Source organism: Cupressus sempervirens, chromosome 11 (assembly GCF_028749045.1).
Source record: "Cupressus sempervirens isolate cs-2001-9-10 chromosome 11, ASM2874904v1, whole genome shotgun sequence".
Lineage (NCBI taxonomy): Eukaryota > Viridiplantae > Streptophyta > Pinopsida > Cupressales > Cupressaceae > Cupressus > Cupressus sempervirens.
In genome coordinates, this window is record NC_143128.1 from 331,006,615 (window position 1) to 331,078,703 (window position 72,089).

The following is a 72,089-nucleotide window of genomic DNA, read 5'->3' on the forward strand; positions in this document are numbered from 1 at the left end:
AATCATCTAATGACAAGGAAAATATTTTCTCCAAGAACAAGAATGTGACTAATGATGGTATTATGGACACATGAGCAATCAATGCAACATAACCTCAAATGACTCTCAAAGGTGCAAACCATTCAAGCTCACAGACGCCTAACCAAACACCACCTCAATAATAGAAAATTGAGGCTTTGACATAGGATAGACCCCAAAGATGTCCTAGGAATAAAGATAGGAAATTCACACTCCTGGGAATACCACTCAAGACTGTAGTTCAAAAATTACTTAGTGATAACTTCTTGCAGTTACCTCTGGTCAAGGATGAACCATCAAATGAACCCTCTTTGTGGGAAAACAACACATTTTGTTATTACTATTGTACTAAAGGACACAAGGCCACTTCATATTTCCAACTTAAGCATGAAATCTGATACCTTATTAATGAAGGTGTGATTACTATAGACCCTTCATTATTGTCCTCAAATTTTGATCATACTATTTTCAAAGATCCTTTGGGAAATCATGAGAAAGGAAAAGCCTCTATTTCAAACTCAAACTCATAGGCTAATTATGTGGACACTAGATATGACTATACCATCAATTTTTTCAATGAGTTTGACTCTTGAGTATCCACATTCACACTAAAGGCCAAAGACCCTCATTTTTTGTCACCACATGTCACACAAATATCACCTTACCTAGAGGCCAACCTAGACCTAGAACACTTCCTAGACTTGCAAGCCTTGGTAGACCTAATGATCCTACTTCTTCTAATTGTAGCCTTGTGGACCAACTTGGAAAAACCCTCCCATAAATATTCATTCTAGATTTGTTGTGTGCATCCCCATAGTATCAAAAGATCCTAGATCAAGCCCTAAAAGATTCAATAGTTCTGGATAACATCATTGTTTCCTAGTTCTAGGCCATGATTGAGAACTTATTTGCATCACATCACATCACCTTTTCACCTTGGGATGTCCCCAAAGAGAGACCTAACCACAATCATCCCCTTCATCTTGAGGTCTTTATCCATAATGCCAAGGTCAGACTTGTCTTGATGGATGGTGGACTAGGACCAAAATATACCCTTAAACTTTTCAAGGTTCTTGGGTATTATGAAGAAGATGCTGATCCATCCCACAGAATCACAAAAATTCTTATCATGATAGCAAACACTTCCCCAAGGGTGTTATCATATTACTTATCAAAGTTAGCCCAACTACTAAGAACACATTGTCCCAAGTCCTAGATATCAAAATGAATTGTAACATGATACTAATATATCCTTGGATTCATGTTATGAAAGTAGTACCATCTACATATCATTAGTGTTTGAAGTTTTCCTAAAATAATGTGGAGGTTACCATCCCTAGTGATCTATATCCTTTCCATTTTTTTACTAATCTAAAAGATCCTACTATATACCAAGTCCTAAAAAATAATTAAGCATAACCCATAGAGCTCTCTAAATATGTGGATCCTAATCTACTCCTCAATAAGACCATGGAAAAGATGAAGATTGCAGACAAAGGCTATGAAAAATGCTTTATGTCTCAAGTATTTCACATTAGGGGATCACATGAAGAACATGTCTATGAGAATATATTCATCTATATTAAGGAAGAAAAAGTAGAACAAGAACCCACTTTGATATCTCTTAGCAAGTATGGACTTGGGTTTACTATCATGTAGAAAAAAGGCTATGATGGATGTAGTAGTCTTGGATCCTGAAATAAGGAATAATTGAACCTATCAATGCAGAAGATGACCTCCTAGTTTGGGGATTGGATTCAAACCATTGCAAATAGGTTCATCCTCCTAGTACTAAGGTACCCTCATGTGAGAGTGTGGATGTTTTGAATGATGAAAAGGCATTTGAGGATATCCAACCTACACCTGATGATCTTGTTACTCTTTATACACTTGATTATATCTTTGTCAACTCCAATATCCTACCTATAGAGAATAAACATATAACTCCACCTATCATTCCAACTAGATCCATACCTTGGATCAAAACATTCCAGGATCCAAGTTCTCCAACTTCTAAACATAAGCTCAATGATACCACTGAATCATATATCTATATATACCTTTGAACAAAGCCCATTTAGCATTGATGATGGTCCATCCCCTCAAATTTTCCTAAACTATATGATTAGGACCAACATGGATCACTGCTCTTTGATTAATTCGACAATGATGATGCTCTTGTACAAGTCTTTAAACTCTATTAAGACATTATGATTGATGATCATAAAGAAGGAATTTCTCTTGAAGTGAACACATTGGCATATTTTGGTGAGTCCACTCCATATTCCAGTCACAAAACTAAAAACACAGAAAAAAATGGACAAAATGGCAAGAATAAATCTCTTGGTGAAAATCAAAAGGTGCCATTAGACCATGAAAAGGAAAAATTTGAGTAGCTCTCAAGGATACAAAATAAAAAGATGATGCCACGAATATAAGTGTTTTAGTGTTCAACATGCCACAAAGTCTTTTTGAGCTTGCTTGATAAGCCTTTATGTTGGTCATCATTGGTCTCAATCCTCCTAACTCTTCCTCACATCTAGCTACTTATACCCAAATCCTACAATCTAACTTATCCAACACCCAAAATCAAATCCCTATCTAGCAAGCCTTTGAGAATGTCATCATTAGTGACATCCAATACAAAGAATCATTTGACACAATTATCCATATAATCATGAGAGGCATACATTGTCTTGCATATGGTACAAGATTTTATATCTCAAGATCATTCTAGTGGTTTGATCTTAGCTACAAACTTGGAGTGAATCCTACATAGTTATAGTCACTCATTGGTCCATATATTATCAGCTAATAGCACTAATAAAATATTCATTTGTAGCATTCATCAGCAATATCCATGATTCTATTGAAAAGTAATAAAAAATACCAAAAAAATGGTAGATAGTCCTAAAAATATATCAAAAATGGAAAAAAGTAAAAAAAAAAGATACCAAAAAAAAAAAAAAAAGTCATGAAAAATAGACATCTTGATGAAAACTTGGCAAATAGGCATCTTGGCCAAAAAAATTGAGTCAAGAGAAAAATTTCTCCAAAAGTGAAAACCTGGAAAATAGGTACTCTCGGTAAGTACCATGCTGAAAACATTGAAAATAGGTGCCATGTGTAATCAATTATTTCTCCTCCATTCATCGAGATTCCATCTAATATTTAGCCCCCTTTCACATTCCTTGATTGCATCCTTTATACCACAAGGCATCCCTAATCCTTGATCATGTCTTATGAACTAGTTAATATCTATTGTTATCTTCACAAAGTGTCACTATTCTGTACATACTCTATCTTTGGCCTTTGTACATAGTTTGTGTCTTGTTTTGGGGCATATTACCTATATAGTGCATGAGTTTTAAATTGGACTGAGGGCATGTCCCTAAAAACACATTATCCATTGGACTTATCACATATCATATTTGAGATAACACTTGTGAATTTATTATGATCCTAAAAGAGACCTAGATATCATAAAATGTCTTGAACAAATCTATAAAGATCATAAAACATCTAGAAAATATCCTTAAGAATCATAAATTTTCATGAACAAATCTATAAAAATCTTAAAAAATCCTAAACAAATGTATAAAAATCATAAAATATCCTAAAAGATCATTAAGAATCATAAAATGTCCTAAAGAAACAAGCAACACAAAAAAATCAAATATCATCAAAAACCCTAAAAATCACATAACTCACTAAAAATTTGCAATAAACATTGTAAATAGTCTCTTTGGATAATCACCCCCTTTTCTTAAACACTTTCACTCTCATAGACTAAAATTCAAAGTACTACACATCCATGACAATCACACCTTGACCTACTTTATGAAAAATGTGAACCAACAATCAATCCAACTTGTCAATATGATCATATCAACTGAGCCAACAATCAAACCTATCACATCATCAATCTGAAACAAAACAAAAGACACTAATAAAGAAGGTAATAATGGATGAGAATTGTTATTTTATCACACTATTTAGTCAGTAGTTTATTTTTTCTTTGTTTTTCTTTGATCATGCTCCTATGCTGCTCAATAATATAAAGGATCTATGAGTGTGGTCAGGAAGGTTCATGATCATCTTTTGCTTTTTGTCTATTGAATGTCCCTTTGATAGTTGGGGCATGTATATATACCTAAGGAGTGATAAGGCCATTTTCTATCTACATTGTATTTTTTACACAAAAAGGCTTGCATTTATGCTTTTGCCCTTGATGCCACAATGTGTTGCATCCCATTTTCCATATCAAAATAAAGCTCCTTTGACATATAGTTTACTTTATGAAAGAAAAAAGTCCTCACCTCATACTAAATGGTCTCCATCCCATCTCCTGTATCTTCTAATTACCATATTTTTCACCACCACCATAGTCTAGTACTCTAATACACCAAAAGAATATTCATCCTGCATTCCTATTCCTACATAATCATACATTGTCTATCAGCCTTTTGTGGCTTTCCACCAAGTCTAGCATAATTTTGACCTAGGTTCAAACAATTTTGACAATGGTTGACCATTTTGGACTAGGTTGACCTATTTTTTGACCTCTTTATAGGGTTTTGAACATGCACACCAAATTTTGTATCATTCTAAGTTCATTTGTTTTTTTTTTACCCCCCGTCTAACTATCTTTCAAATTTGTAAGGTTTGATCTAGTTTTAACCACATTTGGAAAAAATGGCCATATTTGATTGAATTGACCTATATTTTCACCACTTTCTATGGTTTTTGGCATACACACAAAATTTTAGGCCATTCTAAGTCTAGTTGGACTAATTTCAGCCCCTAGAGCATCTTGGGGTACAGTTAGGTTTCCCAACTCAACACAGGGTGCACTTGGTCATCCTATAGTACCCTATTCACACTTGGGTGTATTTTTGGTGTACTTGGGCTAGATACATGCCCAAAACTACTTTTGCATCTCGATTGACCCCTAATTTATTAGTTTCTATTGATTTGTCTCTTCATTTTTGACAACTTTACCTATCATTTTCATTTTTTGGTTATTTTATTGTTGGGAAACCCATATAACCCCATTGGGGCATGCTTTTATGGCCTTGTCATCAATGTTTTTTGACACAATGCTCTAAATCACATTATACCATAGAAGGAAAATATAGATGCTCAAAAATGTTTCACATCTATTGTTTAATCATGTTTTCATACTAGCCCGTCCCATTTTCTCATTTTACTAATTTTGATCTTTTGGAAGACTTGATTATCATTAAAGCATATTTCAAAAATATTCTTTGTCACTTGTATCCCCTTTCAAATTAATTGTAGATCATTTTAGAATCGGTTACCATTTTATCTAAACTTTTTGGAACTGAATCTAAATCATTTCAATAGTAGCCAAATCTCATCTGATCAACCCAAAAAAATTTCAATATCATTGAAATCCTTTCTAATCAAACCAAAATCATCCCAAAATGACTCAAAACCACCCTAATCAACCCTAAACATGTCAAATACCCCTAATAAATCATCATTTGTCCAACCCTAAGCATTTTTGTGTCTCTTGGTGCATTGGAAATCTATCAAACCTATCAAATCTAACCTTAGCACTATCATGTCCCTTAGTGCTAGGTAAAATATATAATTTGCATCATCCAATCATTGACATTATTGAGGCCCTCATTCAAAGAGAATGGCATTATCCAACTAATTGAATAACATTGACAATGTTCTTCGATATTATTATAATCAATCTTATCAATCAATTTTGATCTTGTGGCATTTACAATGTCCATTAAATGTTGTGTCCTTGAAATTTTATCAATCCTAATCACTCAATCAATTTGATCATGGCTTTGATCTACCCACCATAATTCTAGTCAATTTGCATATAAATCACCATATTTCATCAAAATTGATAAATCCTATATTTATCTAATCAAATAGGTTGATCATTTACTAATATTTCCTATAGGAGTAGTTAACCCATACTGTATTGCTATGTTATTTCAATCATTTTCATCTCACATTACTAATTGTTCTTTCCAGCCAACATTCTCATTTAATATTTATTAATTACTTTTCCACTTCTAATTTCCATTTGTGTGAAATAACGAATTTTTAATTTAAATATTTCACCTAGTCTTGAAACATGGACATCATATATCATATATCATATATTCTCACTTTACACTTGTAAAATACATGTCATATGTGACATATATTATTCTTAATCATGACTATAATAAGCCACCTTCATTATAGATACTTTTCTACAAGTGGCTCCAAGATGTCATATGCATGTAATTGATTCTCCTTTGCTTTTAGCCATAATGACTTTCATGCAATATAGAATCCTACATTTGTCATATTGTGTCATGTTTATCATAGATATTCTAAGGAATATCATGCAAATTTGTACATTTGAATTAATAAGTGTCCATCCTCTCATTTATGTCTCACCTCCTATGTGTTGGGTATAAATTGAGCCATCTTTCTATCATTTTTTATAGAGGGGATTTACTTGTTTTATTTCCTTTATTTAAATTGGTTTTCATGGTATATTATAAGGGTTTATTGTATTTTGATTGAGGTTTTATAGTTTCTCATAGTATGTTAGGTTTTAACATGTTTTTTAGTCCTATATATGTAACCCAACTTCCCCATCTCTCCCTTTGTCTCCTCTAACCAGACGCACTCCCACTATGTAAGGAAACTTGCAAGAAAGAAAATATAATTGTTTCCACATAACCCACGATAGATCTAAAATAAATAAAATCCACATGCAAGACAATAGACAACATACCCACAAAATTTGTGACACAAGATATACCCTAGGAAACCCTCATTGAAGGAAAAACCCAACCTCCAAAAGCATCCATCACCATGTGTTATTTAGAAAAAACACCATTGCAATACAACCATGGAAGCCTTCAAATCCATAGCCACTACCTGTAGGACAAGAAAATGGGCTAAAATTTAACATACTATGAGAAAATCACAAACTCAATAAATATAAATTGATACTCTCTAATCTACCATGAAAGACAAATAAACAAAAGGAAGAACACAAAGTCAAAACTCCCTCTTTCATTGTAGCTCTCGTGTCCTTCTATCTTCTCCATTTGATATAACTACAATTTCCTATAATGCACACAATTTGGAAACAAAAGTCTATGATAATAATAATTCTATGAGAATAGTGGAAGAAGTGATTTAGGCTTGAGAGAGAAAACAGACCAAAGAATTAGAACCTATGGACCTTAAGGACTAGAAATGATAGGAAGAACACTCAATTTATAATCAACCTACAAGATGAGTGCATTGAACTTGTCACCTTGGATATGCAACTTGGCAAGAGATTCCTTTGAGAACACATGACACATATGACACAAGATGCCAAATGATGGACTGTATGACCATTTTTGAGTGTCTACATTTTCCCCCTCTTTGATACAATGTGATTAAGAGCATTGTGTCATACAATGGTGACAAAAAAGTCATAAAAGCATGCCCCAGTAAGGTTGCCAAGAATCTATGACAATGGAAGCCAAATATAGATATGCACAAGGAATAAGAAAATATAGATTATGACATATCTTACCCAAGTGTAAATGGAGAATCCATAATGTGTCATACCCATGTGTCATGATGATGTCAATATTATGTGGGATACTTGAATTAAAATCCACTATTCCACACAAATAGAAATTAGTTTAAAAATGGAATTAATGGTCGAAAATATGACTTAGGAAATTGAGAATTTCTATGGTTTGTGAATGATAAATTAATTAATTAATAAAATTAATTAATTAAGAAGTTTGGTTAGGAAGAATAATTAGTGAAATAACATAGGATTAAATTTTGGGTTATTTAATCCTATAGAGAAAATTAGTAGATGATTGGCCAATTTGATTTAAATAAGTGAGACAATATCATTTGATAAAAATGTGATGATTATTGAGATTCACTTAGATGATGATAGGTAGACCAAAGCCATGGTCAAATTGATTAGTTGATCAAAAGTAATAACATGCCAAGGACACATGACATGAATTAATGACATGTGACATTTAACTAACATTTTAAAATGCTACATGATCGAGATTGGTTGATAAGGTTGATCATAATAACATTGACAAACACTGTCAATGTTATTAAATGGTTGATAATGCCATGATCCAACACTAAGAGGTACAAAAATAGAAAATATTATATGATATGAATGATAGTTTGACCTAGCACTGAAAGTCATGATAGTATTAAGGCTGGATTAATAAGATTTGATAGATTGATAGGTTTTCAACGCACTAAAAGCCATAAAAATGCCTAGGATTGGATAGATGATGATTGCTTTGGGTTATTTGATATGTTTTGGGTTGATTATGGTTGATTCTAAGTGATTCTAGGTGACTCCAATTTGTAATATGTTAGTTGCATTGGATTCATATCTTCGTTGTGAACAAATTAAGATATCATTTTCATTATTTGGTCACTGTAATGAGTGATAACCCTTGAAAATCACCTGGAATCAACCCTAATCAACCCAAAACATGTCGGATACCCCAAATCTATCATCATCTATCTAATCCTAGGCATTGTTGTTGCTTTCAGTGCCTCGAAAACCTACCAATCTATCAAATCTTATCAATATGACCTTAGTACTATCATGGCTCTTAGTGCTAGGTCAAACTATCATTCACATCATCTAATCTTTTCCATTTTTGAGTTTCTTAGTGTCAAATCATGGCATTATCAACTATTTAATAACATTGACAGTGTCTATTAATGTTATTATGATCAACCTTATCAACTAATCTCAATCATGTAGCATTTTACAATGTCAATTAAATGTTACATGTCCTTAATTCATGTCATGTGTCCTTGGTGTGTTATTAATTTTTATCAACCAATCAATTTAACCATGGCTTTGGTCTACCCATCATCATTCGAGTCAATCTCAATAATCAACACATTTTATCAAAGGATATTGTCGCACTTATTTAAATCAAATTGGCCAATCATCTTCTAATTTTCTCTATAGGATTAAATAACCCATAATTTCATCCTATGTCATTTCACTAATTATTATTTCTAACTAACATTCTCAATTAATTAATTTTATTAATTGATTCATCATTCACAAACCATAGAAATTATAAATTTCCTAAGTCATATTTTCCACCATTAATTCCTTTTTTTTTTACTAATTTCTATTTGTGTGGAATAATGGATTTTTAATTCAAATATCCCACATAATATTGACATCATCATGACACATGGGCATGACACATCGTGGATTCTCCATTTACACTTGGCTAAGATATGTCATAATCCATATATTCTTATTCCTTATGCATATCTATATTTGGCTTCCATTGTCATAGATTCTTGGCTTTAAGTGGGTTTGAGGTGTCACATGACATGTCATAGATTCTCTTTCATTTTTAGCCATGTTTTCCTTCCAAGTGTCATACAATCCTACATTTGGCATCTTGTGTCATATGCATCATGGATTATCAAAGGAATCTCTTTCCAAGTTTCATATCCAAGGTGACAAGTCCAAAGCTCTCATCTTGTAGGTTGATTATAAATTGAGCATTCTTCCTCTCATTTTCAGTCCTTGAGGTCCCTAGGTTCTAAGTATTTGGTCTCTTTTCTCTCTCAAGCTTAAATCACTTCTTCTAGTATTCTCATAGCATTATCATTATCATAGGTTTTTGCTTCAAAATTGTGTGCATTATAGGAAATTGGAGCTATATCACATGGAGGAGAAAGAAGCTCATGGGAGCTATAAGTAAAATAGGGGGTTTTAGATTTGTGTTCTTCCTTTTGTTTACCTAGCTTTCATGGTAGACTAGAGGGTCTCAATATATGTTTATTGAGTTTGTGATTTTCTTATAGTATGTTAGATATTAGCCCATTTTATGGTCCTACAATCGATGAACCCAATGTGAACATGCTTAACTAACTTGGCTTTCTTGTGTTTTGTGCTTGGAGGTGCAAGGAAGGAGCTCACTTGGAAGGGTATAACAACTATCTACACTTTCTTATTACATCCAAATTAATTAGGTGGTCCAGTAACATGGTTATATGCTATCATTTTATGTATTTTTTTAGATTTATATCCTAGAGTGCACTTTGCTCTATTAGAGCACACTTAGGACCTCTAGGAAGTAGTTTTAGGGGTGTAGGAGCAACCATAACCCCCATCTATTGTCCCCAATTCACCAACTACACTTAGAAACAATCGGTATTGTTTAGGGCCCATTTCCCTACAGTCTACATTTGGCCTCCCAACTACTCCTAGAAACTACCAATTATGCCCTTGTGGGCCCCAAGTGCATCTTGGGTCATTCTAGCCTTCTAGGGTGCAATCTACTCTATCAGAGCATAGTTAGTTCATAGAAAGCACATACTTCACTTAGAATCTACATCTAGGGTTTTTGTTTACCTCTAGACCTAGATTATATGTTTTTGTATTATTGATGGGCTATTTACAACATGTATAGATCATTGGATGAAGACATAATCATTACAAACTACTTATGCTTTTTTGCAAGACATTATCGAAGATCTTATGTCCTTGTCTAAACTATGTGTGTGGATTTCTTAGATTAAATACCACTTTTTTTGGTGCTTTAAAATGAAAATTTTCTATTTTTCTTGGTATTTTTTTGGTGCTCAAAACCTTAGGAGTTACATGGACATATCCTCTCCCCTTGTCATTTGTGGATCTTAATGTAAGCGAAATCCATGTGACTTCTATAGAGAAGCCTACGTTGGACCAAGATATCCGATATTGGTTATGCTAGGGCATGAATTTAGAGTGTTAATGGGAAAAAGCTAGGTCAACATTCCAACCACTATATAAAAATTGATATGGTTAATGTCATGCCAATAGTATATCTGTGTGATAGCTCTCCTCTAGAACCCTTGTGGTGCATCAAACCTTGATTCTCAAGGCTAGGAGACCTTCTGAGGAAGTATGTTAGTCACTTGCCAAACAAAATTCCCTTACTAAAAACCTTATTTTAGTGGCCAAAAACCTTTCTATCCAATGGCTCAAGGGGTCACCCATGCCCATGAAGACATCCCACATTCTCACAATCCTTAGTAGAGGCAAAAGTCCCTTGGGAAGTCATTCCCCTTGGGAAGTAAATCTTGGTAGCCCCGAGAAGTTAGTGTATTATAAGGGTGAGCTTGTGGTGCTAAGATTATAAGTTTTCCACTTTGGATAAGCATAGCTAAACTTTAGTTCAAGTGGGAATTTAGTGCATAGAGTCCTAAAACCTAGGTTATGGTGTGTCTTTTCACTTTAACAACAATTATTCTTGTCTTGTTGTGTCTTGTGTGTGTGTAAAACAATAATCAAGATAAAAGAAAATTTTCAAATTTACACCTTGGATACTATTCAAACCTTGTCAAAACATTACACATTGTTAAAACCCCTTTGTCAAAAAAATTTCAAACTTTGGTCCAAAATATTCAAGACTTGGAAAACATGACAACTTATTACCTTAGAAGTTCTCGGCATAACTTAGATTCTATTCTTGTATAGAATCCACTTGCATCCACCATAGTTTGAGCCTCATGCATTCTCTAGGTCTCATATTGCATCCTTTTAGTCCTTATTGTGCATCCCTTATCATCCATATTTCATTTCTTAGGCTTCACTTTGCATCCCTTAGTCTTTACATTTCAACCCCAAAATTTGCATCTTCCATCGTCCACCTTGCATCTTTGCATGTTCAACCTTTATCTTTCACATTTTAACCCTCATTTCAAGTGTCCTAACCATTATTCTACACCATCATCCTATTATTAGCACTGTTCTCTACCCTTTGTCCCTCTAGACCATCAATTTGGAAACCACAGAACCCCAAAATCACCTTAGTTTCAACCTAGCTTCTCAACTACACTCTAACTAGACCCAACTACAACATGGGCATAGTTGGTACTATTTGAGCACACTTGGTAGTCTAAGAACCCATTTTGGGCTTCCAAACAACATTTTGAGACCTTAGGAGTGTCATTAGGTACCTAGATACCCCCCTTGTCTTAACATGTCCTAATCTACATTCTACATATCCTAACAATCATGATCTTCACTTAGGGCATCATTCCTTTGGTCATAACCTTCATTCTACATATTCTCTTGAATCATAACATCAATCCCAACATCCTAGCTCTCTAGTATAGCATTTTAGCCATCACCCAGCTCAAAAAAAATAAACATTCAACCCAACCTCCCAATTGTATTGAAACTGGCCCCAAGTGCAGCATAGGCATATTTGGTTCTGTTATAGTGTACTTGGTACTATTAGAGTGCACTTGGATACCTACATGACCATTTTGGGCCTCAAACTACATTTTGGAACCCTAAAACTACACTTAGAAGCCATTATAGGTCCTAATTGTACATCTCACCCAAAACATCATCTTGCACCTAAAAAATCATTTTACATCATAGGAACTTTTTATATTGCATATCTAATCAACATAACCATCATTTTGAACCTCATAAATGTTATTTTTAACCTAAAACCTTTGAATTTAGTCAATAATCTAAACAAAAGTATGGACCCTAGAGTATTTTATTGTGTCAATGGGTAATGGATCTTGACCATGGTTATTTTGTCATTTTATTTTATCACTATCTTTGGTAAAACTCTATCTATGTCAAGATGGATTTGAATTTGTCATTTTGATCTTTTCACTTTTATCTATTTTTGGTCAAGATCCAAAGTCTATTGTCATAATGTTAAACTCAAAGGTTAATACCTTTCAAAGATTTCACCTAAGTTTGAAACCTTGCAAACACCATCGTCATTAGCATTGTCATATTCCTAGTCTCCCTAAATGTCATTTTGACTTACCCTAGTGGTATATCCCCTTCATCTTGCATTGTTAAAAACCCTAGTATCATTTCCACTATCAAACCCTATCACCTTGTCTATCAACCAACTTGTCTCCTTGATCACTTATCCTCATTTTGCATATCCCAAACATCATTATCAACCTTAGCACAACATCCCTTGCATAGTCCACCTTGCATACACCAAATTCCAACATCATTCCTAAGTCTATGGTCTAACCCTAATCTTCATTTTTCATACCATAAAGTCATTTTCATCTCCTTTTATTAAATTACAGCATGTCATTCACATGTGCATTTGCATAGTTTCCCTAGGATATTTGCACCTTCTATATCAAATCCCTAGTTCATTTGGCATATCCTTAGGGTTCATAACATCCCTAAAGACCTAAAAATAAAAATAAAAAAACTTATATCTTCCATATCCACATCCTAATTATCAAATTTTGACTAGTTTTACAAACTGCACCCCTATTTTATCAACTGCACAATTTAGGTGCACAATTGGTAGTTTTAGTGCATAGTTGGTAGTTTTAGAACACACTTGGTAATTATGGATTTATTTATAGGTTCTATAACTCTAATCTACACTTTCATACCTTGCATTGCATCCCCAAACCTTGGAAAACACTCAGAATCACTCAAATCATTCACATTCTACATTTTAGTCACCCTAACACATTTGTTTACCAACTACATTACTTCCACTTACCAATTGCTTACCTTCAAGGCCCCAAGAGCACCAAAGGTGCACTTGGAACTATCTAATCATAGTTGGTAGCTCAAGTTCATACTTGGGAGAAAGAGAGTTCATTTAGGTTTTCCTCCACTACATCTACATCTTTAGGTACCATGCCAACACTTACAAGGACACAATTAGCTCAGAGACCCAAAGAACTTTATCAACCCTTATTTTTTGAGGTACAAATGAAACCAAAACCTCATCCAAGACTAAATAAGAGAAGAAAATCCAACAAAGATTTGACAAAGACCAAATTGAAGCATCACAACCCTTACTCGTGGACCCCTTAAGCATGTATCCACAAGGTCACAACCATCTAGGGATGTCACAAAAAACCCTAAACAACACACCAACCATGAGATTTCCATCAAATAATCCTCCTACACATGGAATGGTTCAATGGAGCCCTAACTTTGAACCTATATTCATACCAATACCACTTGGAGGTGGAAGTGTACAAACTATGCTTGAGGATGAACAAACACACTCCTTTGAATTTAGCAAACCCAACATGAGTACCTTCAACCTTAACACATCAAACATACAACAAGGTATTACACACCTAAGTGATGAATCTAACACTAAGTATGACATCACTAATGAAGAAATGGCTAGGGCTTGCCAAGAGAAGACTTTCCACAAAAAATTCAAACTTTTGGCACCCCAAGAAATTATCAAACTCAACCCAAATTTGGAGGGACCTAAGTCTAAACATCAAGATGTTCCCACATTTTAATAAATCCAACCTATGATCAATTTAGAATTAGAAAAGGGTAAAAAACATTTGGAATTCTCAAACACAATGATGACACCTTTAAGATCCCATCAAGAATCAAACATCAAAATCCTCCAAAGCATGTTTCAACACATCAACATCAACGCCTTGTTTGACAAACCTCCATCTATCAACATAAATAAGAAACTTCCTAAATATTCCAAAAGGACATTAAGACCTCAATCATATAATGCAAAAAAAAAATGTACCTAAAGGGTCTTGTACAACAGGGATGCCAAACATACCTCCTTTGGAAGAAAAACAACAAAGAACACCCTTGCTCCTAACTTTACTAAATGTTATGACATCAAATGTTATGGAGCCTCCCATGAGTACACCATGTGAAAAATCAATTGGATCAACCCATACTGACATACAAAGGAAAAGTATTATTGATATTTCACCCATTTCCAAAAGGAATACATCTTATTATCAAATCAATATGATGTCCCAAGGAGAAAAATCTAACACACAAATGTAACAAAACAAACCAAACATGATGTCCAATTCTCAAGGACATAACCAACTCCTATGACAACATCAACCTATAGTGGTTCAAGGACTTAACACTTCCAATCCACAACCAAGTTTAAATCCACTCAACATATATTCAACATATCAAAAATAAAATCAAACACAACAAAAACAACCTCAAGTGGTGCAAGCATCCAATTTCCCTAATATGAAATCCAATGTAAAACCACTTGACCTAAACACAATGTACCAACAACAATTCCGACAACAAGCCATGTTTGCTAAACTACAAGAGCAACTCAAACAACAGTTAGAATACCAAAGATGTCTTGAGAAAAAAAATTGCCTATCAACAAAATTTTTTGTAACAACAACATGTGCCACAATAATCTCAACAGATACCTCTACAACAATAGTCACATATATGGTATCACATGCAACCAACAAAGGTATCTCAACAAAAACCATAGTAAATGGCACAACAACTACCACAACAAGTGATACAATAACAACATATGGTACAACAATCATATTAATTAACACAAGAAGTACAAAAAAAAAATACACAAAAAGTACCCCAACATGTACCACAACCAAGACCCTTTTGTCTTCATGGTACTAACATACCTCCACCACCTAGTCACACATCACCCAACTCTTCAAACATAGAAATGTTAGAACCAAGTAAACATAGTTCTCACCATAGCAAATGATCTACTCATATACACAAAGACTTGAAAGGAACACTATTATGTAAAACCATAATGAACATTTGTTACAACAATTCAAACAAATTTCCAAACAAGTCAAGGTATTGGGAGTCCAAAAGAAACAAGCTCTATATATAGAAAGGGACTTATGTCCTAATCCATTTGATAAAAGTCTATATATGCCTCCATTCAAAAAACACTTTGAGGCTCCAATATTCAAAAAATACTAAGGAAAAGGCAACCCCATTAATCACATTAGGGAATTATGTGCCTCTTGTACCAAACTATGTGATGAGCCCACCTATATCATGAGAATGTTCCCTTGTTCTCTAGGTGGGCATGGACTTGAATGGTACTCCAAATTTCCTGGTACTATCAAATCTTGGTCAGAGCTAGTAGGAAAATTCATCTACCAATTTTCCTTCAACATTACAAATGAAGTGAAACTTTCTAATTTGTGCTCAACAAAACAAAAGATGGGAGAACCATTTATCATGTTCTTACTATGTTGGAGAAGCTTAGTCAGCTAATTCTCACTAAACATTCCTAAAGAACAATAAGTTATCCTGTGCATTGAAAGCCTAATCCCCGACTTAATGTACTAACTCAAGATCAAAAGTCCAAGAATCATTTCCAAATTGATGAAAAAAGGGGTTGGTATTGAAGATGCTCTTATCTGTAAGGGAATCCTTAAGATGAACAAGGAAAACACATACACCAACTCATCTAATGACAAGGTGAAATTTTTTTGTGAAAAAAGGAATGTGACCAATAATGGCATTGTGGATGCATGTACAATTAGCATAGCACAACCTCAACTAACTTTGAAATGTACAAACCCTATGAATTCACAAACTTCGAATCAAATGCCACCTCTACAACAAAAAACTAAGACTTCCCCATAGGATGGACCTCAAAGGAACCATAGAACCAAAGATAGAAAATTCACATCCTTGGGGATACCTCTTGAGACTACATTTCAACAATTACTCAGTAATAACTTACTATAGTTACCCCCAATCAAAGATGAGCGACTAAATAAAGCTTCTTGGTGGGATGACAAAAAATTCTATGATTACCACTGCACCAAAGGAGATAAGCCTTGATCATTTTTCCAACTAAAATGTGTAATAAAATACCTTATTTATTATGGTATGATCATACTCAATCCATCATTGGTAGCATCCAACTCTGATCACACTATTTTTAAAGATCCTTTGGGTAATCACGACAAAGAGAAGGCCTCTAGTTCAAACTCAAACTCACAAGCTAATGTAAATTAAGCATGCACTGGATATGACTATACCATTAATTTCTTCAATGAGTCTAATTCTCACATATCAACATTCACCTTAAAGGCTAAGGACCCTAATTGTGCTATCACTAAATGTCATACCAAGATTACCCTACCTAGAGCTCCTTCTAGACCTATTGCCTATATTAGACCTACACCCCTTAGTAGACCTAATGCTCCTACTTCATCTGATTATAGACTTGTTGAATAGCTTAGCAAAACCTCTATGTAAATATCCATCTTGGACCTAGTGCATACATATCCCCAACACCAAAAGATCTTGGATCAAGCCCTTAAAGAGTCAATAGTCCCATATAAGATCGATGTTGCCTAGTTCTAGGCCATGTTTAGGAAACTATCTACCTCACAACATATCAACTTTTCCCCTATGGATATTCCTAAGGATAAACCCAACCACAATGATCCCCTTAATTTTGAAGTCTTTATCCATAATGCCAAGGTCAAATGTGTCTTGATAGATGGAGGAGTAGGACTAAACATTTGTACTCTTAAGGTTTTCAATGGTTTGGGTTATTTTGAGGATGATGTGGATCCCTCTTAAAGAATCAAAATCAGAGCCTATGATGATGGTGAATGCTTCACCAAGGGTGTCATTATATTACCCATTAGAGTTGGTCCAACTACTAAGAATATATTATTCTAGGTCCTAGTTATAGAAATGAATTGCAACATGATACTAAGATGCCATTTTCTTCATGCTATGAAAGCTATGCCCTCTACATATCATTAATGCCTGAAGTTTTCCTCTAATAATGTGGATGTTACCATCCTTGGTGATTCAGACCCTTTCTAGTTTTGTGCTAATCTGAGAGATGCTACTGCATACCAAGTCCCAATTAACAATGAAGTAGAACCCATAGATTCCTCTAAATATGTGGATGTTGAGATACTCCTCAATAAGGCCTAGGAAAAGATGAAGATTGAAGACAATGGGTGTGAAGAGTACTTTATGTCTCAAGTATTCCATATTAGGGAGTCGCCACTTTCTCCCCAATCTTATGGTCAATCACAAATATCACAAGCACAACATTTTGAGATTAGTACACAAACTTATACTTCCATCAATTTTATTAGTAGAAGTGGCCTACCTAAAGAACATGTCTATGAGAATACATCTATCTATATTAAGAAAGAAAAAGTAGAATAAGAACCCACTTTGATATCTCCTAGCAAGTATGGACCTAGGTTTATTATCATGCAAAAACAAGGCTATGACATATGTAGAGAAACAAGGAATAATTGAACCTATCAATACAAAAGGATGACCTCCTAGTTTGGGCTTGGATTCAAGCCATTATGAATAAGTCCTCTAAGTACTACAATACTTATGTGTAAGACTATGGATGTTTTGAAAAATGAAAAGGTATCTAAGAATACCCAACCTAAAACCAATAGTCCTTTAGCTTTTGAGCATGACCTCAATTATACCACTGAATCAAATACACATATATCTACCTTCACCCAGAACCACTTCAACACTGATCATGACATCCCCTTAAGCTAACCTAAATTGGTGGATTGGGACCAACATGGACCACTAATTTTTGATCGATTCAAAAATGATGATGCTCTTGAAATAGACTTTGAAATCTATGAAGGCATTAAAATTTGTTATCATAAAGAAGCAATTTCTCCTAAAGAGAACACATTAGCATATTTTGGGATTCAATTCCATCTTCTAGATTCAAAATTGAACACAAAGAAAAAAATGACAAGAATAGGTCTCTTGGTGAAAATCAAATGGCATCATTAGACATGAAAAATTAAAAGCTAAGCATCTTCCAAGGATACAAAATGAAAAAGATGATGCCATGAATATCAGTGTTCTAGTGCTCAACAAACCACAAAGTATTTTTGAGCTCTCTTGATTAGCCTTCATGTGCAAGGTCATTGGTCTCACTCCTCCCAATCCTACCTTATATCCAATTTTTTATCCCCCAATCCTACTACCTAACTTGTCCAATAACCAAAATACAACCTCTATCTAGCAAGCCTTTGAGCACGTCATCATCAGTGACATCCCACACAACATATTAATTGACCCACTTATCCTCAAATGCCTTGATTTGCAAGAGGTAGACACTATCTTACATATGGTACATAATGGTATATCTTGAGGCCTTTCTAGTGGTTTGATTTTAGCTACATACTTGGAACAAATCCTGTGTAGTTATGGTCAATTGTGGGTCCACCGATTATTAGCTAGTAGGATCAACAAGATATTTCTTCGTAGAATTCATCTGACATCCATGGTTCCATCTAAAAGTCTAGAAAAAATATCAAAAAATCAAATTCAAGAAAAAAGAAAAAAAATAATGAAAAAATGGATGCCTTTATGAAACTTGGCAAACAGGCATCATGGAAAAAAATTTGAGTCAAGAGAAAACTTTTGTCCACAAGTGAAAACTTGGAAAATAGAAGCTTTGGAAAAGTATCATGATGAAAACTTGGCAAATAGGTGTCATGTGTAATCAGTTGTTGCTCCTTCGTCTATCGAGATTCCATCTATTTTTTTCCCCCTTTTGTCATTCCCTAATCATAAGCTTCATATTACAAGACATCCCTCGTGCTCGATCATGGCCTAGAAACTAGTTAATGTCCATTGCTATCTTACCTAAGCATCACTTTTCTATACATACTCTATCGTTGGCCTTTGTACATAGTTTGCATTTTGTCTAGAGGCATATTACCTACATGGTGCATGAGTTTGAACTTGAACTAGAGGCCTAGCCCTAAGAACATTTTATCCATTGGATTTATCACATAATAGATTGGAGCTAACACTTGTATATGCTTTTGCGATGGTGAAAAAATCCTAAAATTCAAATATGATTCTGAAAAAATATTAAAAATTCAAGCATGATCCTAAAAAAATTCATAAAAATCAAAATGATGAGGAGGGAGGGGATGAGGATGACATAGGTGTGGATGCATCTATGATGGATGTCAAGGGGGATCTAGTGGATTACACTAGGAGGACACTAGTATTGGTATAGGTAGGGACTAGCTAGTTAGAGTTTATGGAGGTGATTAGAGGTCTTTAGAGACAGTTAGACTAAGTTGTAGTGGAAAGGGGTGCAATGATAGCAGAGAGAGATCGGGCTATGGTGAAGAGGGATTAGCCTATGGTAGCGAGGGATGTCACAATGTGTAGGGTAGAGAGGGTAGTGAAAGAGTCACAGGAGTTCATTAGTGACATCATATATTTGAACTTTTGAGAGATGGCTACGATGTAACCAGGGCACATATGGAGATATAGTACTAGAGGGGTCAGTATGAGAGGGTAGTGACACTAGGGCAGAGTGTAGAGAGCTTCTATGCATCAAGATCTTACTCACATAAGACATAGAGTATGCAAAGTAGTGTAGGGGTGATCGGACCAATGAGGCCACCACAGAAAATAGAGGGATCATCCTCGAGGCTATATAGAGGTTGCAAAGCTATGGAAAACATAAGGTGACACTAACATGCACATGTCGAAAGGGGCTTCTCTATTTTTCTTTTGTTTTCTGTTATGCTCTTTCATGGTTCATGCCTATGGGCAGTTAGTATTGATGTAAACCATGGTCATGTACTATGATACTTTTGTGAGACATTTATGAGATGTAGGGATGTTATGATGACTATATGAGATGGATTATGCATATATTTTATATATTTTATATGGATGCATTTATGCTTTCCTATGTGGACTTTTATATGATGACTGTGTTGATTTATCACTTGTTATGCATAGGAAATGCCATCTTTATTTTTGCCACATGTTTTTCTAATGAATGAATGCCTAATGAAATGTAAATGATATGGAATGAATGAAAATAAAATATAAAGTGATATGAATACCATTTTTTATACATATATGTATTGTTTTGGGTCTTTTCAGATTTTTGAAAGATGCAAGAATGTAGGATGATAATGCTTTTGGTGTATCAAAGTACGAGACCAAGGTGGTGGATGAAGGAGACATAGAAGATAGAGGAGATGAGACAAGGAATAGTTAGTATGAGGTGAGGAATTTTTCTTTTGTAAAGTGCACTAAATGTTATTGGAGCTTTATTTTGATATGGAAATTAGAATGCAATACACCATGGCATAAAGGGCCAGAGCACTAATGCAAACCTCTTTCCTAAACAAGCACGATGTAGACAGAAAATGACCTTGTCCTTCTTGATGCATATATACATGCCCCAAACTTCAAAGTTACATTTTGATAGAAAAAAAAAAGATGAGAATGAACCATCCTAGCCACTCTCATAGATTAGTTTATATCATTGAGTGGCATAGGAACATGATCTAATAAAAATAAAGAAAAAATAAATCACTCACTAAACAACATGAGCCAATAGCTATTCTTCTCCATTATCACTTTCTTTTTAGTGTTTTAAGTCTTTAGATAGTGTTTGACAAGATGATCATGTGATGGTTTTGTTTGTGGATTTAGTTGATAGGTTCATAGTGACACAAATTGATTGTTGGTTCACATTGCTTAAATAGTGTGATTGTTATTGAAGTGTAGTGCTTCAAGTTTTAATCTGTGAAAGTGCAAGTGTTTATGCAAAAGAGATGATTATGTAAAAGGTTTAATACAAATTTTTGATGAGTTTTGTGACTTTTAAGGTTTTTTAGGATATTTGATGTTTTTGTGTTATTGGTTTCTTCAAGACATTTTAAAATTTTTGTTTTTAGGATTTACTTCAAGACATTTTATTATTTTTAGTGATTTGTTTAGGACATTTTACAATTTTTATGAATTTTTTCAGGACATTATATGATTTTTAGTGATATTTTTAGGACATTTTATGATTTTAATGAATGGATTTTTTTAGGATCATTTTTGAATTTTTATGATATTTTAGGATCATATTTGAATTTTTTAGGATTTTTTAGGATCGCATTTTAAATTTTTAGGACTTTTTTAGGATCACAAAAAGCATATACAAATGTTAGCTCCAATTTTTTATGTGATAAGTCCAATGGATAAAAAATGCTTAGGGCTATGCCCCCAATTCAAGTTCAAACTCATGCACCATGTAGGTAATATGCCCCTAGACAAGAAGTAGACTATGTATAAAGGCCAAAGACATAGTATGTATAGACATATGATGCTTAGGTAAGATAACAATGGATATTAACTAGTTCGTGGGCCATGATCAAGGACTAGGGATGTCTTGCAATATGAAGGATATAAATAGGGAATGAAAAAGGGGGGGGGAACTAGATGGAATCCTAATAGATGGAGGAGCAACAACTAATTACATATGGCATCTATTTGCCAGGTTTTCACCATGGTACTTCCCAAAAGGGCTTGTTTGCTAGGTTTTCACTTGCAAATGAAATTTCTTCTCTTGAGTCAAATTTTCATGGCAAGATGCCTATTTGCTAGGTTTTCATCAAGGCATCCATTGTTTCATTACTTTTCTTTTCTTTTCTTTTCTTTTTCATTACTTTCTTTGATATTTTAATAAAAAAAATTTAGGACTTTTAGACAGAATCATGAATGTTGCTGACAAAGTCTAAGAAGAAATTTGTTGTTGATGCTACTAGTTGATAATCTATGGACCCATAATTGATCATAACTATGTAGGAGTCATTTTGAGTCTATAGCTAAGATCAAAGCACTAGAAAGACCTCTAGATATATCATTATGTACTGTATGTAAGAAAATGTCTGCCTCTCACAAATCAAGGCATCTAAGGATAAATGGAACCAAGGATTCTTTGTATGGGATGTCACTAATGATGACATTTGCAAAGGATTGTTGGATAAGCATTTTGATTTTTGGTGTTGCATAAGTTAGGTAGATGGATTTAGGGATAAGCATCTAGATATAAGAAAGGATTGGGAGGATTTAGACCAATGACTTCCAAAATGAATGTTGATCGAGAGAGCTCAAAAAGACTTTGTGTCATGTTGAACATCAGAACACTTATGGAATTAACTTGTTCATCTTGTATCCTTAGGAGCTACTTAGTTTTTTCTCCTTCACGATCTAATGACACCTTTCATTTTTCACCAAGAGACCTATGCTTGTTATTTTTTCCTTTTCTTTTAACTTTTTAACTAGTAGATGGAGTTGACTCCCCAAAATATGTGAACATGTTCTCTTTAGGAGAAATTGCTTTTGCATGAGTATCAATTATAATTCCTTCATAGATTTTAAAGTTTATTACAAGAGCGTCATCATTTTCAAATCAATCAAAGATCAATGATCCACATTGGTCCCAATCCAATAGTTAAGGATAACTTGAGGGGATGTCATCATCAATGTTGAATGGGCTTTCATTGAAAGTAGATATTTGGGTATCTAATTTAGTGGTATCATTGGAATTATGATCAAAAGCTGGAGGACTATTGGTTTTAGGTGGGGTATCCTCAAATGCCTTTTCATCATTCAAAATATCCATAGTCTTATACGTAGGTACTATAGTACTAGGAGGACCTATTCGTAATGGTTTAAATCCAAGCCCCAAACTAGGAGGTTGTCCTTTTGTAGTGATAGGTTCAATTATTCATTGTTTCTGATATCCAAGATTGTTGTATCCATCATAGCCTTGTTTTTGCATGATAGCAAACCCAATTCCATACTTGCTAGGAGATATCAAAGTGGGTTTTTGTTTTACTTTTTCTTTCTCAATACATAGATAAATATTCTCATTGATAGAAGTGGCATTTTGTCTACTAATTTCAAAGTGTTTTCCTTGTAATAGATATGATTTACCATAAAATTGGGGCAAAAGTGGAAACTCCCTAATGTGGGATGCTTGAGACATAAAGTATTTTCTACACCCTTTGTCTTCAATCTTCATCTTTTCCTTGGTCGTACTAAGGAGTATATCGACATCCACATACTTAGAGGAATGTGTGGGTTTTGCTTTAGTTTTTTTTGGGACTTGGTGTGCAGTGGCATCTCTTAGTATAGCACAAAATTGGAAGGGATCTATATCACTAGGGATAGTAACCTCCACATTATTGTAGGAAAACTTTAGACATTAATGATATGTAGATGGCACTGCTTTAATAGCATGGATCCAAGGGCATCCTAGTATCATGTTGCAATTCATTTTGATATCTAGGACCTAGAACAATGTATCTTCAGTAGTCAAACCAACTCTAATGGGTAATACGATGATGCCCTTGGAGAAGCATTCATCATCATCATAGGCTTTTATTGTGATTCTTTGAGAGGTATCCACATCATCATCAAAATAACCCAAACCCTTGACAACTTTAAGAGTAGAGATGTTCAACCCTAGTCTCCCATCTATTAAGACACATCTAACCTTGGCATTATGGAAAAATACTTCAAGATAAAGGGGATCATTGTGGTTGGACCTATTGTTAGAAATATCCTGTAGGGAAAAGGTGATATGTTTCGATTCAGATAGGTTCCCAACCATGGTGTGGAACTGGCCAACATCAATGTTATCTGGGACTATTGACTTTTTAAGGGTTTGATCCAACATCTTATGATGTTGGGGAGACACACACAGTAAGTCCAAGATGGATAATTTTTTAGGGGTCTTGCCAAGTTGTTCAACTAGGCTATAATTAGATGAAGTAGGAGCATTAGGTCTACTAGGGGGTGTAGGTCTAGTAGAGGTAGTAGGTGAAGAAGGAGCTCTAGGTAGGGTGATCTTTGTATGGAATGTAGTGACAACACAATGAGGGTCTTCAGCCTTTAAGGTGAAAGTGGATATGTGGGAATCAGACTCATTGAAATAGCTAATGGTGTAGTCATATCCAACGCATATGCAATTTAGATTAGCTTGTGAGTTTGAGTTTGAACTGGAGGCTTTCTCTTTTTCATGATTACCCAAAGGATCTTTAAAAATAGTGTTATTAGAATTGGATGCTAGTAGTGATGGATCAACTATGATCACACCATCATCAATAAGGTCTTGTATTGCATGTTTTATCTAGAAACATGATGAGGTCTTATGTCCTTTAGTGCAGTTGTAATCATAGAATTTTTTATCACACCAAGAAGCTTTAGTTAGTGGCTCATCTTTGATCATGGGTAACTATATGAAGTTATTACTAAGTAATTGTTAAAGTGTAGTCTCAATAGGTATACCCAAGGGTGTAAATTTCCTATCTTTGGTTGTAAGATGTCTTTGAGGTCCATCCTACAAAGAAGTCTCAAATTTCTATTATGGAGGTGGTGCTTAATTGGGAGTTTGTGAATTCATAGGGTTTGCACCTCTAAATGTTAGTGGAGGTTGTGTTGTGCTAATTATACATGCATTCATAATGTCATCATTGGTCACATTCTATTTTTCAAGAAAAAATTTGCCTTGTCATTTGAATGGTTGGTGTTTTTGTTTTCCTTTTTCATTTTGAGGATTCCCTTAAGGATAAGAGCATCTTCATTACTAGCCCCCTTTTTTGTCAGTCTGGAAATGGTACTTTGTCTTTTGATCTCAAGTCTATACAATAAGTCAAGGACTAGTATTTCAATACATAGTTTAACTTCTTGTTATTCATGAATGTTTAGTAAGCATTGACTAACTAAGCTTCACTAGCTTAGTAATTACATGATAAATGGTTCCCCCATATTTTGTTTAGTTGAGCACAAATTAGAAAGTGTCACTTCATTTTTAATGATGAAGGTAAAGTGGGAGATGAATTTTTCTACTAGTTCTAACCAATACTTGATAGTACCAAGAAGCTTGGAGTACCATTCAAGTGTGGGCCCACCTAGAGAATGAGGGAACAATCTCATGAGATGGGTAGGCTCATTATTGAGTTCACTACAAGACACACAAAATTACTTGATGTGATCAACAAGGTTGCCTTTTCCTTGGTATTTTTTGAATCTTGGAGCCTCAAAGTGTTTTGGGAATGGAGGCAGATACAAAATTTTATCAAGTGGATTAGAACATAAGTCCTTTTTTGTATATAGAGCTTGTTTCTTCTAGACTTTCAATGCCTTGACTTGTTTGGAAAGTTGTTTGAATTGTTGTAATAACTCTTTGTTAGGGTTTTGCACAATAGTCTTCTCTGCAAGTCTTTTCTGTCTCTAAGTAGATCATTTGCTATGGCAAGAATTGTGTCTACTTAGTTCAGACATTTCTATGTCTGAAGTGTTGAGTGATGTGTCACTAGGTGGTGGAGGTATGTTAGTACCCTGAAGAAAAAAAAGGTCCCTTTTTTTTTTATACATGTTGGGGTATTTTTTGTGGTACTAGTTGTGGTATTGACTATGATTGTTATACCATGTGTTGTTGTTGCATCACTTGGTGTGGTAGTTGTTGTGCCATTTGTTGTGGTTGTTATTGAGATACATTTTTTGGTTGCATGTGAGACCATGTATGTGACTATTGTTATAGAGGTGTCTATTGAGGTTGTTGTGGCACATGTTGTTGTTGCAACAAGTGTTGTTGATAGGAAATTTGTTGCTCAAGGAATCTTTGGTATTCCAACTATTTTTTGAGTTTCTCTTGTTATTGGAATTGTTATTGGTACATTGCATGTAAGTCAAGTGGATTTACATTAGATTTCATATTAGGGATGTTGGATGCTTGCACCACTTGGGGTTTTTCTTGTTGTGTTTGATGTTGTTGTTGATATGTTGAATGTGTGTTGAGTGGATTTAAACTTTCTTATTGATTGAAAGTGTTAATTCCTCATACCACTATAGGTTGATGTTGTCATAGGAGTTGGTTATGTTCTTGAGAATTGAGCATCATGTTAGGGTTGTTGTTTTGATACCTTTTTGTGTTAGATTTTTTCCCTGGGACATCATATTGATTTGACAATGAGACATGTTCCTTTTTAGAATGGGTGAAATGTCGATAAGAATTTTCCTTTGTATGCCAATAGGGGTTGTTCCATTTTATGTTCTATATGGTGTACTCATGGGAGGCTCCATAACATTTGATATCATAAAATTTGGTAAAGTTAGGAGCAAGGGTGCACTTTGTTTATTTTTCTCCAAAGGAGGTATATTTGGCATCCCTAGAGTACAATTCACTTTAGCCTAGTTTTGTTGTTGAATTGTGAATGAGATCAAGCCTTAACATCCTTTTTGGATATTTAGGAAGATTCTTGTTTCCATTCATATATGGAGGTCCATCAAACAAGGGATTAATGTCGATGTGTTCAAACATACTTTGGAGGATTTTGATGGTTGATTCTTGATGGAATCTTAAAGGTGTCATCATTTTGTTTGATAATTCCAAAGGTTGTTTACCCTTTTCTAAGTCTAAATTGATCATAGGTTGGATGCATTCAAATGTGCAAAATTCTTGATTTTTAGACTTAGGTCCCTCCAAGTTTGGATTGAATTTGAAATTTTCTTGGGCTGCCAAAAGTTTGAAGTTTTTGTAGAAAGTCTTGTCTTGGCAAGCCCTGTCCATTTCTTCATTAGTGATGTCATAATTAGTGTCAAAGTCATCACTTAGGTGTACAATGCCTTTTTGTGTGCTTGATGTGTTAGGGTTGAAGGTAGTCATGTTGGGTTTGCTAAATTTGAAAGAGTGTGTTTGTCCATCCTTAGGTGTGGTCGGTACACTTCCATCTGTAGGTGGTATTGATATGAATATAGGTTCAAATTTAGGGCTCCATTAAACCATTACATGTGTAAAATATCTCTTTGATGGAAATCTCATGGTAGGTGTGTTGTTTAGGATTTGTTGTGACATCCCCTGATGGTTGTGACCTTGTACATACATGATTAAGGGGTCCACAAGTAAGGGTAGTAATGCTTTAATTTGGTCTTCATCAAATGTTTGTTGAGTTTTCTTTCTTTTCCTTTGTCTTGGATGAGGTTTTGGTTATGTTTGTACCTCAAAAAACAAGGGTTGATAAAGTTCTATGGGTCTCTAAGCTAACTGTGTCCTTGTAAGTGTTGGCATTGTACCTACGAATGCAGACGCAATGGGGGAAAACTTGAATGGACTCTCTACCTCCAAAGTATGAATCTTAGCTACCAACTATGCTTAGATAGTACCAAGTGCACCCTTGGTGCACTTGGGACCCTAAAGGTGAGCAATTGGTAAGTGGAAGGCATGTAGTTGGTAAACAAAGGTGTTAGGGTAACTAAAATGTAAAATGTGAATGATTTGAGTGATTTTGAGTGTTTCCTAGGGTTTAGGGATACAATGCAAGGCATGTATGTGAAAATTATGGTTATGGAAACTTGAAAGAAATCCCTAGTTAGAAAGTGCACTCTAAAACTACCAACTATGCACTGAAACTACCAACTATGCACCTAAAGTGTGTAGTTGGTAAAATAGGTCAAAATTTGATAATTAGGATGTGCGTATGTAAGATATGAGTTTTTTTTCTTTTAAGGTATTTAAGGATGTTATGAAACCTAAGGAAGTGCCAAATGAGCCAGGGTTTTGATATGCAAGGCACAATTGTGCTAGGGAAACTATGCAAATGCAAATGTAAGGTGACATTTTGGAATCTCACTAAAGGAGATGAAAATGATTCTATGGTATGAAAAATGAAGATTAGGGTTAGATTTTTTACTTTTTAATGATGTTGGAAGTTGATGTATGCAAGGTGGACTATGCAAGGGATGGTGTGCTAAGGATGATTATGATGTTTGGGATATGCAAAATGAGGATAAGTGATCTAGGGGAAAAGTTGGTCGATAGACAAGGTGATATGGTTTGATAGTGGAAATGATGCTAGGGATTCAAAAAATACAAGAAGGGGATATACCACTAGGGTAAGCCAAAATTATAGTTATGGAGACTATGAATATGAGAATGCTAATGGAAATGGTGTTTGCAAGGTTTCAAACTTAGGTGAAATCTTTGAAAGGTATTAACCTAAGAGTTTAACGTTATGATAATAGACTTTGGATCTTGACCAAAAAGAGATAAAAGTGAAAAGATCATGAAATAAAAAAGTCAAATACATCTAGAAATAGATAGAGTTTGACCAAAGAAAATGATAAAATGACCATGGTCAAGATCCATTATCCATTGACACAATGAAATACTCTAGGGTCTATACTTTAGTTTAGATTTTTGACTAAATTCAAAGGTTTTGGGTTCAAAATGATGTTTAGGAGGCTCAAAATGATGGTTATGCTGATCAAATATGCAATATGTAAAGGTCTTATGATGAAAATTGAAGTTTTTGGTGCAAGATGCTATTTTGGGTGAGATGTAGAATGAGGACCTATAGTGGCATCTAAATACAATTTGAGGGTCCAAAAATGGTCATGAAAGTAATGAAGTGTGCTTTGATAGTACCAAGTGCGCTCTAAAAGCACCAACTACACCTATGGTGCACTTGGAGCTAGTTTGGGCATAGTTGGTAGTTTCATGGCATAGTTGAGAGGCTAAGTTGAATGTTTGCTGATTCTAAGCTAGGTGGTGGCTATGTTGCTATACCAAAGAGCTAGGATGCTAGGGTTGATGTTATGATTTGATAGGTGAAGTATAATGAAGGTTATGACCTAAGGAATGAGCTCCTAAGTGAAAAAAATGATGGCTAGGACATGTAAAATGTAGGCTAGGATATGCTGAGATAGGGGGGCCTATCCTAGTACCTAAGGACACTACTAAAGCCTCAAAATATTGTGTGGAAGTCCAAACTAGGTTTAGACAAGCACATAGGATCTTTGACAACATCCTACAAGCAAGAATTAGTAACTTTTTTAATGATTATGTCTTCATCCACCAATCACCAAATGCTGCAAAAAAACCATTAGTAACACAAAAACATCTAATCTAGGTCCTAGAAGTAAACATAAATGCTAAATGTATATTCTGAGTGAATTATGTGCTTTCTATGAACAAACTCTACTCTGACAGAGAAGACTATGACCTAGAAGGATAGAATGACCCAAGATGCCCCCAAGTGCACTCAAAAAAAGTTAACTATTCCAATGGTGCACTTGGGGCCCAAAAGGGCATAGTTGGGAGGCTAGTTATAGATTATGGGAAAATGGTGCCTAAATAAGCCCCAAAAACTAAAATTTTGAACTCTACCCTAGCAAGTACACCTAGATAGTGTAGACTATGCCCATGGTGTATTTGGGGCCTAGAAGGGTGTAGTTGGTTGTTTCTAAGCATATTTGGTTAGATGCTAACAATAAATGGGAGTTATGGTGGTTCCTAGGCCCCTAACACTACTTCCTAGAGGTCCCAAGTGTGCCCGACATTGTAGAGTGCACCTAGGACAAAAAGCTAACAAAATGCATAAAATGATAGCATATAATCATGTTACTATACCCCCAAATTAATTTAGATGTGATAAGGAAGTGTAGATAGTTGTTATAACCTTCTGAGTGAGCTCTTTCCTTGCACCTACAAGCACAAAAGAAAAGAAACCAAGTTAGTTAAGCATGTTCACGTTGGGTTCACCAATTGTAAGACCATAGATTGAGCTAATATTTGCATACTATGAGAAAATCACAAACTCAATAAACATACATTGATACCATATAGTCTACCATGAAAGAAAAATAAACAAAAGGAAGAACACAAAGTTAAAACTCTCTCTTTCACATATAGCTCTCATGTCCTTCTTTCTTCTCCATGTGATGTAGCTCCAATTTCCTAATGTACACAATTAGGAAAAAAAATTCTATGATAATGTTAATTCTATGAGAATACTATAAGAAGTGATTTAAGTTTGAGAGAGACAAAGGCTAAAGACTTAGAACCTAGGGACTTCAAGGACTCTAAATGAGAGGAAGAATGCTCAATTTATAATCAACCTACAAGATGAGAGAATTGGACTTGTCACCTTGGATATGTGACTTGGGAAGAGATTCCTTTGAGAATCCATGATGCATATGACATAAGATGCTAAATTTAGGATTGTATGATGCTTGGAAGTCAAACATGGCTAAAAATGGAAGAGGGTCTATGACATGTCATGTGAAACCTCAAACCCACTTAAAGCCAAGAATCTATGATAATGGAATCAAAATATAGATATGCACAAGGAATAAGAATATATGGATTATGACATATCTTAGCCAAGTATAAATGGAGAATCCACAATGTGCCATGCCCATGTGTCCTGATGATGTCAATATTATGTCGGATATTCAAATTAAAAATACATTATTCCACACAAATATAATTTAGTAAAAAAAATGGAATTAATGGTGGAAAATATGAGTTAGGAAATTAAGAATTTTCATGGTTTGTGAATGCTGTATCATTTAAGTAATAAAATTAATTAATTGAGAAGGTTAGTTAGGAAGAATAATTAGTGAAATGACAAAGGATTAAATAATGGGTTATTTAATCCTATAAAGAAAATTTGTAGATGATTAGCTAGTTTGATTTAAATAAGTGTGACAATAGCCTTTGATAAAATGTGATGATTATTAAGATTGACTCGAATGATGATAGGTGGTCTGCCTCACAATGTGTGTATAATAATCATGCTCTAGGCCATGCTTAGGAATAATGTATTCGATCTAGGGACTATTTTTCCTATGATGAGGTGCATTTAATCTTGTCAACCTAGGGATGTATACTTGAAATGGTTGGCATAGTATGTGCACTAGGTCTCTTAATGAGTCTTTATGCTTATGTTGCAAGAAATTAAAATGCAAGGAATAGAACCTACACTATCGCTATAGGAAACTAACATGCTTAATTCTTTACAAATACTAGAAATCCAATGAAATGCTAACATATATTCCAACTTAGTTCATCTACTATAACTATTCTTATAGATGCTATAGGAAGGAACTTACAACTTCTAATTGTAATACAAGAAATACTTGGAAATAAATCTATACTACTCTAATCTAATCCACCTCCCAAGTGGGCCCCCTTGGTTGGCTTCGACTAATATACTAATACAAGATAGAAGCCAAAAACTATTTCAATACATTTCAAAAACTCATTACATGGGGATAATACATAGAACTATAAAAACAACTCACTGCAAAAGTTAATAGTTTATTTTCATAAACTTTCTTCTTCTAACCCCCTAACATAATTGGTCTAATCCCTATATATAGAAGATTGACGCATATTTCAAAATTAAAGAACAAACAAACTAGCTACAAATTTGTAGTCGAAGAAGAAAGAAAGATAGCAGCTCAAGGTGTGAAGAAAAGATAACAGCTCAAGGTGGGAATAATAAAGTCTAAACAACCACTTGACATAATAATAAATGTAGAGAATGTAGTAAGTCTTCACAGCTCCTCCATACTCATAGCCATGTCCTTTGGTACTGTTATGATTTTTCTCCACCATGGCTAAACCTCAATGTTCTTCTCTCCTTGAATGCTATTGGATGTCTTCAATGTTCATCTTTGAATTCTCCCAATCATCTTCAACTTCATTGCTAATAGGTTAGTTATAATGTAGAGATATTTGCAAATAAGCATTATCAAATTAAATTCAAATATAAGAACACACATTCTGATAATTATATGAAATACTACATCATATATATAATATTGGCAAAAGATGACATACTATCTACCCATAGGTTAATCCTTGGTTTAGGTAAACATAAGTTTTCTTTTTCTTTTCCATAAGTAAATGTCCTGGTTAATCCTCTTCATGGTTTCTTTTCCTCTTCCTCTATTCCCTCCATAAATTTTCTACAAAATCAATAAGCCATGTTGATTTATAGGGAACTAGGGTAGTGTTTGGATAAATGTGCTCAAGAATTGTTTCATCTCTACAACTTGAAGTATAGTTGGTCTATTGAGGTATCATTTTGATTTTTATTGACTTCAACCCTACATTCCTCATTAGGGTTTTCAAGAATGTTTGTAGTTTTAGGATGAGGAGGAGAGTGATCTGAAACAATTTGTACTGGGAATTCTTTAGTAGATGGCTTGGATGAAGCTGATACTTTAGAAATTTGTCGTCTCATTCTAGGACTTCTTCTTACATGGTTTTCTTCTAGTATCACAGCCTTCTGCCTACCTCTTCCTTTTGGTGTCGCTACTGCAGGACCCATCTTAGTTATCTTTTGCCTCATGACTATAGGGTTTGGCTTTTCTTTTACCATAGCATAGATCTCTTCTTACAATTTCAATTTTCTCTTTGCTTAGCTAAAGGTAGGTTTCTAGGTTTCTTGAACAGGTAAATGCACAATTTCTTGCACATTCTCTTGGACATTTTCTTGTACATTGCCTTGTACATTTTCAACTTCAACCTCTTGATTACTTTGATCAATAGTTTCATTAGTGGGAACTACATTCTCCTCACTAGGTTGTTCATTAAGGGTAGCCGAGGGTTGTAACATTTTAGCCTGGAAAATTTTTGCTGAGAGAAATATCCCTAAGTGATCTCTCTATGGGTAATTTAATTAGGGCATGATGGGTGATGGAATTGTCCTTTCCTTTTTGGGTTTCGTCAGCACTAATACACAATATATTGTACAAGAAATTGGGAACATTTACTAGATGATTATGCCTTATACAATTGAGAAATTTAAAATGATGTGCATGTAAATATGAAAATCTCCTTTCACATGTGAGGTACCTAATAATATGCATGGCCATCTCATTGTATGGTGGCAAAAGATATGTTCTTTTACAACCTTTCTTGGTAATATCCATCTAAGGATCAGTTGGTATGACAAACTGAGCTCTGGCTGATCTTACATCATGTGTATTAGAATAATGTTCTCCTATTTTTGTTAACCTAGTTACTTCTACTATTTACTTTTCTGTAGAAACCACTGTTAAACCACATACAAAATCTTCTCCTTCATCAAATGTCTTTGTGAATTCTATGGCTACTTCTTCATCAAATGTAGTCAAACTTAAGAAATAGCCTAACCAGCCACATGCATTAAATCTCCTTACAACCTCTACATTTGAGAGAAAAATGGTATGCTCCACTCATTCTCATCATTGCAATTGTCCACACATTTCCACTTAACATTTTCACTATCTGCACTACTTGCACTATTTCCCCCTTATAAATTTAGGCTTCTTTTGTTGTTTTACAGACCCATTTTTGCATTTCATTTGATAGGTAATTAATGTCATAACATTTTTTTATGAGCAATAATATGGCTTTAATGGGAGTAAAACATGGATGTGTGTGAAAATATCCAAAAATGGGATTTGGATCACTTAAAATTTAAATACAAGTCACATCACATCCTAACAATAAAATCATTCAAAAATAAGGGGTATGACACCTAGACACTTGTGTACTTATGACAATTAAATTCCATTATTAAAGGAAATATGGAGATTTGGAAAAATCTTTACAAATAAATAGGAATGTCATTAGGTTTTAGTAACTTTCCCTACCCCCTAAAAAATATGGACAAGTGTCCACCCTTGTCATACTTAGTATAGGGTATGGAACTGGCATAACGTTGCCATAATATAAAGAATGCAATATTAGATATTATCAACAAAATTTGTGTACTACAAATGAATAATAATTTGAAAATCTTGTACATGTTAATTGATCATCATACATACAAAAAGGTGGAAAAAGTTACATCAACGGTGAAAGCATCCGTCAGCAAACTTGTGGTGTTTATTGAAAGCATTAGAAAATGATGACATGGAAGGTGGGTGGGTGGAAGGTAAAAAAATGAGATGAGGTGGATGAAAAAGAAATAAGAAAGTGAATGGAGAAGTTTGGAACTTTATGTGGGCATAAAGTTTTTATTATGAGCATGCACAAAAAAATTAGTGTTGAAGAGTGGCAGATGGAAGGTTAACACCTTCAATTGTAGGAAGAGTTGCCTAGTGTGTATTTGAATTTAGCTGCTTAAACTACTATAGGAAGTCCTCTTTTATTTGGGGTTGTTTATATAACTTGAGTCTGTGACCATTGACTAATAATTTAAAATGCACTAGATCAATGGAAGTTAATTAGATAGCTCCACTGTCAAAGATATGATTAATTTCATATGAACCTAGCCATCTTGTCTACAACTTGCCTGGAATATCTCTAAATCTGGAATCATATAGAAGTGCCTAGTCACCAACTTGGAATTGTTTATTGATAATGTGAGAGTCATGCCATTTTTTTTTCTTTTTTTTCGTATAATTTTAGTACATTCCAAAGAAGATTTACTAATTTCATCCAAAGAGTTAAGATGTAGAAGACATTATCTTTATGCTATAGGAAGTTCAATGTATAACTCTAGTGCAGTTCTTAAAGTTTTATGTTCAAATTCAATGGGGAGCATTGTTACTTTCCCATATAGGAGCTCAAGTGGTGTGAATCATGTAGTAGTCTTCCATGTTTTTTTATAGTCCCAAATAGCTTCTTATAATTTTTTGGTCCAATCCCTACAGTGTAAATGAACTATGTTTGCTAGGATGTTCTCTAGCTCATGATTTGTGACCTTTGCTTGCCCATTAGCTTGAGGGTGATAAGAACTTGATTTTTGGTGCCCGATGTTATATTGTTTCATTAGTTCTAAGATTAGATTAGAGGTAAATTGCACACCTTGGCTAGTGACTATCTCTTTGGGTACACTATATCAAGTAAAAATTTATTTATACAAAAATTTTGCAACTTTTTCATCACAAGCATGCTTCATGGCTTTGACTTCAACCCAATTTGTCAAGTAATTAGTGCACACAAGGATGTAGGATTTCCCATTGGATGGATGATCAATTGGACCAATGAAGTCTATGCCCCATTTGTCAAATGGTGTTAATGACATCTATGGGTTAAGCTACATTTTATCTATTCTTGTTGGTCGGCCCATCCTTTGACACTTATCACACTTTCGGGTATAGTTGGTTGCATCTTTGTAGTGTACGCCAATAATAACTAGTTGTCAAGATTTTCAAGGTTGTTCTTTTTGCTACAAAGTGTCCTCCACATGTTTCATTATGACATGCATGTAGAATGTCATATGTCTCATCCTCTCTCACACATCTTCTCATATGTTAATCAGGTCTAGTGTAAAACAAGAGATTATCTATCCAAGAGAAATGGAAACTTTTCTTTACAAGTAGCTTATTTTCCTTGTAAGAAACATGTTCTGGTATTTTATTAGCTACAATATAGTTAGCAATGTCTTCATACCATGGAGTTTGAACAACAATATGAAATAAATGCTCATCTAGAAATGCATCATATACCAAAGTAGTGTCATTATCATCATGATTAATTATTGATAAATAATCAGCTACAACATTGGCTCTTCTAGGCTTATCAATGATAGTTATATCAAATTCTTGCAACAATAGTAACCATCTTGCTAACCTACCTATTATAGAAAGTTTTTTCATGAGATATTTAATTATTGCATGATCAATATGAACAAATATGGGATAGCTAGTTATGTAATGCCAGAATTTGTTCAAGGCATAAACTACTACTAACAATTCTTTTCCAATCATTGTGTAGTTTAATTTTGGTCTGTGAAGGCTCTTGCTAATATAATATATCACATTTTAAAGATTTTGAGATTGTTGTCCTAGAACTGCACCTATGGCATAGTCAAAAGCATTTGTATATATATGAAAAGGTAAATTCCAATTAGGTCCTTGTAAAACTGGGGTTGTAGGGAGAAATTTCTTAAGTTGTAGGAAGGCTTCATTACATTCAGATGTCCAACTGAATTTAGTTTCCTTTGTGGATAACTTATACAATGGACTAGCTATTTTGTTGAAATTTTTTATGAAACATCTATAATATCTAGCATGTCCTACAAAAGATTTTACATCTTTTTATTTTTTAGGTATAGGCAATGTTTGAATTACCTCTATCTTAGCTAGATCCACTTGTATTCTTGCAGTTAATATGAAATGACCAAGTACCACACCTTCTTGCATGAGCATGAAACCATTTTAACTATTAAGTGCCAAATTATGTTCTTAACACCTTACCAAAACTTTTTCAAGATTCATCATTGCTTCCTCAAAGGTGACTCCAAATGTTGTATCATCCATATATATTTCCATACAATCACGTGATATATCAGCAAAGATGCTAATAATAGCTCATTGGAACATTGCAGGAGCATTACATAGACCAAATGGTAAAATATAGTATTCAAAAGTACTCCATGGGCATGTAAATGTGTTTTTGTCTTGATCTTCAAGAGCAATTCTGATTTGATTATAACCACTATACCCATCTAGAAAAGAGAAATACTTCTTTCTAGCTAGAGTGTCTAGAACTTGGTCTATAAATGGTAAAGGAAAGTGATCATTTTTGGTGGCCTTGTTCAATTCTTTGTAATCTAGACAAATTCTCCATTTTCCTCCCTTTTCCTACCAGGGGTGACACCCATCTACTATCAGATATAGGATAAATAAAACTAGCATTAAGCAATTTTTGCAATTAAATTTTAACTATTTCTCTAAGGCTTGGATTTATCCTTCTCTGGGATTGACAGAGTGGTAGAAACCCTTCATTGATGTATATCCTATGGGCGCAAAATGTAGGACTCAACCCTTTCATATCACCATAGTCCCATGCAAAGGCATTTTCATGCCTTTGAAGCAACTCTACAAACCATTCCATCTGTGTGGGTGTTAATTTGGGATTAACATGGAGATTATGACCTTTAGACAGTTCAACAATAGTGGTAGACTCTATCATAGCATCTTCAGAGACTAGACTTGCTTCTAATTCACACAATAAGAGTGGATGAAGAATGTTAGGTTCTTTGAGCAGAGTACAATTCTCATCACATTCCTCATATGTTATTAATTCCAACATAGAACTTTCAGATATATCTTTTTCTATCACACAACAGTTAGTAAGGATATTCTAAAGCACTGAATCTTCCTCCTACAAATTTATAAAGGATTGTCTATGTAACATCATGAGTTGTACTATAGAATTCAACTCTTCTTCTTCATCCCCTAAATCTAGCCAAATAGATGTGCTCAAATTTGGTAATGGTTGTGCTAGAGGATATAAATCATAGTTCTTTGTTGCTTGGACATTGGATATGGTCATATTCCCTGATCTACAACTTATATTTGCATCAACTATAGCTAACCATGGTAGACCTAGGATGACAAGGTAACCAAATAGATTAACTTTAGGGGATAGAATCATGAAGTCTACAAGATACTCTAGAGAATCTAAGGTTACAACTATGTTTTCTATCATCCCATCAAGGGTGACAGTAGAACTGTCTGAAAGTTGTAGAATTGTTGGAGTAGCCCTTAATCCTTCTATTTTCAACTTCTTCATACTATCCTTGATCATGAAATTTATAACAACACCAAGATCTATTAAAGCATTGTTAACAAACTGCCCATTTATGCTCACATCCACAACTGGACTATCTGGATCAGAATATTTTGGCATGATCAATTTTCCTAACATAATGTCAGCCAATTGTCCCACAACATGGACTATGGTGGGGTCCTTTTTCTTCCTTCTAGGTTTCTTTAGGTAGGCATCTCTAATGGCTTTTCCATAGATTGGAACATCTTTAATGGCTTGGAATAGGGGTATTTATACATGCATGTTCTTTAATTGATCAATAATATCAAAAGGTTGTTCCTCTATTTGTATAGGTTTATTTTGTATAAGCTTTTCTAGAAATGGAGGTTCCACCACTGGTTGAGCTTGGTTTGAAATGGTGACATTGGTTGGGTAAACCTCTTTAGTGACTAAGGGTTCTAATACTATAGGAGTATCTATTATTTTAGTTATAAGAGGCAGTTTAGGAATTGGTAAAGTTGTACTAGATCTCAGATGTATATTTGCAACACTCAGAGTGTAAGCAGGATATTGTTAAGCATCAAAACTATACATGGGTTGTTGTGGTTGTTGGCTATTTAGATTTGGCTAAGGTTGTGAAGGTAACTATGTCTACTTTTAAGGTCGAGGATTTGTAATTGGTGGCATTAGAGAAGGTTTTTGAACTAGAGGTGGTAATTGTGGAGTGCTGGTATTTTGGTTAGGCCACTATTGAGATCCCCTCCATTGGTTCGTAGACTACCAATTCCCTTGGGGTGGTTGCCATTGGTTTTTTGGTTTTGATAGTAGTTTTGTTGGTTCTACCATTGGTTATTCTATTGGTTGGGCTAGGATGGTTGGGAATTTTGAGGCCATTGGGGCTATTGTAGATTGTTTTGCCCAACATTATTCCAATTAGGTTGATATTGTTGAGGACCTTGGAAATTATGGTTTTTCCATTGATTACCATATGAATTTTAATTGTGCAAAGGATCCTAAGGCATACCTTGATGTTGGGCCCATGGCTAGCATTGAGAAACAAAAAAAACTTGCTCATCATCTCCATCTATCTTTAGGTAATAAGTTGGAAGATGTTGGTTCTCCATGCTTGCAACCAGTTTGCATTGGCAATCCTTCTTTTGCTTCTAGCAGTGAGGGTAGTATTCATCTAGTTGTAACTCAGCTTTTTCATTCTTCTTCTTTACAGTAATTATGTCAAGATGTGTAGCAACATCATTGATGATATCCTACTTGAAATTTGATAATAGGTTAGATATCTCAAGCTTTGAAATCCCTTGCTTGATTCCTTTAGTGACTGTGGAACGAGGTCCTTGGCCTTTCTTCATGGTTGACCTTGAATAGTTTTGATAGATCTTCTTGAGGCCATCCAAAGAAGCTTGATATACATCACCACTAGCCAATAGGTCTAGTGATTCTAGACTATCATCATTTACAACTCTCAAAAAGAATAGCTTTTGTAAATCCTTAGATGACACATGCTGAGGGTTCTTCAGCAATGTATACAAGAAATGTGAAACATAGTCTTCTAATGTTTCTTCCTCCTTCTATTGATATCCTAAAGACATCATCTCCTCTTGAACCAAATGCTTTGCAATACTCTTTATACTTATCCAAAAATAGAGTTTACATTTCATCCCAAGATCCTGCTACATTGGCTCCTAAGCCCATGAACCATCATAAAGCTAACTCTTTCAATGTTGCTAGATATAATTTTAGCTTATGAGCATTAGTGTTGTAGTGAAAACTATAACAAAGTATGTCAAATTCAAACAAGAAAGTATTAGGGTCTTTGGTTGCAAGGCCATAGAACTTTGGAAGAGTAGCTGTTGGTATATTCTTAAGATTATTAGCATTTATGAGGCTTGGGAGAGGAAATGGAAATGTAGGTTCTGCCATTACTGGAGGTATTAGATTATGAAGTTGCTACTGAAAAGGAACATTGGGTACTAGATTATTAACAACTGGTGGATTTAAAGCAGTATTATCAAGCAAACTGGTCAAAAATTTAGCAAAAGGTTGAAGACCACTTGTATCTATAGGTTCTGCTCTTGAAGATGATTCTATAGGAAAAAAATGGCTTGCATCTTCAAAAGGAAACTAAACTTCTTCTCCTTGAATTTCTTCATTCAAATTAATAGACTCCCATGGAAGAAATCTACCACATTCATCTCATTTTCTTCCTCTTAGATGCATGCAACTAAACTCTTCGCACTAGTGAAGGAAACTTTAAAACTAGAAATTTCTAAAAAAAACTTTATCTAAGAACTATGACTCAAGAATGCTCCTAGCTTGACACTATCCCTGGTAATGACACCAAAAATAGTCTGCCTCACAATAGGTGTATATTAATCATGCTCTAGGCCATGCTTAGGAATAACGTATTCAATCTAAGGACTATCTTTCCCACTATGAGGTACATTTAATCGTGTTAACCCAAGGACATATAATTGAAATGGTTAGCATAGTATGTGCACTAGTTCTCTTAATGAGTCATTATGATTATATTGTAGGAAAGTAAAATTCAAGGAATTGAACCTACACTTTCACTATAGGAAACTAACATGCTTAACTCTTTACAAATACTAGAAATTCAATGAAATGCTAACATATATTCCAACTGAGTTCATCTACTATAACTATTCTTATAGATGTTGTAGGAACATTCATGAAGTATGATGCTATAGGAAAGAACTTACAACTTCTACTTGCAATATTAGAAATACTTGGAAATAAATCTATACTACTCTAATCTAATCCACCTCCAAAGTGGGCCCCCTTGGTTGGCTTATACTAATCTACTAACATAGGATAGAAGCCAAAAACTATTTCATTACCTTTCATAGATTCATTTCATGGGAATAATACATAGAACTATAAAAATAACTCACTACAAAAGTAAATAGTTTGTTTTCATTAACTTTCTTCTTCTAACCCCCTAACACAATTGGTCCAATCCCTATATATAAAATATCAACACTTATTTCAAAATAGAAGAGAAAATAGACTTGCTACAAATCTGTAGGGAAAGAAGAAGGAAAGATAAGAGCTCAAGGCGGGAAGAAAACATAATGGCTCAAGGTAGGAATAATAAAGTCTAAAAAACAACTTGACATAATAATAAATGTAAAGAATGTAGTTAGTCTTTAGAGATCCTCCATACTCACAGCCATGTCGTTTGGTACCATTACAATTTTTCTCCACTATGGCTAAACCTCAACATTCTCTCCTTGAATGCTATTGGCTTTCTTCAACATGCATCTTTGAATTCTTCCAATCATCTTCAACTTCATTTCTAATAGGTTAGTTATAATGTAGAGATATTTTCAAATAAACATTATCAAATTAAATTCAAATATAAGAATACACATTCTAATAATTATATGAAATACTACATCATATATATATAATATTGGCAAAATATGACATACTATCTACCCATAGGTTAATCATTGGTTTAGGTAAACATAAGTTTACAAATGTCCTGATGAAAATAAAATAGAGTGTTCAACAAAGTGTTAAAAACTATCATAAAATAGAGGTATTAATTAGCCTTATCAATAGGTAGACCAAATCCATGGTCAAATTGATTGGTTGATCAAAATTAATAACATTTAAAGGACACATGGCATGAATTAAGGACATGTAACATTTAACTGACATTTTAAAATGCTACAAGATCAAGAATGGTTGATAAGGTTGATCATAATAACATCAACAAACATTGTTAATGTTATCAAATGGGTAATAATACCATGATCTAACATTGAGAGGCTAACAATGGCAAAGATTGGATGATGTGAATGACAGTTTGACCTAGCATTGAGAGCCATGATAGTACTAAGGTCAAATTGATAAGATTTGATAGATTGATAGGTTTCTAAGGCATTGAAAGCCACAACAATGCCTAGGATTGGATAGATGATGATTTATTTAGGGTATCTAACATGTTTTGGGTTGATTATGGTTGATTCTGAGTGATTCTAGGTAGGTTTGGGGTGATTCCAAGTTGATTTGGTATGATGTGAAATAAGATGTGAATGATGATAGAAACTGTTGAAATATGATCAAGTTGGCCAAAAGATCAGAGTTAGTGAAATGAGAAAATGAGATGATTTGGTATGAAAATGTGATGAAACCATAGATGCGAACCATTTTTGAGTGTCTACATTTTGTCCCTCTTTGATACAATTTGATTTAGAGCATTGTGTCAAAGAATGCTGACAGATAAATCATAAAAGCATGCCTGAGTAGGGGTACCAAGAATCTATGACAATGGAAGCCAAATATAGATATGTGCAAGGAATAAGAAAATATGGATTATGACATATCTTATCCAAGTGTAAATGGAGAATCCACGATGTGTCATGCCCATCTATGATGATGATGTTAGTATTATGTGGTATATTTGAATTAAAAATCCATTATTCCACACAAATAGAAATTAGTAAAAAAATGAAATTAATGGTGGAAAATACGACTTAGGAAATTGAGAATTTCCATAGTTTGTGAATGACAAATCAATTAATTAATAAAATTAATTAATTAGGAAGGCTAGTTAGGAAGAATAACTAGTGAAATGACATAGGATTAATTTATGGGTTATTTCATCCTATAGAGAAAATTAGTAGATGATTGGCCAATTTGATTTAAATAAGTGGAACAATATCCTTTGATAAAAATTTGATGATCATTGATATTGACTTAGATGATAATGGGTAAACTAAATCCACAATCAAATTGATTGGTTGATTAAAATTAATAACAAGCCAAGGATACATGACATGAATCAAGGACATGTAACACTTAATTCACATTGTAAAATTCTACAAGATTGAGATTGGTTGATAAGGTTGATCATAATAACATCAACATACACTATCAATTTTATTAAATGGTTGAAAATTTCATGATCCAACACCGAGAGACTCAATAATGGCAAAGATTAGATGATGTGAACGACAATTTGACCTTGCATTGAGAGCCATGGCATCACTAAGGTCAGATTGATAAGATTTGATAGATTGATAGGTTTCCAAGGCACTGAAAGCCACAAAAATGCCTAGGATTGGACAAATGATGATTGATTTGGGGTATCATACGTGCTTTGGGTTGATTATAGTTGATTTTGGGTGATTCTAAGTAGGTTTGGGGTGATTCCAAGTTGATTTGATATGATGTGAAAGAGCATACAAATGATGATAGGCATTATTAAAATATGATCAAGTTGACCAAAAGATCAAAGTTACCAGAATGAGAAAATGAGATGAGTTAGTATGAAAATTTGATGAAATTGTAGACATGAACCATTTGTGAGTGTCTACATTTTCCCCTCTTTGATGCAATGTGATTTAGAGCATTGTGTCAAAGAATGCTGACAAAAAAGTCATAAAAGCATGCCCTAGTAGGGGTGATATATATGGGTGCCCCCTTGAGAAATTAACTAAGATAACAAAATGATAGGTCAATTTTTTCCAACAAGAAGACAAATCCATAACAACTAATGGATCACAAATCAAAGCTTAAATGTGAAAGTTATGGGCTTTAGAGTGTACAAAGGGGGTCGATCAAGAGATCAAGAGTATTTTTAGTGGTTACTATTGTGGTGTCCACAATGCACACCCCATTCCTCACTAGGAATGGGGACCCCCTACCTTTTTTGACTCTGGAACTCACAATTTGAGAGTTGGGAAAAAAAAAATTTGTTTATAAGTTACATCAAAATTCGAAAAAAATTTTTAAAACAAAAATCAAAATAAATAAATAAATTTTTTTTAAAACAACCTAAAAATAAATAAGTCCCCAAGGGGGGACTTTAATTTTTCTCTCTTATGTTTTTTTTTTCTATCTAATAACTGATTGTGTTTTATTTTTCTTGTGATGTGCACATCTGGATCAGTAGCGAAACTAGTTGTTCACAAATTTCAAGGCATGACCTCAAAATAAGGATTACATGATGAGTACACTGAGATCAAAGATACTGACCTTGGACACACAGACTTGGGAGAATTTATAAGAGTTTGTAACAATCTAACACAAAGGTCAACCTTTCTGTCTGCATTGATCCTATCTAAATTCATGAATATAGTGTCACATCCTATGTCGGTACAGTCAGCTGAGTTGATCATGACCCTATCTCAGTATTTTTTTCTTGATGAGAGGGTAGTTAAGAGCATCACCAGAGAAGTGGTCTTAGATTTGCAACCTAACAACATCAAGAGAGTTTTTCATCTTCCTAGAGCCAATCAGCTCTTTAGACTTTCCTATGAAGCAACTAAAAGATGGTATAAATATCATCACCAAGAAGCCATCGATATTATACATTCCTTGTATTTCATTGAGAAGCCACCTCGGGGAAAGACAATCAGCAAAGTGGATATGACTCGAAGATATATGAAGGATGACATTGGATACTCTATCATTCTCTTAAGTAGAGTCATGGGCTTACTTACAGATGGTCATCTCACACCATTCATGGTCAAATTCATTGAGACCATCAGGCATGCAAAGATACCACTAGATTGGGCCACCACACTTAGTGAAAACTTTTGTGAGCAGCTAAGGATGGTAAAGGACAAGAAGAAGTTCTATATGCAGCAAGGGAAACAAACTATATTGGGTTATACAAGAAAGGTAGTATGTAGGACCCCAATGTTTAGCCATACATAGTCTATCCTTAGTTGGTGAAGAAGAAGCTCTCACCACAAAGCAAAGAGTATAGAATCGTAAATGATGCTTTCATCTTTGCGATCATTTGATTCATCAAAAGGGACTATGGGAAGAGATTATCTAAGGAAACAAAGGCATAGATCATAGCTCTCAGAGCATATTTCATCTAGTTCAAGACATTTACATATATTTTGATAGCTATTGCATCTATCAATCCAAAGAAACTCTTGAGATACCCAAGTGACAAGTTGGTCCTAATGGAAATATCCTAGAAAATTGAATTAGCTCACAAGAGGATTAGAAAACAATAGAGACCTTGTTGGAATTGGCCTTTTATTGTAGGACCATATTAGGTGAAGAGAAAATAGGATATTTTGACATTTGAATGGGAATGAGAGAACTATCCTCTTGAAGAGTACAACTCTCCTCGACCATATTTTGACAATGTGGGAAAAGTGGAAAACCTAGCTAGGAAGGATTTCTATTGTAAGGATGTCATTGAAGATCATTGGATGAATGCCACAAATGACTACAATGTCCACAACAGAGACTATTGTAGGATGACTTTGTATCTAGTAGAAAAGGCTCCCCATTTAACCATCCCTGATGAGATAAGGCTATAGAACTCCAAGGAACTACTAGATCCCCTATTCAATATAGATAAAGTTAGTGAGAGACCCATTCTAAATGTAGAAGTTGATAGAGAAGAAGGAGATGACATTAATCATCAAGCTAGACATGTCATTCAAATGACAAAGAGTTGGATTAAGAAACCCTTTCCACTTGATCCAATTCCAAATATAGTGATCTTCCATGCACATGCTCACCCAGAAAGGGGTAAGGGAAGGAAATTCATAGTTCCTATCTTTGAACTCCAGTCTCCTATTAGGCTAGAGATAGTATACAAGCTTGATCACCCAGCAGGATATTATCACCCTCCTGAAAGGAAGGGAAATAGGAAGAGAACCTCTCCTTAGAGGATTTAGATAGAACAGGTTACAGAACATGTGTCCTCTCGGTAGAATGAACAAATCTCACAAGAATCCCAAGGTATTGGAGCCTCTCAAATCTAGGATGGACCTCAATTTCCTCCTATTTTTCTAAGCCAACCTAAAGTGGGAGAAATTCTAGAGACCTCTATTCCTCATGTGGAAGAAGAGTCTACTTCTCTTGTGGTTCTGAAGAGACAAAAGAGGATTAAGGTTAGGATGAACAAGAGGTAAAGAATTAGTAAGAGATTAGTGCCTAATCTATCTAATCAATATAAGACCATTTTAGTTATACGATTGGACATCCCTTACTACCAAAGTACTATGCTTATTTTCATTAAATGTCAATTCGAGAGTGTGAACTTGAGATGATGTCTGCAAAGTATATGCTCTAGTTTTCGCTAAAAGTCACTACTACCTTGAATGCAATAACCATTAAGGAACTCTAGTTTATCCAAAGGAAAGACAACTATCAAATACTTGGAAGGAAACTCTAATTATTTAACCATACATCTATGCACCTACTACTGCAGGAACAGTGACTGGTTCTATTTCCAGTGGCTACAGGAACAATAGCTCAAATCTTAACTTAGAAAATTGAGTCTAACTCCTACTTATTAAAGTAAAATCCACCTTAAGCATGGACCCCATGGAAGAATGAAGGAAAGATAAGATCAGATAAAAGTGTAGAAACTTAGCAAAGTCATGTATTCATTCAAATATGCAGTATTACAATAACTTGGGAAAAACAACAGGATGTCTATCAACTCTATCTATCTACTCACTACTTAACCTCATAGATATAGACAAGGTCTTATTTAAAAGGAAGGAAAAACAAAAAACTCCTATAATTATGACTTCCTCATGAAGGAAAGTCAATTGAAACTTAAGGCTGCAAGCATGCAATTGTAAAGACATTAGTTATCCCTTAAATTCCCCACAAATATAGATCATAGAAAATGCTAGATCTGCTCTTTTATCTGACTTTAAAAAACTTCTAGAAATCCAGGTATCATGCTCACATTTTTAACTGATTGCTTTGATGCTCACTTCCAAACTCAGCCACTTTATCAGGTCTCATTTTGTTATTCATTAAAACAGGACCCTTTTGACTCTACCACCAATTTTCCAGCTACAACGGTGTCATAACGCTTCTTTTTAATACCATCAATGCCTTAGTGCTATTCCTTCATAGTTTTTTTTTATTTATTAACTCCTATTCAGCTTGTATTCCTACGATCAACATTTAATATACACAAGACTTCCCGCAAACATTTATTTACATTTATTAGTTTATAAAGAAAAGACATTAATTATTCAACTAACAATTTTTGCAATCTCTTCAGATGTAGGAAGATCTACCCATATCAAACATTCATGAAGAAATATTTTTACCACAAAATGAACCCCTTTTTAGATATAATTCTAATTATCATTTTTATGCCCTATGTCCATACTTTATACATCAAAAGTTCAAAACATTTATACTAAAAGATGATAAAGTTCAGTATGTTATAGACAAATGTTCACAAAAAGGGCCAAAAAGACTTCTATTTCTTCATGTCATCATTTTTCCCTCCAATCATCCTGAGGCTAGTCCCTTCAACATCTATAGGTTTCTGATCCTCATCCACAGCCTGAGATCATTGGTGATTTTCTCCCTTGATTCATGAGCTTTGTAATTAAAATATCCATAATTTTATTTCAACCTTTCCCTTTTCTATTCTTCAGTAATCATGTTATATTCATCAAATGAATCATACTTTCCAAACATAGAATGCAAGAGTATTGGCGGTTGGAAATGAAGAGGTACCCAATAATTTTTTTGACTTCTACCTAACATCATATGCCTAGGCATCCTACTAGCGGCCAACTCTAGATTTTGAGGAGAGTGCAACTCCCTAGTTTTCAGATCAATTTGGTAGTCAAATCCATCTTTGAAGGGAGGCTTGTATAGAATCAGGGGCATTTGTAGAACAATGTTACTCCCAATCTAGAAATGCATGTTCGTGGACAAGGTGAATTTTGGTAGCAGCACTTTGATTATTGTTAATAGAAAGCCAATCAAAGAATACTCTATGAGTGTTTTGCACCTTTGGCTGAATGTACACTGGTTCAAACATTTCCTTTTCCCTATAAGGAGGAGCCTGGTTCTCTCAACTAATTTCATTATGCATCCATGCCATAACTTCCCTAAATTGTACATCTCCCACATATAACAATGAATTCTAATCTTTATCATCTAGAACAACAAGATTATGAACATATAACTCATAGAGGATATTTTGTAGAGCCATCAAAACTGATTTGAATGCAACATAGAATTCTTGGAGAGTGTGCAAGGAAGGGTTCAACCCCTGAGTAATTTGAGACAATTGAAAATTAATCATTTTCTCCTTTATGAATAGTGTGTAAATTAGAAATGGTGACCTACAATTTACAAGCTCTGTAATGAGCTCTGTAATCTTCATAACATGTTGTTGCAGGACCATAATTTCACTATCCTTCTCTTCAATTTGCTATGCTTGTTCCCTGATAGTTGTGAGCAATTGCTTCCTTTCTAGGTCCTAATTTGCTTTTTGCCATTTAAACTGTTGTTACAAACTAAAGCTGGCTATTAACAGAGTAGAAATGTTAGGTGGTGTATGACGATGGACAACAGGTCTATAATCTTCAAGGTGGTGCTTAGGATGATGGTGGTCAGTAGTGCTATCATCCTAAGAATATTGACGTTCAATAAAGCTATTATTTTGACAGGCAACAATGTTATCAACTTTTTTTGAAGGGGAAATAGCTACAGGATAGGGTGCAATAGTCATTTTAACTTGAAATGTTTCAACAATTTCCTAAACCATTTCTTGTGCAACAGATGGATATTCCTCTTGTGGTACATTATCAATTTCCTCTGTTGGCTATTCAAACCCAGACACTATTTCCTTTGAGGACTCCATGTCACTATCAACATTAATAGGGCTATTTGGCTTTGCAAGAATTTCCTCAGGATCATTCTCATGTTTAGGAGTAGGTGTTGTGTGCTCTAGTGACTGTCCAAGTGTGGGTACTAGAATTTCAACATTAATAGGTGGTATAGGAGGCTTAGTAGGTGGTGTAGGAGGTTTAGTTCTCAAATTTACCTGAGACATTCTGATGACTCGTCGTGGAGTAGAAATTGGGGTAGAAATTGGTTTCTTACCCTTATCGATAGATTTTCCTTTATTTGGGTTGAGTACAAGTTCTTTTGATACTAGAGATACTTCTTTTGAACCTTCCTCTATGGCAACTATGTGTGATTTTCTCTTTCTAGAAGTTGAGACTTCTACAGGTGGAGTTTTCCTTTTTGTAGTTTTAGGTATAGAGGTAGAAGCCAAAGCTTCTTGAGCCATTCTGTATACTACTTTCCTGACTCCTACAACAATTTTCTCTCTTGTCCCCATTCCTTGCCCTTTAGGTCCACCCCTTTTAGGTCCTTCTGTCCTTAGTTGTATAAAATCCTCCCATGTTCCCAAGTGCTGCCTAGTTAACTCCCTTTCAATTATAGCCCTAATTAAGCAATGGTGGGATACCCACCAGGGTTTTCCTTGATGTACATAGGTAGCTTTCCTTTTGATAATATTATAAAGGAAACTCAAGAGATTTACAGGACAATCACCATGTCGCAAACCACTCAAAATTTTGAAATGAATAGCATGCAAATAGGAATACCTTCCTTCACAAGTAAAATATCTTATGATAAACTCAACAAGGTGGATGAATTGTAGAGGGAGAGATAATCGTAATGTACCTTGCTTTTTGTTTTCTTCCAGTCGAGGATCTCCAAGTACTGAGAATTTCTCTTTTTCTTGTTGTGTATCCATGTCCTCTATCCAACATTCTCCATTTGTGGGCAAACTAGAAACTTCTACCACCACTTCTTCGATGAATTCTATCTGAATGCCCTTAATAGTTGCATATCCATCCCTTAATGTATTATGAAATTGGAGCACAATTTGCTGATCAAACTGCTTCAAACTGAGATAGTAAGCTAGCCAACCTCATTATTGAAAAAAACTACATGTTGTTGGGTCTACCATTAAGACTTTGTGGTCTATTGGTTCATGCTGCTAAGGTTCTCCACCCATATTTTTCAAAAAAAATTCTATTATAGACAAATTCACTGCAAATGATTTTGAGAGTATGGGTGGAGATGGCTAAAGGGGTTTCAACAAAGGGAAATTTTTAAAAAAGAAATACTTCAATACTTTCCAAACATCACATCCTTCAGTACTTCATGATAGAATTTTAATCACCAAACCATAATGAGGATAAATATCGTACTCAAAAACATATGCCATATTAATGAGCGGTTATGTGAAATCATGATTTGATGGTTAGCCTTCTTTACATTATTTCACACATTTGAAAAGTACAAAGGAGTGCCAGCTCATTACTGAAATGACCTTTCCCCACACATCCTACATGCCAACTTAAGATTTCTTTGATTTCATTAATGATTTCTTTCCTTGATTTGCATTCATGATTTTGATTTTCCCTCCCGCCAACCTAGCAGAGACTAGGTCCCACCAGACCGTAAAGATTGCAAATTTTGAAAATTGAAATAACATGCTTTTATAAATAAATAATAAATTAAATAAATGCAAAGGGGTTGAGTGTGACTGACCTAAGGTGTGATAGGAAGGATGGTCCAAGTAGTACCATACGAGAGAAAGTGAGATGGCATGATGATGGAAAGAAAAGAAGGTGGGATGGAATGAGGTGGAAAAGAAATCAATTTCACATGAGTGCAAAATTTTTATTATGAAGGCCTTGAAAATAAATTTAAGGAGCTATAGGCATCTGAGTGGGAGACTCAGATGGAGTGTTTGCAGGAAGAGATGTTTCTATTGTGGTGAACTATTGAACAAATTCTTCCTTGGTTGCTGGTTTATGATATAACTTTAGGCGATGGCCATTAACCAGGAGTTTGAATTTGACCAGATCAATTGTTGATAGTTGAGCTGCTCCATTATTAAAAATTGCAATGATGTCATAGGGACCAAGCCATCAACTCTAAAATTTCCCTTGGTGATGTTGATATCATGAATCATACAAGAGCACCCAATCACCAATAGAGAATTCTTTGTCTTTAATGAATTTTTCATGCCATTGCTTTTTTTGACTTTGAATTAATTATGTGTTATGAAGAGTTGACTTTCACCATTCATCCAACTCATTGAGATGCAAAATGTGATCCTATTGTGTTGTAGGTAGGGTAATATCAAGTTCCAAAGCTATCTGCAGAGTTTTATGTTCAAATTTAATAGGCATAAAAGCTATCTTCCCATATAGGAGTTGAAAAAGAATAAAACTAGTAGTGGATTTCCATGTTGTTCTATATGCCCATAAGGCTTCAAGAAGTCTAGGTGCCCAATCTTTATGATGCAAAGACATTGTTTTAGTGAGTATATGTTCCAACTCTCTATTTGTCACTTCTACCTGTCCATTGGCTTGTGGATGATATAGAGAAGATTTGCCATGAAAAATTGTATACTCCTCCAAAAGTGTTTCTATCACATTAGATGTAAAATAAGGCCCTTGATCTATTTGTAATTCTCTTGGAACACCAAACCTGGTAAAGATACATTCGTGCAAAAACTTTGCAACATTATTGTCACGAGGATACTTCATGGGTTTTGCTTCTGCCCACTTAGTAACATAATCAATGCAAACCAATATGTAACTTTTCCCTTCTGATGGTGGTTCAATAGGGCCAACAAAATCAATTCCCCATTTCTCAAATGGTTCTACTACTATCTATGGTTGCAGGGGCATTTCACCCATTTTTGTCGATCGACCCATTCCTTTACATTTATCACATTTTTTTGTATACTGAGCCACATCCTTGTGAAGTGTAGGCCAATAATAACCTGTATTCAAGATCTTTAATGTAGTCTATTTGTTAGCAAAGTGACCACCACAGGGCTCATCATGACAAGCACGAAGAACATCATATGTTTCATCCTTTCTGAGACATCTTCGTGTCACCTAGTCTGGTTTGATATAAAACATGAATCTTGAGATCTATGAGAAATTAAAACTCTTTTTTGCTAGCAATCATTTTTCTTTTGTAGAGAAATTTGGGGGAGTTTTGCCAGTAGTTAGATAGTTGGCAATGTCAGCATACCAAGGGTTTTGTGCTAACAAAAGAAAGAGATGTTCATCAGGAAAGCTATCTTCTATGGCTATAGGATCATTAGGTGTTTGAAGACAAGACAAGAAATCAGCTACAACATTTTCTTTACCTAGCTTATCAATAATGGTGATGTCAAATTCTTGCATTAGTAACAACCATCGAGCCAATCATCTAGAGATTGCTGGGTTTTTCATTAGATATTTGATAGAAGAGTGATATGTATGTACAAATATTTGGTATTGTGTAATGTAATGTCTAAATTTATTCAGAGCATAAATTACAGCAAGTAGTTATTTCTCTGTCATAGTGTAGTTATACTCGACTCCTTGAAAATTTTGGCTAATATAGTAAATTGAATGTTCTACTGTATCTATCTTTTGGCCAAGTACTGCTCCAATGGCATGATCTGAAGTATCTATGTGTAGGTGAAAAGGTAACTCCCAATTGGGTCCTCGGAGCACTGGTGCTATTGAGAGGAATTCCTTAAGTTGGAGGAAATATTTTGTACACTCTTAATCCCATACAAACTCTGCATCATTTTTTTGAAGCAATTTATATAAAGGTTTTGTAATTTGACTGAAATCTTTGATAAAACACCGATAATATCTCGCATGTCCTAGAAAACTCTTGACTTCTTTCAATCTAGCTGGTACAACAAATGTTCATATGAGTTCTTTTTTTTTTGGATCTACTTCAATTCCTTTAGGGGAAATAAAGTGTCCCAACGCCACTCCTTCTTGCATCATCATAAAACACTTTTCACTATTTAAAGACAAATTGTAGTATTTTCATCTTTGTAAAACCTCGTCCAAGTTCTCCTTGGCTTCTTCAAATTTTTGTCCATATGTGGTAAAATCATCCATATACACTTCCAAACAATCTGCAGATATGTCAAAAAAAATGCTAATAACAACTCTTTGAAAAGTTGCAGGTTCATTGCACAAACCAAATGGTAGGACAACATAAGAAAATTTTCCCCATGGAAATGTGAATGTGGTCTTGTCCTCATCCTCTAGTGCTATCTGAATTTGATTATAGCCACTAAACCCATCCAAGAACGAAAAGTATTTTTTTCCTACAAGATTGTCAAGAACTTGATCGACAAAAGGCAATGGAAAATGATCCTTCTTGGTAGTTGAGTTAAGTTCTCTATAATCTATGCAGACTTTCCATTTTCTCCCTATTTTGGGAACAATAACTAATGGTGACACCCATTGGTTATCTGAAATAGGATATATGAAGCCAACATTGAATAGCTTTTGCAATTAATTTTTTACAATACCCCTTAATGCTGGGTTTATTCTACACTGAGGTTGCCTCACAAGTTTGCAATTTGGACTAATATAAATCTTATGGTATAGAGTGCAGGATCCAAACCTTACATATTTGTATACTCCCAAGAAAAAGCATCCTAGTTCTTTTGTAACAGTTGTAGGGTATTATGATGTTGTGCCTGAGATAAGGACTTGATTATATTTAATTCTCTTCCCAGAACAATTGTTGTTTTGACTACTTTTTTAGCCATTGAAATTTGCACAATTAGTTGTGAATCTATCTCATGTGGCAAGAGTGAATGCATAAGCTATGTAGACTCAAAATAATGAAGTTCAGCAGATAAAGGCAGAATGCTTTCTAAGACACACTCTTATTTAGAAGATGTCTCAGGTTGTGTTCCATACTCATTCAGTATGATAGAAGAAATGACATCATCTTCTTCTTTAATGTTTACAAATGAGTCCCATGAGATCATCATCAATTGTTGAATAGAATCTATGTCCATATAAGAGCCATACATATTTGGCCAGACAACTTGATCATCCTACAGGAGAATACAAGGTTAAATTTTTAGTATTCGTTCCATCTGAAATAGTCATTTACCCTAATTCGCATGCAATATAAGCATTTGTTGTTGCTAACCATGGTCATCCTAGAATGATAGGATATCCCCCAGTACTTTTTTTTGGAGAGAGTACGAAAAAATTAATTTGATACTCCCATGAATGTAATGTTATAGTGACATCTTCGAGCATACCATTAGGAATGATGGTAGAGCTATCTGCTAGTTACAAGATTGTTGGTGTTTTCCTGAGACTAATGATGCTTAATTTGGACACTACTTCCTTGGTCATTACATTGATAGATGATCCTAGGTCTATTAAGACATTCTAGACTTGCACTCCTTGAATGGTGAGGGTCACTACTGGGCTTTCAGGGTCTGCATACTTAGGCATTTTGTAGTTATCAAGCATAAGATTATAAAGCTACCCAAGGACATGGATAGTCTTTGGGTCTTTCTTTTTCCTTCTTGATTTTTTAACACATGCTTCTTTGATGGCTTTTGAATATATAGGTACTTCCTTTATTGCATCCAACAAGGGAATTTTTATAGTCATTTGCTTGAGTTGCTCAAACAAATCTAGTGCAGCTTGATTTTTACTTGGCAGAACTTGCTCTATTAACCTACTAGGAAATGGTGGTGTCTTGGCTGCAAGAGAAAAAGTGGTGGTGCATTCTTGAATTGACTCAATATTTGTATCATCTGTTTCTATTATAATAGGCTACTAAGGTGAGGCAAGCATTTGTATAGATCATAGATGGATATCATTGAGGGTGATGGAATAACTTTGTTGTTGGGCTGAAGGTTTTGCACTATTAGGATTAGGTGCAAGTCATGCAAGTAATTGTGGGTATTTTGGAGTGGCTGTATTGGATGGAGGCATTAAGGCTTGCTATTGAGGAGGTTGAGTCAAGGCTGGTTGATGGTAGTGCTTCTGCCAATTTTGAGTTTGCTACCAACCCTGCTGAGGTTGGTGCCAACCTTGGTTAGGCTACTGCCAACCCTGCTGCCACCCTTGGTTAGGCTATTGCCAACCTTGGTTAGGCTGCTACCACCCTTGGTTAGGTTGCTGCCAATTATTATAATTACCATGGTGTTGTTTCCATTGGCTATTACCACCATAATTATGGAGTGGGTCTTGAGGAATACCTGATCTTTGAGCCCATAGCCTTTGTTAAGCAACATAGAGGACTTCTGCATCTTCATCAATTGCCCTAAACTTAGTAGGCACATGCTATGATTCCAAGCTAGAAATAGGCTTACATTTGCAGTTGCGTTTCTTTTCTCTACAATGGGGGCAATATTTTTCCAACATACTATCAGCATCCTCCTTCTTCCTTCATTCTTGCATGGTGTCCAATTATTTAGTGACATCATTAATGATGTCTTTCTTGAAATTTGACAAGAGGTTTGATAGTTATGTCTTAGATACTCCGGCCCCAGGAGTTCTTCGGAGTAAGTCCCTCAAACCTCGTCCTTTTTTTGTTGTTTCTCTAGAATAGTTCAAACAAATATTTCAAATTTCAGCCCATGTCTTCTATGTAATGTCACCTCCAACCATTAAGTCTAAGGCTTCCATACTCCTGTCATGCACTCCTTTCAGAAAGAGATGCTTTTGGGACTCCTCATTTAGCTGATGTTGTGTGTTGTGCTATAGGTTAAACATGAATCGGGCAACATAGTCCTCCAAAGTCTCATCCTCCTTTTGTGACATTTTAAAAATGTCATCTCCTTTCAAATCATGGCCTTTGCAATATTCCTTATATTTATTAAGCAATAGGGTACTCATAGTTGGCCAATCTATCATAGCATTGGCACCTAGACTCATGAACCATCTCAAAGTGGCTTCTTTGAGAGTTCATGGAAACAATTTCAACTTATGGGCATTAATTATGTAGTCATAACTTTGACAAAGAATGTCAAACTCAAAGATAAAAATTTTGGGATCTTCAGTAATAAGGCCATAGAATTTAGGCAAGGTAGCTGAGGGTATATTTTTTAGATTTGGTTACCCTATTGAGCAGGAATTGGAAAGGGAAAGGTAGGCTAAGTTGTTTCCATTTGTGGATGTCCTGGTGGTGGTTGATAGATGACTAGAGCTAATGTATTATCTTGATATTCTATCTCAACAAAAAGATTATTCAAATGGAAGTATTCTTTAGATGTGGTTGGTGATGGTACTTGTTCTAGTACTAGTTGTTTAAAAATTTCAAGGCATGACCCCAAAATCAAGCTTACATGATGAGTATGCTGAGATCAAAGATATTGACCTTGGACACACAAACTTGGGAGAATTTCTAAGAGTTTGTAACAATCTGACACAAAGGTCAACCTTGCTATCTACATTGATCTGATTTAGATTCATGAATATAATGTCACATCCTGTGTTGGTACAGTCAGCTAAGTTGATCATGAACCTATCTCGACATTTTGTTCCTGATGAGAGGGTAGTTAAGAGCATCACCAGAGAAGTGGTCTTAGATTTGTAACCTAACAACATCGAGAGAGTTTTTCATCTACCTAGAGCCAATCAATTCATCAGACTTTTCCATGAAGTAGCTAAAAGATGGTATAAAGATCAGCACCAAGAAGCCATCAATATTATACATTCCTTGTATTTCATTAAGAAGCCACCTCAGGGAAAGACAATCAGAAAAGTGGATATGACTCAAGGATACATGAAGGATGACATTGGATACTCTATCATTCTCTTGAGTAGAGTCATGGACTTACTTACAGATGGTCATCTCACTCCATTCATGGTCAACTTCATTGATACCATCAGGCATGCAAAGATACCACTAGATTGGGCCACCACACTTAGTGAAATCTTGTGTGAGAAACTAAGGATGGTAAAGGACAAGAACAAGTTCTATATGCCTTCTTATGTGGTGTACCTACTTGCAAAAAGGGAAAAAAACTATCTTGGGTTATACAAGAAATGCAGTATGTAGGACCCCAATGCTTGGCCATACATAGTTTATCCTTAGTTGGTGAAGAAGAGGCACTCACCACAGAGAAAATAGTACAGAATCATAAATGATGCTTTCATCTTTGTGATCATTTGATTCATAAAAGGGGACTATGGGAAGAGATTTTCTAAGGAAACCAAGGCATAGATCATAGCTCTCAAAGCATATTTCATCTAGTTCAGGACATTTACATATATTTGGGTAGCTAGTGCATCTATCAATCCAAAGAAACTCTTGAGGTACCCAAGTGAAAAGTTGGTCCTAATGGAAATATCTTGGAAAATTGAATTAGCTTATGAGAGGATCAAAAAACAATAGAGACCTTGTTGGGATTAACCTTTTCTCATAGGAGCATATCAGGTGAAGAGAAAATAGGATATTCCAACATTTGAATGGGAAAGGGAGAACTATCCTCTTGAAGAGTAAAACTCTCCTCGACCATATTTTGACAATGTGGGCAAAGTAGAAAACATGGCTAGGAAGGATTTATATCATGAGGATGCCATTGAAGATTATTGGATGAATGCCACAAATGACTACGATGTCCACATTAGAGACTATTGTAGGATGACTATGTATCTAGTAGAAAAGGCTCTCAATTTAACCATCCCTGATGAGATAATGCTATAGGAATTCAAGGAACTACTGGATCCCCTATTCAATATAGATAAAGTTGGTGAGAGACCCATTCTAAATGTAGAAGTTGATATAGAAGAAGGAGATGACATTAATCATCAAACTAGACATGTCATTCGAATGACAAAGAGTTTGATTAAGAAACCCTTTCCACTTGATCCAATTCAAAATATAGTGATCTTCCATGCACATGCTCACCTAGAAAGGGGTAAGGGAAGGAAATTCATAGTTACTATCTTTTCACTCTAGTCTCCTATTAGGCCAAAGATAGTATACTAGCTTGATTACCTAGAGGGATATTATCACCCTCCTGAAAGGAAGAGAAAGAGGAAGAGAACCTCTCCTTAGAGGATTTAGATAGAATAGGTTACAAAACACGTGTCTTCTCAGTAGCATGAAAAAATCTCACAAGAATCTCAAGGTATTGGAGCCTAGAAAATCTAGGATGAACCTTAATTGCCTCCTATTTTGCCAAGCCAACTTGAAGATGGAGAAATTTCAGAGACCTCTATTCCTCCTGTGCAAGAAGAGTCTACTTCTCCTATAGTTCTGAAGAGAGAAAAGAGGATCAAGGTTAGGATGAAAACCAGGCAAAGAGTCAGTAAGAGATTAGTGCCTAATTTGTCTAATCAATATAAGACCTTTTTAGTTATATGATTGGACATCCCTTACTACCAAAGTACTATACTAATTTTCATTAAATGTCAATCCGGGAGCATGAACTTGAGATGATGTCTACAAAGTATATGCTCTAGTTTTTGCTAAAAGTCACTACTACCTTGAATGCAATAACCATTAAGGAAATCTAGTTTATCTAAAGGAAAGAAAACTATCAGGTAATTAGAAGGAAACTCTAATTATTTAACCATACATCTATGCACCTACTGCTATAGGAACAATGACTAGTTTTGTTTGTAGTGGCTGTAGGAACAGTAGTTTGAAACTTAACTTAGAAAACTGAGTCTAACTCCTACTTATTAAAGTAAACTCCACCTTCTGCATGGGCCCCCATAGAAGAATGAAGGAAACATAAGCCCAGATAAAAGTTTAGAAACTCAGCAAAGTCATGTATTCATTCAAATATGCAATATTACAATAACTTGGGAAAAACAACAAGATTTCTATCAACTTTTCCTATCTACTCACTATTTAACCTCATAGATACACACGAGGTCTTATTTAAAAGGAAGGAAAAACAAAAAACTCCTATAATTATGACTTCCTCATGAAGGAAAGTCAGTTACAACTTAAGGCTACAAGCATGCAATTTTAAAGACATTAGTTATCCCTTAAATTCCCCACAAATATAGATCATAGAAAATGCTAGATCTGCTCTTTTATCTGACTTTAAATAGCATCCAGGAATCTAGGTATCATTCTTGCATGTTTAACTAATCACTTTGATGCTCACTTCCAAACTCAGCTGCTTTATCAAGTCCTACTTTGTTATTAATCAAAACAAGTCCCTTCTGACTTTGTCACCAAATTTCTAGCTACAATGGTGTCATAACACTTCTCTTTAATACTATCAATGCCTTAGTGCTATTCCTTTGCAGTTTGTTTTTTATTAACTCCCACTCAACTTGTATTCCTGTGATCAACATTTAATACACACAAGACTTCTTGCAAACATTTATTTACATTTATTAGTTTGTAAAGAAAAGGCATTAATTATTCAACTAACAATTTTTGCAATCTCTTCAGCTACAGGAAGATCTACCCATATCAAACATTCATGAATAAATATTTTTACCACAAAATGACCCTTTTTTAGATATAACTTTGATTATCATTTTTATGCCCTATGTCCATACTTTCTACATCAAAAGTTCAAAACATTTATACTAAAATATGATAAAGTTTAGTATGTTATAGACAAATATTCACAAAAAGGGCCAAAAAGACTTCTATTTCTTCATGTCTTCATAATCCATTAGTTGCTAAAACCATTCTAGAGGAAGAAATAGAATCAAATGAGGGCAAGGAATAAGTGCCTCTACAAAGGGGAACTCGATTGGAAAAAGCCACAGAATTGGAGAGAAGGAAGAGTTCTGTGAGTACCCTGCCACCCACCCAAGTGGAACCTATACAACTCTCTTCTTTAGAAGAAAAAGTGAAATGATGGGTTAATGGGAAAAGGGATCAAGGTGAAGATGTTCTCTCCATCTCAAATTTTTATTTCATGCTTGTGGGTATAGAGTTAGTTGGGGATAAGATCAAAGACACCCCTATAGGTGAACTTCAATAGCAAGACTGGACGCAAACACTACCAGAGACACAAGGACCTCATCTTACTCCTCCATCTCTACCATAGGTCATGGTGGTAGATAAGGGTTCAATAACTCCCCCATCTCCAAGTTTGAAAGGAACCATCATTACAAGAGCAACCAAAACCAAGGGTTATTGATGAGCCATCAAAAGAGGCATAGATAGTAGATTATGCACAACAACCTTCTCAGCAAGTTGAGGATCAAACTATAGGATCTATAGAGATTGAGACTATAGAAGAAGAGTCCTCATAGCAAGAGACTCTGAAAAAGAGTGAAAAAGGGAAGGAGGTAGTTGAAAACACCCCTTCATCATCTAGATCCAAGGTTGTAGAGAGACACATCCCAAGATGGTTTTGGAAAGAAATAATGAGAAATGCTAAGCATCAATTCTATGCTTCAGAGGATGACTTTTTAGATATTCCAGAGATCATGAACAAGCCTAAGTCACCATTACATTATGCAATGCCATTTCCATTCGTCACTTCCATATGAAACCATGACTTATTTGCACAAGTGGCTCACCCTCCTGAAGGTATAGATGTAGAAGTTGTTAGTCTTGAGGACTATGAAGTGAAAGATATTATGTTGGAAAAGCCTACATGGGATACATCCTGATAGATGATGACAATGGGAGTCAAAGAGGTTCTCAAGAACATGGAATAAGATGAGATTGAAATAAGAACACTTCAAAGGCAAGTTGAGATCCTAAAGGGATATCTAGCCAAATTTTTTGGTCCTCTTGATCCTGAACACCCCGAGGAGACTCTAAATACCATTCTTAGAGAAGGGGAAGGTGTATGGCTCAATCCAATTTTGAAAGCTTGTCAGGAATGGTGAGATAGCCTTGAGGATAAAGGTGTCACTATAATCACAGGAAGTTTGAAGTTTCTACATGCTACACAAGAGAACGTTGATAAGATTGTAGCAATTTTGAGGCAAGACTTTAGTATCATGGATGAGGTATGGGCATGGAGCAAAAATTTGCAAATTCTACAAGCCATAAAAGGGCAAAGGTATCACATTCTGATTGATGTATATACCAAAGAAGAGTTAGACATGATAGATGATTGGATAGAGAATATTGTAGATTGGAATAAAGTGATGGAAACATTGCACGATGAGATACATAGGCTCAAGGACCAAGCCGAGAGAAAATTTTGGAAGTAGAAAAGTTGTATAGTGATGCACGCTTGGACATTTTTGAAGATGAGGAATGAGAGAAACTTTTGCTAGTTGATGTAGTACTAGAGAATTTCAAGAAGACTTTAGAGGAAGCATCCAGTGATGAAGACATTAGACAAGCCTTTAGGACAGAGGAAGCACTGTTAGAGTTCGACACCAAACTCAAAGATTTTGTAGAGACTCAAATCAAGGTGGAGAACTAAAGATAGAAGGTCAAGGATAAGTATGAGGCTTTAGATCTTCCAGATGCTCCTAAAATTACTGAGATGATAGAGAAATTCAAGGGAAAAAATCCAAACATAGCTTTAGGATGAAGATGAACAAAACCGAGATGCCAGAATTTCATTTTTGACACTTAGTAAAATTTTGAGATTTTGACCCAATTGAGCTTTGTAGGTCCATAGCTCTATAGGTTCGCTGGTCCACAATTTAGAGGTGCACCAACAATTGACTACTAGTTCCAAAAATAGCACTTTCCATGCATTAGGAGCACGTTTTGATCTCAAGTTAACTCTAACACACACATAGTGAAGGCTAACTTCCATTTTCGGTGCCTCCATGCACTTCCACTTCAACTAATGGCTTCCTCCTACTTTCTCTCTCATTCTTTCTTGGTTTTTGACATGTAAAGGGCTCGTACATCCAATTAATGAATAAAATATGGATGGAGTCCCTCTAAAACACCAGTTAGATTGTTAGTGTGTAAATATTTAGTTTATTTTTATTGTTAAAAGCATTTTATTGCATAAAAGATATATCTCACTCTCAACACAAATTGAGGAGACAATTTTTTATAAATACCCCATTGTAAAATGTAACAAAAGCTACCATTATTATGCAATAAAATTATGCTTTTTGTGCTCGCACTTGGAGTGTAGTTATTCTTGCCCGAATGTGTCATAATTTTGTGGATTTTATTCATGAGATTGTGATCGAGCCAAAATTTTATTGCATTGTTTCTAGTTGTGCGATCTTTTAGTTTTGGTGTTTGCTACAGATATATGAATTCTGTTGATGTAATGAGCTTGACAAGAGATTGCCCAATTGTGTCTACATAGCTTTTCATCTTGCATGAGCACACTTTTTGTGGCCTTGCAATTTGATGAAGAGTGAAACATCATTTGATTTGTTAAAAATTCTCACGGATGATTACATCAGTGGATTCTAGGAAATGCTGCTCCTATTTTCATTGGTTTTCTACTAATTTCTTTGAAGGTTTAACTCACAGCGTGTTGTATTTTGTAGCTTATGTCCATTTAATAATTTCAATTTAATGTCATTTCGATTTCATGTTATTTTCTTTCAGTTTCATTATTTTCTTTACTAACCCCCTGATAGAATAGGACCTCATAGTAGTTGCATTTCTAGAGTTGCATTCATTGGAAAAGAAAAAATACAAAAAATATTGTTCTTTTGGTGTGATATTTTGAGACAATGAATAGATTTACTTTGATTTTGAGATAAAAGAGTCTTGTAGAACCAACATAGGCCTCCTTGTGAACACTCACATTTATCTTCTACTGAGAAAATTTAGATACATCACGAGAAAAATACTGAACCTTGGAGTGGATCCTTAAAAGGATTTTCTTTTCAAGAGAGGAATTGCACAATGGATTCCTTCCATTGACCTCATGCAAAATGAACACCCAACATTTACCACTCAAGGAAGTGACAAAATAATGACAATGATAGCTTAGTTTTTTCACAATGAATATGTGAATCCAATGCAACTAATGGATTGCAAATTAGAGTTGAAACACAAAAGTCATGGCCTCTAGATTGCAACATAGAGGCTATGGGAGTAGTTTTGGGCATCTTACTATCCCAAGTGCACCCAAAATGCACCCAAGTGCACCAACTGTGCACTTGGTAAGCCCAAGTATGCTATGATAGTATGAATTACACCCTAGGTGCAATTGGGAAGCCCAAGTGCACTCTGAACGTGCAAATTGTGCCCCAAAAGGCTCTAGGGGGAAAAAATAGCTCGATTGGTATTAGAGTGACTTGAAACCTCTTGTGCATGCCCAAAATGGTAGAAAGATGTCATAACATGAGTGAAATTAGTTAAACAATGTTATATTTGGTCAAAATTGGTCAAAAAAAGTTAGACTGAGTGGAAAGCCATAGAAGGTTGACAGACAATGTATGATGATGTAGGATGAAGGAGGAAAATGATTTGGCATATCAGAATACATGATCATGGTGATGGATGAAGAGATTAATGATAGAAGATAGTTAGATTGAATTGAAGACTTTTTCTTTTGGAAAGTGCACTATATGTCAAATGGAGCTTTATTTTGATATGGAAAATGGAATGAAATGCATTAGGGCATAAAAAGTGCAAATGCAAACCTTTTGCATAAACAAGCATGATGGAGATAGAAAACAAACTTGTCCTTTCTGAGGCATATATACATGCCCCAAACTCTCAAAGGTACATTTTAATAGATAGAAAATAAAAAGATGACCCTGAACCATCCTATCCACTCTCATAGATAAGTTTATATCATTGAGTGGCATAGGAACATGATGAAAGAAAAAAAATAAAAAAAAATAAATCACTCACTGAATAGTGTGAGCCAATAGTTATTCTTGTCCATTATTACATGCTTTTTAGTATTTTAATTCTTTATGATAGGCTGATCATGTGATGGTTTTGTTTGTGGATTCAGTTGATAGGTTCATAGTGACACATGGAATTGATTGTTGGTTCACATTGATCAAATAGTGTGATTGTCATTGAAGTGTAGTGCTTTGAGCTTTAGTCTATGAAAGTGCAAGTGTTTATGCAAAAGGGATGATTATGTACAAGGTTTATTACAATTTTTTTATGGGTTTTATTTTTTTAGGGTTTTTGAGGATATTTGATGTTTATGTGTTTCTTCAGGACATTTTACGATTTTTTTAAATAGGATTTACTTCAAGACATTTTATGATTTTTATGAATTTGTTCAAGAAATTATATGATTTTTAGTGAATTTTTAAGAATTTTTATGATTTTTAGTGAATTTGTTCAAGGCATTTTATGGTTTTTAGTGAACTTGTTGAGGACATTTTATGATTTTTATGAATTTATTCAAGATCATGTTTGAATTATTATGATTTTTTCAAGATCATAATTGAATTTTTTAGGATTTTTTTAGGATCATGTTTGAATCTTTTAGGATATTTTTAGGATTGTAAAAGCATATACAAGTGTTAGTGCCAATCCATTATGCGATAAGTTCAATGGATAAAAAGTGCTTAGGGTTATGCCCCCAATTCAAGTTCAAACTCATGCACCATGTAGGTAATATTCTCCCAAACAAGAAAAAAACTATGTACAAAGGCTAAAGAGAAAGTGCATATGGATGTGTGATGCTTAGCTAAGATAATAATGGATATCAACCAATTTGTAGGCCATGATCGAGGATGAGGGATGTCTTGCAATATGAAGGATATAATCAAGGAATGACAAAAGGGGGAAAAACCAAATGGAATCCCGATAGATGGAGGAGCAACAACTGATTACACATGGTGCATATTTTCTAGGTTTTCACCATGGTACTTACCTAAAGTGTCTGTTTGCCAAATTTTCACTTGTGGAAAAAAAAAATCTCTTGACTCAAATTTTTGTGCCAAGACGTCTATTTGGCAAGTTTTCATCAAGGCATCCATTTTTTCACGACCATTTTTGTTTTTTTAAATATTTTTTCTAGAATTTTAGATGAAATCATATAAGTCACTGATGAATGCTAAGAAGAAATATCTTTTTAGTACTACTAGCTGATAATCTTTGGACCCACAATTGACCATAACTACATAGGATTCATTTTGATTCTATAGCTAAAATCAAACCACTAGAAAGGCCTCGAGATATACCATCATGTATCATATGAAAGATAGTGTTTATCTCTTGTGAATCAAGGCATTTGAGGATAAATGGGTCAATGAATATGTTGTGTGGGATGCCACTGATGATGATGTGCTCAAAGGCTTGCTAGATAAAAATTATATTTTGGTTATGGGACAAGTTAGGTAGTACGATTGAGGGATAAACAATTGGATATAAGGAAGGATTGAGATGAGTGAGACCAATGACCTTCCACATGAAGGCTGATCAAGAGATCTCAAAAAGACTTTGTGGTATGTTGAACACTAGAACATTGATATTCATGGCATTATCTTTTTCATTTTGTATCCTTGGGAGTTGCTTAGCTTTTTATTTTTCATGGTCTAATGGTGCCTTCTAGTTTTCACCAAGAGACCTATTCTTGTCATTTTTTTCTTTATGTTCAATTTTGCATCTGGAAGATGGAATTGACTCCCCAAAATATGTAAATGTGTTCTCTTTAGGAGAAATTGCTTCTTTATGATCACCAATTTTAATGCCTTCATAGATTTCAAAGTTTGTTGTGAGAGCTTCATCACTTTTGAATCAACCAAAAATTGGTGCTCTACATTGGTCCCAATCCACTAGTTTAGGATAACTTGAGGGGATATCATCATTAGTTTTGAATGGGTTCTAGGTGTAGGTAGATATATGGGTATCTGATTCAGTCTTATAATTGAGGTCATGCTCAGAAACTAGAGGACTATTGGTTTCGGGTTGGGTATCCTCTGATGCCTTTTCTTCATTCAAAAAATTTATAGTCTTACACATAGTTATCATAGTACTCAGAGGACCTATTTGCAATGGTTTTTATCCAAGCCCAAAACTAGGAGGTCATCCTTTTATAGTCATAGGTTCAATTATTCCTTGTTTTTGAGATCCAAGACCACAACATACATCATAGCCTTATTTTTGCATGATAATAAACCTAGGTCCATACTTGCTAGGAGATATCAAAGTGGGTTCTTGTTTTGTTTTTTCTTTCTCAATACAGGCACATGTATTCTCATAGACATGTTCTTTTAGGTAGGCCACTTCTACTAATAAAATTGATGGGAATATAAGCTTGTGTATTGATCTTAGAATGTTGTGCTTACAATATTTGTGATTGACCATAAGATTGGGGAGAAAGTGGTGACTCCCTAATGTGGAATATTTGAGACATAAAGTACTCTCCACACCAATTGTCTTCAATCTTCATCTTTTCCTTACCCTTATTGAGGAGCATATCAGCATCCACATATTTAGAGGAATCTATGGGTTCTGCATCATAGTTTGTTTGGACTTGGTATGTAGTAGCATATCTCAAATTAGCAAAAAATTGGAAAGGGTTTGAATTGCTAGGGATTGTAACCTTCACATTGTTATAAAAAAAACTTTAGGAATTGATGATATGTAGAGGTCACTACTTTCATAGCATGAAGTCAAGGGAATCCTATAATCATGTTGCAATTCATTTCTATATCTAGGACCTAGAATAATGTATTATCAGTAGCTGAACCAACTCTAATGGGTAATATGATGACACCCTTGGAGAAGCATTCACCATCATCATAGGCTTTGATTTTAATTCTTCAAGAGGGATCCACATCATCCTCAAAATAACCTAAACCCTTGACAACCTTAAGAGTACAAATGTTCATTCCTAATCCTCAATCTATCAAGACATGTCTAACCTTGGCATTACTAATAAAGGCTTTGGGATGAAGGGGATCATTATGGTTGGGTCTATCCTTAGGAATATCCCAAGGGGAAAAGGTGATATGTTGTGAGTTAGATAAGTTCCCAACCATGGCCTAGAACTGGGAAACATCAATGTTATCTAGGACTTTTAAAATTTTAAGGGCTTGATCCAAGATCTTATGGTGTTGGAGAGATACATGCAGTAGGTCCAAGATGGATATTTGCATAGGGGTCTTACCAAGCTGTTCAACAAGGCTATAATTAAATGAAGTAGGAGCATTAGGTCTACTAGGGGGTATAGGTCTAGTAGAGGCAATAGGTCTAGAAGGAGCTCCAAGTAGGGTGATCTTGGTATGACGTGTAGTGACAACATAATGAGGTTTCTCAGCCTTTAAGGTGAATGTGGCTATGTGGGAGTAATACTCATTAAAGGAATTGATGGTGTAATCATATCCAGTGTGAGTGTAATTCACATTAGCTTGTGAGTTTGAGTTCAAACTAGATGCTTTCTCTTTTTTGTGATTACTCAAAGGATCTTTAAAAATAGTGTGATTAGGGTTGGATGCTAGCAATGATGGATCAACTATGATCACACCATCATCAATAAGGTCTTGTATTTCATGTTTTAGCAAAAACATGATGAGGTCTTATGTCCTTTGATGTGGTGGTAATTATAGAATTTTTGTCGTCACACCAAAAAGCTTTAGTTAGTGGTTCATCTTTCATTAGGGATAATTATAGGAAGTTATTACTAAGTAATTGTTGAAGTGTAGTCTCAAGAGGTATCCCTAAGGATGTGAATTTTCTATCTTTGGTTCTAGAATGACTTTGAGGTCCATCCTACGAGGAAGTCTCAATTTTCTATTGTGTAGGTGGCATTTGATTTAGAGTTTGTGAATTTGTAGGGTTTGCACCTTTCAAAGTTAATTGAGGTTGTGTTGTACTAATTGTACATGTATCCACAATGCCATCATTGGTCAAATTCTTATATTTGGAAAAAATTTCACCTTGTCATTACATGAGTTGGTGTTTGTTCTTTCCTTATTCATCTTGAGGATTCCCTTATGGATAAGAGCATCTTCAATACTAGCCCCTTTTTTCATCATTTTGGAAATGTTGCTTGGACTTTTAATCTTAAGTTTGTACATTAAGTTAGGGACTAGGTTTTCAATTCATAGGTTAACTTGTTCTTCAAGAATGCTTAGTGAACATTGATTGACTAAGCTTCTCCAATGTAGTAAGAACATGATAAATGGTTCTCCCATCATTTTTTTAGTTGAGCACAAATCAAAAAATTTCACTTCATTTATAATGTTGAAGGCAAAGTGGGAGATAAATTTTTCTACCAGCTCTAACCAAGATTTGATTGTACCGAGAAGTTTGGAGTACCATCAAGTGTAGACCCACCTAGAGAATGAGGGAACAATATCATGCAATAGGTGGTCTCATAATTGAGTTTGGTACAAGAGGCATAGAATTTCTTGATGTGATCAATAGGGTTGCCTTTTCCTTAGCATTTTTCAAATCTTGGAGCCTCAATGTGTTTTGGGAATGGAGGCATATACAAACTTTTATCAAATGGATTAGGATGTAAGTCCCTTTCTATATATAGAGCTTGCTTCTTCTGGACTCCCATTGCCTCAAATTGTTTAGAAAGTTGTTTGAATTTTTGTAATAACTCTTTGATAGGGTTTTTCAAGATAGTCTTACCTTCAAGTCTTTTGTGTCTATGATTAGATCATTTGCTGTGGCGAGAACTGTGTAAACTCAATTTTGACATTTCTATGTTTGAAGAATTAGGTGATGTGTTGCTAGGTGGTGGAGGTATGTTAGTACCTCGAAGACAAAAGATTCCTAATTGTGGTACATGTTGGGGTACTTGTTGTGGTATTTTTTGTGATACTTGTTGTGGTATTGAATGTGATTGATGTACCATGTGTTGTTGTTGCATCACTTGTTGTGGTAGTTGTTGTGCCATTTATTGTGGTTTTTGTTGAGATACCTCTATTGGTTGCATCTTAGACCATGTATGTGACTATTTTTGTAGAGGTATTTGTTGAGTTTTTTGTGGCACATGTTGTTGTTACAACAAGTGTTATGAATAGACAATTTGTTTCTCAAGGCATCTTTGGTATTCCAATTGTTGTTTGAGTTTCTCTTGTTATTTAGCAAACATGGCTTGTTTTTGTTGGAATTTATATTGGTACATTGCATGTAGGTCAAGTGGATTTACATTGGATTTTGTATTAGGGATGTTGGGTTCTTGCACCACTTGAGGTTGTTGTTGTTGCGGCTGATGTTGTTGTCGATATATTGAATGTGTGTTGAGTGGATTTAAACTTGGTTGTGGATTGGAAGTCAATAAGACTTTTCCTTTGTATGTCAATAGGGGTTGTTGAAATTGATGTTTCACATGGTGTACTTGTGGGAGGCTCCATAACATTTGATGTCATAAGATTTGGTAAATTTAGGAGCAAGGATGCGCTTTATTGATTTTCTTCTAAAGGAGGTATGTTTGGCATCCTTGGAGTACAAGTCCCTTTAGGCACATTTTGTTGTTACATTATGTGATTGAGATCAAGTCTTAGATTCCATTTGGAATATTTAGGAAGAGTCTTTTTTCCATTTATAGATGGATTTTTGTCAAACAAGGGATTGATGTTGATGTGTTCAAACATGCTTTGGAGGATTTCGATGGTTGATTCCTAATGGGATCTTAAAGGTGTCATCATTGTGTCTGACAATTCCAAAGGTTGGTTACACTTTTTAAAGTCTAAATTGATCATAGGTTGGATGTGTTCAAATGTGGGAACATCTTGATGTTTAGACTTAGGTCCCTCCAAGTTTGGGTTGAATATGACAATTTTTTCAGCTACCAAAAGTTTGATGGTTTTGCATAAAGTGTTGTCTTGGCAAGCCCTAGCCATTTATTCATCAGTAATGCCATTATCAATGTCAGAGTCATCACTTAGGTGTAGAATACCTTCTTTTGTGTTTGATATGTTAGGGTTGAAGGTACTCGTGTTGGGTTTGCTAAATTTGAAGGAGTGTGTTTGTTCATCCTCAGGTGTGGTTGGTACACTTCCAACTCCAAGTGGTATTTGTCAAATATAGGTTCAAAGTTAGGGCTCCATTGAACCATTCCATGTGTAGGAGAAGTGTTTGATAGAAATCTCATGGTAGGTGTGTTGTTTAGGGTTTTTTGTGACATCCCTTGACGGTTGTGACCTTTAGGATACATGCTTAAGGGGTCCACAAATAAGGGTTGTGATGCTTCAATTTGGTCTTCATCAAATGTTTGTTGCATTTTCTTACTCTTTTTTGGTCTTGGATGAGGTTTTGGTTGTGTTTGTACCTCAAAAAATAAGGGTTGATAAAGTTCTTTGATTCTCTAAGCTAATTTTGTCCTTGTAAGTGTTGGCATGCTACCTAAAGATGTAGATGTAATGGAGAAAAACCTAAATGGACTCTCTGCCTCCCAAGTGTGCACCTAAACTACTAGCTACTCTCAGATAGTACCAAGTGCACCCTTGGTACACTTGGGGCCCTAAAGGTAAGTAGTTGGTAAGTGGAAGGTATGTAGTTGGCAAACGAAGGTGTTAGGATGATGAAAATGCAAAATATGAATGATTTGAGCATTTTCCAAGGTTTAGGGATGTAATGCAAGTATAGCTTAGGGTTCTAGAACCTAGAAAGAAATCCCTAATTACCAAATGTTCTCTAAAACTACCAACTATGCACTAGAACTATCAACTAGGCACCTGAAGTGTGTGGTTGGTAAAACAAGGGTGGAGTTGGTAAAATAGGTCAAAATTTGATAATTAGGATTTGGGTATGCAAGATATGAGTATTTTATAAATTTTTAGATGTTTAGGGATGTTATGAAACCTAATGAGGTTCCAAATGAACTAGTTTTTTGATATTCAAGGTGAAAATGTCCTAGGGAAACTATGCAAATGTAAATGTGAATGACATTTTGGAATTTGATTAAAGGAGATGAAAATGACTCTATGGTATGCAAAATGAAGATTAGGGTTAGCTTTTGGACTTGGTAATGGTGTTGGAAGTTGATGTATGAAAGGTGGAATATGCAAGGGATGGTTTACTAAGGTTGATAATGATGTTTGGGATATGAAAAATGAGGATAAGTGATCAAGGGGACAATTTGGTTGATAGAAAGGATGATAGGTTTTGATAGTGGAAGTGATGCTAGGGTTTTGAACAATGCAAAATGAAGGGGATATACCACTAGGGTATTTCAAAATGACTTTTAGGGAGACTAGGAATATGATAATACTAATGGAAATGGTGTTTTCAAGGTTTCAAACTTAGGTGAAATCTTTGAAAGGTATTAACCTAAGAGTTTAATGTTATGACAATAGAATTTGGATCTTGATCGAAAAGAGATAAAAGTGAAAAGATCAAAATGAAAAAAGTCAAATCCATCTTGACATAGATAGAGTTTTACCAAAGAAAATTATAAAAGAAAATAATAAAATGACCACTGTCAAGATCCATTATCCATTGACACAATGAAATACTCTAGGGTCTATACTTTTTTTTATATTTTTGAATAAATTCAAAGGCTTTGGGTTCAAAATACATTTAGGATGCTCAAAATTATCACTATACTAATTGGATATGCAATATGCAAAGGTCTTATGATATAAAATGATATTTTTGGTGAGATGTAGAATAAGGACCTACTATGTCAATTAAGTGTAGTTTTAGGATCCCAAAATTTTCATACAGGTACCTAATTATGCCTATGGTGCACCTAGGGCTAGTTTGGGCACAATTTGTAGTTTCATGGCAGAGTAGGGAGGTTGGGTTGAATGTTTTTTGTTTTTAACCTAGGTGATGGCTAATTTGCTATACCAAAGAGCTAGGATACTGGGTTTGATGTTATGATTGAATAGGATATGCAGAATGAAGGTTATGACCTAAGGAATGAAGCCCTATGTGAATACCATGATGGCTAGGACATGCAGAATGCAGATTAAGACATGCTGAGACAGTGGGGATATCTAGGTACCTAATGACATGCATAAGGTCTCAAAATTTTGTCTACAAGCCCAAATTGGGTTCTCGGACTACCAAGTCTACTTAGATAGTACCAACTATGCCAATAGTGTAGTTGGGCCTAGTTAGAGTGTAGCTAGTAGTTTCAGAGCATAGTTGGGAAGTAGGTTGAAACGAAGGTGATTTTTGGGGTTTTTTGGTTTGTAGATTGATGTTCTAAAGGTTCAGAGGGTAGAGGATAGTGCTAAGACTAGGATGAAGGTGTAGAAAAATGGTTAGGACAGCCAAAATGAGGGTTAACATTTGCAAGATGAAAGTTGAACATACAAAGATGCAAGATGTACATTTTGGGGTTGAGATGTAAAGACTAAGGAATACAAAGTGAAACCTAAGGAATGAAATATGAATGACATGGGATGCACAATGAGGACTAAAAGGATGTAATATGAGACATAAAGAATGAAAATATGAGGGTCAAACTATGGTGAAAGCAAGTGGATTCTATGCAAGAGTGGAATCTAAGTTATGCCAAGCACTTCTAATGTTATATGTTGTCATGTTTTCCAAGTCTTGAATGTTTCAGACAAAATTTTGCATATTTTTGACAAAGGTTTTAATGTTTTAACAATGTGTAATGTTTTTAATAGGTTTGAATGGTATCCAAGGTGTAAATTTGAAAAGTGGTTGTTATCTTGATTAATGTTTTACACACACACAAGACAAAATAAGAGAAGAATAGTTGTTGTTAAAGTAAAAAGACACACCACAACCTAGGCTTTAGGACTACATCCACTAAATTCCAAC